We start from the raw sequence: 72,089 nt of genomic DNA on the forward strand, positions 1-72,089 counted from the left end.
TCACTATTGCTTCCCCAGGCATCTAGGTAAACAAGCATGCATTAAAAACAGAACTTTAAAAGGATCAGAATTTAAACTGATGAAAAATCCTATAAACTCACTGGCTGCCTATCCCACAGACAGTGAAACAAGGATTTTACCTCCAAACTTTTTGCTCTGTAATATATGAAATATAGATATTAAAGTTAGTTTACTATTCTTCATTTCCTTGGCAACTAGCAGTATACTGATAGCATTACATTATGCTTTCCCACTGACATTTACTGATAGGAATTAAGACAAAAATATACCATTCAGACTGTCTGCAATTAGTATTAGAATTCCAAGGCATTGTCTCTAGAAAAAGTACCTACACAACATCATATATTTTTAGACCTTATGTGGTGTAAATTCTACATTCTAATGGTCTTTAAAAAAAAAAAGATTTATGTCTATGTCTACCATTAAAATGTATCTCTTGAAAATACCACTTGTGTTCTGCAAATACAAGCTTATGTAAGAGGCATATTTATTTTATTAGGTGGCAATCATCTCAGAAATTGAATGTTTCACATAAGATCTTGCCAGCATTGGCAACATTCTCATCAATTCAAAAGGGTCCAGCACTTTTTTTTTTTTTCAGTCTGTTTTTCCCCCTGCAATGCCTGCTAAAATTCCTTTTCAAAGCAATCTGTTTTCACCCCTTAGTCTAACAAAATTCCCTTGGTTTTATTGTGTGTTTGGAGGTTTACAATCCTGAACTAAGGAAACCCCAGAACTTTTCCCTACTTATCTTGGATGCATTACTTGGAAACTCTCAACCTGATTTCTTCCCTCACTTAAAAAAAAAAAGAAAACAAAACAAACAAACAAAAAATCAAACAGAAAAAAGACCTAAGTACCAAAAACTCTGCTGCAGTTGTAGGGCAGATACCATCCCAGAGATTCATTCATACTGAAGGCCTGGCAGATAATATCAGAGTATATCAGATGTTACAGTACATGTATTCTGACTATATTTTTTATAGAAATCAGGGTATTGGGGAAAAGGAGAAAAGGGAGAGATACACATGTGAATGGCTCCTCCCAATAAGTTAGCAGACCAGCTTCTGTCCCATAGTTAATCTTCAAAAATCACAAGTACCTACAGCTATACGAACTTTCCTGCAAAGGGACAAAACTAGAAATTTCTGGTGCCCCCTTTACTCCTGTCTGACAACTGTTGTTTTCTTCCTCCTCTGTGTAAAGCAACCACTCTGCCATTTCTCCTTTGTAGCCACTTCTTGAGAAAATGATAACAGCTACATTAAAAAATACTGTACCTGAGTTTAAAAGACAGAAAAAAGACTGTGACAGTCTCAGCTAGCACAATGCAGAATGCTCAGTTTTCAGAGCACTGGTCTGTTGTACCTAAGACTCATAGCACAGCCACTGTAATCAAAGTGGTAGTCATAATTGTTCCCAGAATGCAGACTGACAAGAATATGGTTGCTGTCTATATTTTTCTAAATAAACCAGAGAAATCCTTAACAATCACATACATCACCCATTAAATTAGTCCAGTTTATACACAACTGTAATTTTAAGGTGTTTATGACAACTGATAGCTTCATACTTAATGCCAGACATGCAAATATCAGTAGCACACACTCTTGAGAATGAAAATGTCCAAAAGGATATGATGAGACATGGGAATATTTCCTCAGCCAGCATCTTTTATCACACATTTTAAAATATATTGGTTTTGTCATGGAGCAATTACATTTATATAAAAATGGTTTTGATGTCTTCCCTTTAGCCCAAGGAATCTGGACTTTGTTATTTTTCTCATCTTTCTGCATCTTGCCTTCTTCATGAAAAGCTTCCCCCTTTTTGATGCTGTGTCTGATCTTATTTTCTATTGTTCTATTTCTTTTTTCAGTCATTCGGACTTCATTTCCAGAACCAAAAAGCCAGTGGAATGCATATTACCAATATTATGCTAAAACACCAAAGCTAGTCTATAAAAATAAAGACTTAAATGTAGCACTGATGTTGAAAATATTTAAAACCATACATAATAAATTTTAAAATGTGTAAAGCAAAAATTGAGCATCGTTCCAATAAATTAGAAAAAAGGACCTACTGCAGTTATAAAACTGCAATGCACAACTTGTTTAGCACAAAATCAGTAAAACCAGCTGCGGATGTTATTTACAAGCTCTAAGTGTTCAGCATCTGTATCTGAAATCTGGTTTTGCTGAAGTAAAACCTACATGGAAAAAGAGGCAGAAAGAATAATAATAATATTTTGTTATCTTTTTCCTCTGTCCTTGCTGTTAATTGAATTTCCTCTGGCTAAGGAAAAGTGGCTGGAAATATCAGTTCAGTCACACTTAATTTTGTTGAGAACTGTGAAATGTAAATGCAAAATAAACATTAAAAATACCAACCCACAAAGAAGGATTTGGGCATTCAAGGAGAGATGGTGATAGTATCACCTCTGTTGCCTTTAATGTTGATTTTCTCTTCATTGTAAGAAGTTTATTTGTATTAACTCTTACACTCTGACAATTCTTTGCCTCCCCCTTCCTGTCAATATTAAAAGCTCAGATACAAAACACAATTAAAAATTATTAAAATGACCAAGAAACAATGTATTTAAGCAAGGCTGGGCTGATTTGTACCTGGTTAAGCAACATTCAAAACTGTTAACACTTTTCCTCCAACACATCCATTTTGTTAAATTCCATCCATTCTCTCATCCTATAGAACCCCATATGTGTTTTTCAGCCTAGGTTAATCACCAAATAAACAACTAACTAGTTAATTCAAAGTTTAAAATATTCTATCATAAATCCATGGTATTCTGACCTCAAATCTAGAGAAGGACAAGCAAACAGACATGTAACAAAAAATAATGAAAGCATATAATTAACACACATTCATAGTAATGCTATGGGATACCTTTACAATAATTTAAATGCATATCATTTATTCTGACCTGTCACTGGCCGCCACTGAAAAGAGCCTGACTCTGTGGCCTTTGCACCCTCCCTTATGGTACTTAGTAAATTAAAATTGTTACAACACTCTCATGGGTTTTCTCCAGAGCGTTCTCTTCTCCAGGCCAAATAACACCATCTCTTTTCTCATAAGAGAGATGCTCCCAACCCTTCATCATGATCACCATGACCCTTTGTTAACTCCAGCGTGTTTACATCTTTCTTGTACTCACGATATGTACAGGTATGACATTTTGACAGTGAGGGAAGTCTCATATTATTTTAAGCTGATCTTAAGAACATAGTACTATGTCCTAATACCATGCCCTTACCCTGGTTCACACTTTTTTGCACAATTTTTAAAACATCCATCTGCAGAAATACTTAGAACCTATGAATGACTAATCAGATTTACTTCTAAACTCCTGAAATAATTCAGTAAAAACAAAGACACAATTTCAATTAAATTATTCTGTATAACTCACATGTAATGTGTAATATTCACTATATTAAAATAAAAAATTCAACTCAAATTTATTTACAATGCTGTTTTCTCTGCATTTTCAGAGTCATTAAGGAAAATGGCAACTGATGTCCATCCAGATGGCAAAATGTATTTCATGCTGACTGAGGCACATCATTCTTTGTACATAAAAATGCATCCATGCACACTGAGCTTTTCCCAGCACTAGGTTTCAAGAAGGAATCACTTTTCATATCCAGGAGGACTCTCAGGTTGACCTTCTTAATTTTGACAACCATGCTAAATATGCAAACTTACACTGGCTTGCAGATTTAGGCTGAATACAACCTTAAATACTACAGCTGATTGCACACTTCCTGAGCAAAACCCCACGACAGCAGGGCAGAGCTACACCTGAATTTTTTCAGAAAGCTTTTGCAAATGGAACTAATACACATCCCCCTTTCCTCTCTCCAGTAGTAGGTAAACATTCTAGTAAGCAGCATGGTATTCTCACTGCCCCAGAACCCTGCTTCCTACCCTGAAGCTATCTGTTTTTTCAGAATGCCATGGCAAAAATTAACTTCTGACTTCAAGCCTACTTATAGACCATTATCAAGAAGGTTTTCTCTGCATTGAACTTCAATTTATATATGCATTGTACCATTTAAATAAGACATTATACCAAAGCAGCTCTTTTTGAGAGAAAAATTCTTATTCTAGTACAGAGCATTTATGAGACTTGATGCAAAGTTACAAAATACTGTTTATAATGCTTTTCTTCCTGACCATTATAAAAATTATTATAAAATCAGGTCTTACAGTGATCAGTACAGACTCTGTAAATGACATGAAAAACAAAGTAGTACTTACTAACCACCATATGATGATATATAAAAGTAAACACAGGAAAACTTTATGGGAGAATACCCATCAGTGGGGGAAAAAAACCCACAGACAAATTCTTTCATTTAAACCTTCGGACAGAACTTTGAGCCAATTGTCAGTGATAAATAAATCCTGCCTCTCTAATAAAAAGATTTTTTTTCTCACTAATTTCACCACAATCAAGTTTTCTCTGTGCTATCTCTCTGCCTTCCCTTTAAAAGAAAAAATCCCTACATTTATGATTCCTGCTGAAATGGCTGCAGATTAGACATTGCCAGGAACATATGGGAATGGCATTATAAATTGGATTTATTAGTATGTTTTCATTAAAAAGCTTAAGTTACTTGAAAGATTAATCTTTCTACTTAACCATACATAAACTTATGAGCCAGGCTTCTTTGGTTCCACGGTTAATTGATTATTTGAATGTGCACATCTTCCAAAACCCTCAGAAACAAGAGAAAGAAAATATCTAGCTTCTTTCAGGCTGATCTGTATGCAGAAATAAAGAGAAGGAAACAATACACAATAATTTATTCCTATGAATGTCAGGAATGACAGTGCACTTTAATTTTGTATCCAGTTCAAATTATATCTGAACCAAATATTTCATTTTAAGAGTCCTGTTAAACCTGTTCAAAGGCCTTGTTTTATGTGTTCACGAAATAACTCATTATTTTTTAGCTGTCAGTAATAGTAATTGCTGTAAATCTTGTAAATTAGCATGAGTAGTAGCAGCAAGACACTCTGTTAAAATTCACCTGCACTGTTGTTAGAATACTTATTAGGTACAAAAATATTTAAAGGAAACCTACAACTACTACAATTCAAACTACATTTCACCTAAGAAAGCCTTTTTTATAGCACGTAGTATTATTGTTTTGTCTCTGTATAAGAAAGCATCTAATCAAACTCAATCTTGAGCAGAAAAATGTCTTTTCATTAGATAGCTGAATGAAATCATTATATTAACTGGATAGTCCCTATTGTGTTTTATCAGTTTTCATGCGTAAATTGCACTACTCATTGTTGTAATTGACATTTTCAACGTTTACACATGAAATAGAAATGTTAGCACCATTTGTAAGCTCATTACCTCTGATAGATTAGTAACCTTCAGGGGTCCTTCAGTGAGGGTTTTTTTCTGGCTGCTTCTGTAGCAGCTGGAGAGACTACCTCCCCCATTTTCTCATTATGATCACCTACTCTCCAGTGTCCCTTTTGTGTCAGCATCTCCTAACTTGTTCCAGTCCAAGTGAGTTAGCTGACACATATTATTTAAATTTTTAACATTCACCTCACTCATCCCCCACCTTCCCCTTTGCCTCTCTGAAAACTCATTTGTATTCTCTGCTCCAGCTGCTAGTCACAAGTGTAAAGGCTTCCTGCTTGTACTGCAGCATCAGCTCTGGCTCAGCACCATGGCAATGAAAAAGCTTCTTGGGCTGAGTGAACACTGGAAATAGGCATAGAACATCACCTCTGAACATTAGCCACCCCATCACACTTGCTATTATAAACTCCTCCCCTAAGTAATTCAGAATAACACAGGGGATTCAGATAGGCCCCTCTGTAAAAGAGACCATAAATCTGTTCCTTCATATGTTAAAATATATTACTGTATAAAGACCAACCTCAAATGCTGGATTTTCCTCTATGAGAAAGTGACTTGACCTCTTCTGGCTTATGGAAGGGATGGAACTATCAGAATTTGGCTCATTTCAAATGAAACTATAAACGTAAAATATAATCATCTATGGTTTTACACTATTCCTATTTGCAGCTGGTTGTACAGAAAAATCCACAGAAAACAGTGCTGAATAAAGATAACTCAAGAGACAATTGTTCATTTCAGTATGGGTAGAGTTTCAACTTCATCTCCCCCGAGATACATGAAAAGAACTCAGTGGTAGAAAGATAATATACAAAACATTTTGCAGAGGGAAAACAAGTGTACCCTCGTTCTGATTTGGGCCAGGATAAAGATAATTTTCTGTCTTGTACTTTTGCTTTCAGCTAAGTCTCTTTAAGTAGTTGCACTTGCTGATATTACCAGCAAGTTTCTCAGTCAGTGTCTGCTTCTGGGACTGATCCCACTCCATGTTTATAGTTACAGCCAGAGACTGGCCTGCAGAGCCAAGGACACTGCTCGGCTCTGAGGAACATTTTGCCCTCCAGAAGGAGAAAAGCAGTAAAGAGGTCACACCTGTGAATTTTAAAAGACCCCTTACACCATACCAAATTGCAGGTATGGGTTCTCTGTTAACACACATGCAGGCACAGAATTGATTCTTCCTTCTCCTCTAGAATGAGAGCCAGTGACTACAAACAACCAGTTCATTATATTCTGAGACACTATCATTTAAGTCTCCTTAGTTAAATTAAGAGTATAAAATGTTTGTAGGTAAACATAAATCTGTCCAGAAACTACATTTCTCAAGAAAAAAAACATCATGGGAGTTTTATTTCTTGGTTTTCTGTTTGTTTTGTTTGGTTTGTTTTTTTTAATTATTATTTATTTATTTCAAAATTATCTGAAAAAGAAAATCATTAGAATACATTGCTGAGAGCAGTCTGTAGTCAGGGGAAGGAATAATACATAGCAGGAATGACACAACAAGGCACTAAACATCAGCATAACACTCTCTGAACCTCTGTTTTCTGTAGCAGTCTTGTGGCTAAATCCTGAATAATCTGAGCCACCCAGTTGAGACCTGGCAACACTCACTCCAAAGATCACACAAACTGTCATAAATATAAATATCATTAAATATCATCATCATATGTATCACTAACACAAGCATGCCTCTGCACAGATTCAGGACATTAGTTTAAATGCTTTACTAAGAGAGTGACAGATGTGAAAAAATACTTATGCTTTCAAAAAATATATTAGTCTCTAAAGAATAAATACCACACAAAGAACAGTACATAAAACCTGAAAGTGTTCATTTTATTGTCACATCTCATTCCAGGAGATTTAATAGTTATTTCCTTGTAACAGTCACACAGCCTTTGGAGACCATGATCACAGAAAAAGATATTACTATCTTCCTTTTATTTAGACACCAAAACAGATTCATCAGATACAAACATGGTCTCACTTGTAAGGCCAATTCCAGTTTGGAAAGCACTTCAGCATATGTTTGAGTACCATTCAGTACCACGCATTTTTACACCACTGAGCAGTAAATAAATCCAGACTTGAACATCAACACAGAACAAAAGCTGATGCTCTTCATGCATCATTATGTAATACCCAATCCCCTGTAATTTATTTAATTAGTCTGTTTTTCATCTATCTTTTCTCAAGTATACTTACTTCAGTGTATTTACCTCCAGCCTTAGCCCTCTGCTTTTTACCTGCTTTCTCCCCAAAAGTACTGTCTGCAGATCAAGTACTCAAGTAAACTGTGTGCTGCATTTAAAGCATCCCTTGGAAAACCCCAAAAGATCAAATACTTCAGGGAGTCTGGCAAAATAGAACCAGACACTTTGGATTTGGTGAAGAATAAACACCAGAATATCTTTTGGCTCTGGTCGTATGACTTGGAAGTAATTTCCTCAGGAAAGGAATCCCAAAAAGAGAAGGGGAAAGAACGGAGACGAAGATGTGGCACATACCCTCATATCTCAAGAGACAAGAATTTTCTATGCTCTCATGTGCAATTCTCACACTTCAGACATAACCTAGGAAAAAAGTGTTACTGGAGGTGGAAATGTTTCATATGAGAAGTCAAATGGATGCTTGGCGTTACATATGTATGTAAAAAAACAACTGTGAGGAAACTGAGCTTCTCACAGAATGTTCATTTCTCTACCCCATATTCTAACAAGAGAAATCTGGCCTTCAATTCTTTCCTAGAGAATTCCAGGTTCAAGCACATTTAAACTCATGCATCATAGTTACCTGAAAAGCTTAACAAGAGTGTTCAGGCAAGATTCAGCACCAGCCACCCGTCACCTTCTTGTCCTAAAAAAGCATAATCTAACAAAACATCCAGGGTGAAAACTCACACCTCAGCTGCTTAAACAATACTCCCCATTCTGAGGAGCCTTAAGACAACCAGTTCAAGTAGACTTAACTGAGTTATGTGCTATCAGTGTAATAGGAAATAGGGGAATATAAAGGATCATCAATCTGCTCAGTTCTGTGTATTTTTAAATAAGAGTACAGGACCATTATCTTAAATTCTGATCAAGACAGGGCATAAATAATCTCTGATTCAAGATGAGTAATTCTAGCAAAATGACGTTTTTCTGTTTCAGATTTCCAGTATTTTTAGTCTGGTTATTTCCACAGACAAGAATTACTTGCTCTATAGTAATGTGACACCCTTGAGCGGGATTAAATATGTTGTATTCTTGCAAAGTTAGCCACTTTTACACTTGAATAGTCAAAGCAAAAAGTGGCAGTATCATACAACACTAGTGGGGAGTCATGTCTCCAACTGTGAAATGAAATTCTGTGAAGCAATTGCATATGTGCAGTAGAAAAAAAGCCCAGTGCTATACCCACATCTAGTTTGTAATGATTCCCTTATATAAAATGTATTGAATTGCCATTTACAAAATGAACTATTCTAAAGGAGAGAGCTGGGCCTCAGGGACAAGCTGCTGAAGCTTTAAAATTCTACAGAGAAGCTTAAAACACATCTCTTCCAGACAAAGTATAAGACAAAGATGAAGCATGAAAAAATATACCTTTTGAGCAATAGAAAATATTAATGGAATTTGATAAATGCATCAATTGATCAAGTTTGGAGGCATAAAGGATTAAAAATGACAGTAATTCCACCCAATATGAATTCCAAAGTGTATTTCTTCAGATGTTTAAGAGGATTTTTTTTAATCTCAGAAACAAATATTAAGCTGATGAAAAAGATTTTTAAAAATGCTACAGTAAGGCTTTGAATGAGGGTTTTGGAGTTCCAATTTCAACATACACTTCATGCAAAGTATTAGATGCATCTGTAGCTCCTGATACTTCCAACATTAGTATTTCTATTCACATTAAAGCTTTCTACTTACATCCAGATTCATACTTTATCTGTGCATTGGTTCATGAGCTTGACTTGGAGGACTGACTGGCTTCCAACCTGGGGAGAGGACTTACCAGATAGAACCATAACTCAGTTCCTTCCACAGGCAGGCCAGATTTGTCATAGGAGAAAAAGAACCACACTGTTTACAGTCTTTTCTTGTTTGCTCTCTGTCTCATTGTCAAGATGCCCCATCTCTCATAGATTTAGCATTCTGCTACTAAATCCACAGACTCAAGAGTGCAATCAGTCTTTCCACTTTTGGAAGAACCTTCCAAAACCCTCTGCCAGATAACCTGAGAGGACCCAAATGTAGTGTAGAGAGAGCCAAGTTCAAGTATTCTGAGGTAAAAAGGGCAGATCTCCATTTTCATAACACAAGTTAGCTATTTCAGGACCTTGTTCTGCAGCCCACTACTAAAACCTTGCCACATAAACCTAATACAGCATGTAATTCTCCCATTTGCTTTAGAGTAAACAAAACACTGTCCTCTACTATAAAGATATCTTGTTTTAAGGAGAGGAGGAATTCATGCACAAAATATTCCAGAGGAAGAATCTGAACTGTATCAAAACTTTCCATAATAATGTTTCAATATTTCACAGAACGAGGTTCACTGTCAAAAGGTGTGGCAAATTACTAACTTGAGATTCCTGTTAAGAAAAATACCAGTTAGCTCCTGAGCTGTGTTTTCCCTTTGCAGCTTTGCACAAACTTTGTTGAGGAAACAGGAACTTATGGTTAGGATGTAGGTTAAAACAATTTGAAAATCCCATTCTAGTAAATTAATTTAGTGCACCATCTTTTGCTTATCTCACTATGAAAAGTGCATCACTGAAATATATTCTGCTACACATCTTACTCATTTGACTTGGTAGCGTGACTGCAGACTTTCTGGCACAGTGGTCTTGTAAGTGCTTGTAATGAAAATGATGTGAATCATCTTCACTGTCACTTCATTTCAAGTTCATATTTAAAGTTAATGAGTCAGTACTGCCTGAATTACACAGCAAATTCATAACCAAGCCCAATACTAGACCCACGGTCCCTTCAGCATACCTCACTGCTTACCAAACACAGCCAGGTCTTAAACAAAAAATACCTGTGTTTCAGCAGGTGTTAGCTCTTTGTGGATATCATAAGCAAAGGTGGTAATGTTGATGCACAGTGAATATAAACCAGAGGCTACCAGCATATGTCACAGCTAAGATTTTGAACAGTTAATATTTCATTATACTGATCACTGGTAGATGACATATTCAATTTAACTAGAATATTACAAAAACATTCTTGAGAATCTAATTTTAGAGTGGAGATCAGTGAATAGGTCAGTGAAGGTACTTAAAAGGCTCACTAGTAAATTAAACAGCTTGACTGAACTGGGATGTTTTAGTGAAACAAAATTTAAAAATATCTCTCAGGGTAAAACTTTATTGCCAGACACTCATTTCAGCTTGTGAAATGTGGTTTTGTACACACAAATCAGACTTCACAAGCATAAGGAATCACCTACATGAAGGAGCAATTTTTAAAATATTCCTCATAAGGTGAAAATAAATTTTGTCACCTCCAAAACTGTAATCTTGTCACTATGCACACCCAGCTACAGCTATGCTCAACCTGCATTCAGGAGTAACATTCAATCTATAAGAACATGCCCAGCTTTTTTATCACCCATATTTCCACAAAGATTTGATGCTAGAGTATTTACAAGTGACTACCCAGCTTAACAAGCAGGAACATTGAAAAGAAGTTCTTATACCTTTGTAGTCACAGTGATTTAGGACTATAAACCATATAGATAGTGTGATACTTCTCCCTGCAATCCTAGTGGTAAACTAATTTATACAAAAGGAGCTAACAGGACAAATTTGTACACACAGGCTCTTTTTCAGTTTTCAAACAGATGCCAAAGTCACAGTATTTCAATTGAGTTTGAGAACAGAAAATATAACTGACATAAATACATTACAATAAAAAAAACACAAAACAAAAAACCCCCCACAAAACAAAAATGAAAATAACATACACACAAAAAAAAAAAAAAAAACCAAACAAAGCCTCCAATGGTTTTACCCTCTTGTTGGTAACATATCATGATCAACTGAAATCTGATTATAAAATTGAAAAATATTTGTAACGTCTACCACAGTAAGAGTCTGTTCTTGAATATCATCAGTGATGATTCTGGGAACTGAAATTCATAAATGCACCCAACATGTAGAAAACTGGAAACTGAGAAAGAATTAGATTTGTCCAATGTAATAATTTCCTCATTCCATGCACAAGTAATACATATGTATTCAGTAGCTGTGCAGGTTCTTTTTGCCAAAGTAAACTGATGTTACTGCCAAGAAAAGCATTAAAGCTCTACCTCCATTTCCACCTTTTAATTGTTATAATTGCTCCACACCTTTGTGTGGGCCAGCATAAGATTTTGTGTAGCTACACAGTAAACTGGATCTGTGAACTGATCATTTTCACACGTTCAGGAAGCTTAGCTGATTTTAACAATTACATCCATAATAAAACCATAAAACATACTACTCTTAAAAAGCTTCTACCACAAACATCTTATATTACCCATGTCTACAACAGGGGCTATAACTGTTTCCACAGGACAATTCCTCTTGCTGATATATTTAATTTCTCAGCAACTTATAAGGGCTCTTTGGAAGTTAAGAAAGTATCTTCTTAAGGTAAGAATTATTTTTATACAAACATTCTCTATTCTTTCATCATTAGGTTTTCAGACTTTCAGTGTGTTAAATACAAATGCTGCTAAGATAAACACTACTTTTTTTCTCCTAATGATCCCCATCTGCTTTTCAATACTCTTCTCTGTGTATTTTACATTGGTAACATATTTTTACATTTCAGTAAAATACACACTTTGCTTATGAGTCAAGCTAAATTATTTCTATGGGAGACATACTCCTACAATTGTGAAATCAGCCTAAGATCCTGACAAATTATCCCATTTCTATTAGAAATATTACAGTTTACATACAGTTCTGCTAAAAAATATGTAACCATTATCCATTATGTAATGTCTCTTACAGCTTCTGTTCAGTCTTTCCCTTCATTAATTAGCATTTAACAACTGCTTATTCTTGTGGTAAATCCCTGACCTTATGACCAGATGGAGGCCAACACCTAATTTTAACAAAATAATTTGCCTATGCCAACAATACTCGGATCATTTCTGCCAAAAAGCAGTATTTTCATGTCTTCTATGATAGTTGTTTTGTCTCTGGAGACCTCTGTCCATAACACTATGAAAAAAACGTAGGAAGTTTATGCTATTAAAAAGTTTTCATGAGGTACATACATGTGAAGTTAAGCACAAATAATTTCAGTATTTAAAAACAGCTCTTTCCTTCACTCATAAAACAGAACTGAAAAAGCCAATACAGCTTGTATCTAGGTTCTATCATTATATCTCAGCAACTGGCATGATCAGCTTGGAAATGGATAAACCCTTTGTGTTTTGCTGAAGCATCCACTAAGCTTTCTATGCTTCTTTCTTTAATCCAGATCACAAAAGATATATATTAAGTATTATTTGGCTACCTAGTTTTTTTTTTCTGATTCATACTTTTGTCTTACAGTTCAAAAAGAAGAATGCTCTTTGTGGGGAAAAGTGAGTAGCACTGAGAGAGCAGTACCTGAAATAATTCATGACCAATTCATATTCATAAGCAGCAAAAGGCAATGGATTACAGAAAATGAAGAAGATAACCTGGCAAATCTAGGCAATTATTGTACAAGGTATTTTAAAGGAAGAAAGAATTTTATATCTTAAAATCTGTATGTGAATTAAAAGCCTAGATTCAATGATTCACAAATTTAAAAGCCAGAAAGTACCATTATAACCATCTGCTCTGACCCTCCACATAATACAGGCCAGGTAGCTTCACTTAGTAATTTCTTTTGTAAGCCCTACAATATGTGTGCAAGTTATAAAGTAAAATACAAAGGCACCCAGTGGAACATTTACCTGCCCTGCTACCTCATTATCCTAATTATAATTACATTGAATTATATTTGTAATAATTTGTAAGATACTCTCTTTCATTTCTTTGCCAAAATTCCAGTTGATGCAATTGAGTCTATTTCTCTAAACTCTTCCTGCATGTTTTTCTCAAATGCCCAGACTGGCATTCTTAATTTTCTAGTTTATACTTTGAAAGAGAACAGATATAGCCATTCATAAAAATTGCTTCATCAGCTGTAAAATGGGTCACTGCTTCTCCTGAAAACCTACTGCTATCTTATCTCCCTACAGACCTCTGTTACTGTCCACATAGAATATATCTTCAAACCATCAGGTCAATGAGTATACTACCATTGCTAACGAAAGCCTCTAACAATTATCACTGAAGGAATCATTACAGAAGATATCTGGATTATCTCAAAGCCAAGATACTGGATCCACTGTGCCTCCTAATATTAATCTGTATGGAAATATGCAGCAACATAGCCTGAAAAGGAAACAATGACACAACAGCCTGTCACAAACTCACCAGAATGATGTAGATCAACAAAACACTGTAGTGCTGGGATTCAATATACATAGGAAAATCAATGAGTAAACTCAGACACTGATGTGGTAATATTCTCTATTAGACACTGGTTAATATCTGTCTTTGTAATTAACAGCCTTCTTGAGTACCAAAATCTGGTGGCAGGTCCAAACCCAGCATCAGCAATGTAGCACTGTGATAACCACTCTCCCCACCAGGAGAGCTGGCATGCTGGATTTACATTAGTATAGGGACAAGAACTGCAATTTCACTGAGTGACTACAATTATCCACAGTAGATGGAGCAAAAATTACCTTGTGATGTTAAGCAGAGAATAAATTTTTTAACCATACTGCTGAATGCTTTGAGCAAAAAAATCACATTGCCATGTTAAGTAGAGAAGAGATTTTTAAGCCATGCTGCTGATTGCTTTGTCAATCAGCTGGCTATGAGACCACAAGAAGAAAATGAACTGCTTACTTGGTCCTGAAAAACATGATACAAAATGATCGGACACAAAATCTCATCACTGAGCTGCCACTGTGTAACACTGATCATTACACTTACATTCAGCAGCTCCTCAGCAGCAACAAACTCAGTAAAAACCCACTACAAAAAGAGCCACACTAAAATGAGAACATTGTTAAAAAGATGACAGAGTACTAAACAGAAAGCAGAGGACAACTATGCTGTTAATTGAAATTACAAGTGTCTCAAGAAAGAGAGAAAAGAGACTTTGCTACTTAAATAGCTGGTGCAGAGGTTAACAGAAACACTGAAGCATTCTCCGTCTGGCTTGAGAATTAGCAGATGAAGGAAGATAAAGAATTGTAAACTCTGACAAATGCAATTGTGATAGGATTGGCATTTTTTGTTTTATTGCTTGCTTTTTTGTTTGGTTTTTTTTTTTTTTTTTGTGAGGGGATGGGAGGGGATCAGTATGAATGGCCTGTGGTTTATCTCTGGACAAAATAAGCATGAAGATATAACTTAGACCAAACTACACTCACATAAAACCTCTAAGAAAAAGCTGTGATAAATAGCTGAGTTTCCAATGCTTATGCCAAGCTGCCATAGAAAAATTCCTTGCATAACAAATGTGATATCTATTCATTCTGACAGTTTCCAGGAAGAACTACAGGCTTGTAAAACAGCAATGTTTACAGGACATTTTAGTGAAGATTATAATAACGCTAGAACTAGTAGACATATGAATAAATATAAATGCAAGGTGGAAGTATTTATTTTGCTTCCATAATGAGAAGGCCATCACAACAAAGCTCTTTCTGATCAAGGCATCAATATACATGTAGACAGAGATTATCTCACTGAAATTTCCATTTGGCTTGTCACAGTACAGTGAGCAAAACAGTACATAAAAAAGTGTTTTGGGAAAAAAAAAAAAAATTCTGACTACTCCTAGCTTTAAAAGGCATGCTATTGGAATTACTACAAATTCAGAACTCAGAAACTACATTATGCCGTATAACACAAAAGAATGACACAGAAAGTTGCACCTGAGCTAATAACAATTGTAACTTCTGTATATTAGAAAACACACAAGATCATTTTAGAGCTTTGTAGAATTTTTTTAATACTGCTTTACCAAACATGAAGGTTGGGCTGGTTTGGGGTTTTTTTCATCCATGTTGTCAAGCTTCTTTCAGGTGTTACTTTGTAAGAAAACTAAGCCAGAATATACTCCTGTAAATTGGCAATACCACATAAATCTTTACTTTTTTTCTTGGCCTTACTTATGGGACTCTTTGTTTTCAAAACCACAACCACCAGCTAAGGGGAAGCCAAATGACCTCTATTTCTGTAGGACTGTTGAGACCAAGCACAGATTTCCACTCACGCCTCCACTGCTTTGCCAGCCTACAAAGAACCGAAGCCTCTACGACCCGCCAAAGCAGCCTGAGGCAGCACGGGGGTGGTTATTTGCTTTCCACTCCCACTGTCGTCATTGCTTTCTCTTCTTTTTCTCACTCAACTTCTCCCCCACCTTGCAAGGTGCCATTTCCCCGCCAGGACCTGAGGGGACTGCCAACAAAATGGCGGCGGCGGAAGATGGAGAGGGGCGCAGCGCTCCCGCCTCCGAGGCTCAGAGCCCGTCCAATCGGAAGCCGCGGTTGGGGGGCACGTGACCGCGCCGGCACGCCGAGGAACTACAACTCCCATCATGCTCCGGAGGTTTCCCGCCTCTTCCTCTTCTGTCCCTGCCTGCCGCTCCCAGAAGGCGCCGGCGCTGCTGCGGGAAGGTCGTGAAGGGGAGAGGTTCGCTGGGCTGCCCTACTCGGTACCATGCTGACTGCAGCTGTCCGGAGGTTTAGCACCACCGCCCTCCGCAGGACCCACTATGAGGAAGGCCCCGGAAAGGTAAAGTGAAAGGGGAGAGGCTTATTCGCCGCGGCCTGGCCTGAAGGTCGCAGGAAGGCGTCTGCGGCCGGGCCTGGAGATGCTGTGGGATGGGCCGGGGTCCGCCGGGGAATGGAGGGAGGGGGTGGAATGTAATGGCTATGGTAGGGGATGGAAGCAGGAAGGGGTAAAACACGTCCCTGAGGGACACGGCGCTGGCGGGACTCGCAGGGGCCAGGGGAGGCCTCTGGTCAGGCCTAGCTCAGGGGTCAGCCCCGCCGCTGCTCCCGGGGGAGGGACCGGAGGGAAATGGGGATTGCTGGAGAGAGGATGGGGTTTAAGGCGCGGGATGGGCCTGCCCTGGTTCGCCGTAGGCGCTTGAGTGAAACGCGGGCCCCTTGTGCCCCGGGCATGCTCAGGGTGAGCTCCTCAATCAATGAGCACCCCCATGAAGGATTTTTTACATAATGGGGTTCTAAAGCTCTGGCGAGCCTGGATGTGAGGAGCAGAGTAATAACTGCTGTGTTGCCAGTTCTCCAGACGATGTTGGGTGGGCTTTGAGCAAAGCCCAAGACTTCAGGCTCCTGCAGCCTTTTTCATTGGCACAGATGATGAGCATTGGAGTATGAAGGGCAAGAATGATACTGTAAACGCTTTCTGTTGTGTCTAGTATTTATTTATGTTCTCCTAAGCTTTATTTCTAAAAAACTAATTTTACATGCCTGACAAGCATGAGGAAATATTCATAACGAAGGTAATTAAATATTGGAGCAGGTTGTTTGAACAGCTGGGAGGGGGGGGGGGGGTTATCATCAGTGACATTTGTATTTGGCTGTATGAGTGGAAGAGTGGGCAAAATGACCTCCACCGAGGTCACATCCAAGCTGTTATTATAATTATTGTGTCTCTTTCCTTAAAAGGAAGGGATTTCGTTTCTATACTGATTAGTCAGTTTAATACCACCTCTTAGTGCTCTGAACTTGCACCAGTTTTCAGTCAATGAGGAAGGAATTGCTGGATTGATTGCTAAACTTATATTAACTTCTGTCTTCTAGAATCTTCCATTTTCTGTGGACAATAAATGGCGATTACTCGTCCTAATGTGTGGATTCTTTGGAAGTGGATTTGTTGCCCCTTTTGCTATTGTCAGACACCAGCTTCTTAAGAAATGAAGAGGACAGACTGTAATTGTGATAATTAGGTAACTGATTTTGTTAGATCTTGCAACACAGTGGAATCTGTCTTCAAAACTGACCTTTAAGTGTTTTAAGTTCATCTAAAACTGCCATTTAAATTCATATAAAACTGCTACTGAAGTTTTCAGCCTTTCACAGTCCAAGTGCTTAGAGTTGTGGTCTGCAGTTGCATCTGAGCTCAAATAATGAATATGTTTAAGGTTGCTTCATGAGGCTGCTAGACCTTCACAGACTTGTGGACTTTGGCTCCCCAAACCCAAAGGTGGTCCCACACCTTTCTGACTGCAGCTAGCCAACAGCTGGCCTGAAAGAAGTGTGCTGCTGATTCAGTTTAAACAATAACTGTAATCAAGAGCATGTCTGCCCTCTTCTTTGAGGAAACTTAAAGCTGCATTCATATAATTTGTAGGAATAACTGGCACATGTGATGTGAACAAAACAGTATGAGAAACTGTGATACTGTAAACGCTTTCTGATGTGCCAGTTAAAACTCAGTGGAAAACTCATGTTAAAACAGTCACACCATACAACATTCCTAACCATTTACAGGATGAGGTGCACTTAAAATAAGGGCATTAACAGCAGTAATGTTTGATAATTAATTGATGCTTTCTTGGTGATCCTTACAGGCAAGCCCTAGACATAGCTCAGGCTATGCAAGCATGCCATTTGCAGTTAAAAGGCCACATCAGATATCTTAATCTGATTCCACTTTTGAAATACCAGGTATTTTGTAATGTGAGAAACAATTCTGTTCAGGGAGCAGGAGTGACTCAAGTAGTTCTTGAAAGAAAGTAGCAGTCTTCATTCAGATCTCATAAATGGAATAAATTAAAGTCACCTGTTTAATTCCTCTGCCAGTCTTATGGTTTTTGCTTCCTAGAATAGCCACAAAAAGTAATCAGACTTATAGTGAACTTGAGCATTTGGAATTCTATGATTTCATGTAATACAAGGTTGCTGCTACAAAAGCATGTGGTAGATGAAGTAAAGCCTATCAAAATCATAGTTAAAGCAAATGGTTTTCTTTTAGCTGTTCTAAAGTTAAAAGGTAACACAGAGTTCTTAAATTTGTTAATGCTTTTTTTTTTTTTCCTTGCAGAGTTGAAGTTTTCTGCATACCATATTTCAATGGGAAAAGGATAGCTGCACTGTGTACAATGCTGGTTGTGTCTAAATAAAATCTTTAACCTGAAGGTCTTGGGCTGTGTATTTTGTGAAGCTCCTGAAGTGTTTTTGACAACTGGTGTGTACAGAGAACTTCTTCTGATTGCAGTGTATTGACATTAAATTTAACACAACTGTCTTATATGTATATAAAAAACAGAGGGCTGGAATAGTTGCATCTCAAAACTGAAGTTGGGCTTAAGGTAGTCAGCTGGATAGGCATTTAAATGGTCGTCTTAGGCTGATGGCCAGCCAAGTAGTGAATTGGAATGTTTTATAATTGATGAGCCATACAGTGGGTCTGCTGTCACTATAATCCATGACAACCACTGTTGTCTGTAGCTGTCCATAGTTTGCTGCATTATTGTTGCTCTGAGGAGGAACATAGGCATTGTCCTGCAGATTTCATTAGCTTGCAGTCTCTGATAATCATATAGCCTGGAGAACAAGTACAGCAGCAATAACCACAGCTTTGACCAGAAAAAACACTGGTAATATTCTACAGCTTATCAAAAGTATGATGCTGATGTAAATTTATAGCTGTTTGGAAAGAAGTGGTCACTGAGGTTCCAGCTGTAGTCCTAGCACAAGGTCATGCCTAACATTGGGGCCTGTTTAATGTAGGAGATGTGAAGAATCTTGTTTCTACCAACTTGATTTGACAGCTGTTTAAGCTAGTGGCTCCATTGGCAGTATAAGGAGGAAGTAATTTCACTTTTTTTTGCTATGACCACACTAGCTAAAGACAAGGTAAGAAAAGCACTGGCATAACCTTCACCTTTTCTAACAGTGTTCTGAAGTGGCAACTTGGAGTACTGTGCTTTGCTTTCCTTCAAGGTTTTCTGCTTTACTTGTTTCCTGTTCCCTGGAGGAACTCTAGGAACTCTAAAAATAATTCTGCCCATTTTTAATGCAAAAACTAAAGTGGGTGGCAAAGTCTCATTTGCTTCCTGTTGCAGGTGAGCAAGTTAAATATCTGTTGCAAGAGAAGTCTGAGTGAAAGCCAGTTGCAGAATTGCATTTCTCTTGCTTATCACAAATTTAACTTCCACTGTGATTTATTTATATCTTGCTCACTGGTTTTGTTCTTAAGTTAAATAACTGGTTAATTTCTTTCCAGGACCCATTACACTCAAGTCCTTGGTATATTTGAAAACTAAGAAGCATCTGAGAAGGTTTATCTTGTGGGCTGAGCAATTGAGTTCCTTTAGTCTGCTTAAAATAAGGTCACTATTCTGAATATCCCCTTATCTGTACTTTTCAGCTTATATATTTAAACATGGGTGTTTAAACTTAAAGAGTTATTTTTAGATTAAATGTTAGTGACCTTGTCCTCCCAGGGTGTGTTCTAAAACTGTAACCACCCTTTTTCACAGTGTTACTACTTTTATGGATCATTGTCATTGAGGAGCATAGGGGTCCTGGAGGCTACTAGTGGTATTAAGTTTTCCAATTACGATCCTATTTCCAACCCTGACACCAATTTATGAAGAAATAACTGATGTGAATCACAGTACCTATGACCTCTAACCTGCTTTTTAAGTTTATTTCTACTAATACAACTTGCAAGGCTAAACCTCAGTTTTGCTGATGGTTGTCTTCCATCTTTTACTGATTATAAGCTCCATTCTTTATGACACTAAGTCACAAATCACATCAGCCCTGCTCTGTGTATGGTAGCTGACTACCTGCATTCTGGTGTTCATACACTATCATTTGATAAATCCATGCTTATGATGTTCCATTGTTAATTAATCTTTCCTTTAAAAAGGAAGTTTAGTATGGTCTTTTTGTAGCCTTTTTAATCCATTATTTCAACTTCTTCACTGGTTAAGTGCAGTTGCTCATTCTGATCTGTTCAATTCTCCAGTTGTTTGTATTTTTAGTATGAGTACACATACTCTACTGCACACTGTTATTCTTACATGCTGCTCAAGCTGTAATTAGTCCCTTTAGAATTGGACTATTCCTCTACATGACTTGCTTGGCTAGTTTTCAGTTAATTCCTAAGTTCCATCAATTATCAAGTCTCCAAACTCTCTCTCTGACTTGAGGGTTCTCTTCAGTTATCAAAAATTCCCCTTCTGTACTAGAAACACATCTGTTTTGGTCTGTCTGTTAATGAAAACTGGGGCAGTCTGTATTCGTCTGTATACTACCCAAAGGGCATTTCTTTTTTTTACTCTTGGATTCCCTATAATCTTGTCACTGTTCAATGAAATGAAAGTCTAAAATTCTTCATTTTGTTGCTAGGATGGGTAATACTGGGTGTCACTGGGACATATGTGGTCATTAATAACAGATGTTTGACAACATTTAACTTTCCAGATTGCAGATGTTGCTCTGCTGTTATGAGAAGATCACTGCTTATAGGTTGATTTTAGGAGCATGTCAGATCCTAAAGTACCTTCTCTCTTCAAACTTTTTTATTCAGGTAAGCCAGAGAAACTCAGATTTTTAGAGCAGGCCTATTTATAACCACTGCTTGTAGCTTCTCTCAACTCTTCATACATGGCTAGCTCCACAGGGTGGAAGGTTTTTGATGGTAATAAAATGCTAGGGCAGACTGAATGGTGGGAAATCATATAGAATCATAGAATTGGCTGGGTTGGAAGGGAACTCAGAGATCAGCAAGTCCAACCCTTGATCCACTACCGCTGCAGTTCCCAGCCCATGGCACTCAGTGCCACATCCAGGCTCTTTGGAAATATCTCCAGACACGGAGAATCCACTACTTCCCTGGGCAGCCCATTCCAATGCCTGATCACCCTCTCCAGAAAGAAGTTCTTTCTAATGTCCAACCTAAACCTCCCCTGGCACAACTTGAGACCCTGCCCTCTTGTCTTGCTGAGAGTTGCCTGGGAAAAGAGTACAAAAGAATGACTGAATAAAAGACATGGAGGAAACATATCCATGAGTATTTTTTTGCTTGCCAGATGCAGTTTTAAGGAAAGTCTTTTTTGACTCCTGATTTTATTTTTTTTTTCCAATTTTCTTGTTATAATCTTACCCTTTACAATTTCAATTTTTGACTTACAACTCAAAAGAGTTTAACTTGGTTTCCAGAGAGGTTCACACTTCAGCATTTTAATTATATCAGATACCACTCCTCCTCAAGGGGTTTCTCAGTTAAATCTAAGCAGGTGTGATTTAGATGTCCTGAAATTTCAAACCTTTAGTTTGAGGTTCACAGAATCAGAGTGTTAGGGGTTGGAAGGGACCTCAAGAGATCACTGAGTCCAACCCCCCTGCCAGATCAAGGTCACCTACAGGAGGTCACACAGGAACACATCCAGGTGAGATTTGAAAGTCTCCAGAGAAGGAGACTCCACAACCTCCCTGGGCAGCCTGGGCCAGAGCTCTGTCACCCTCCCAGTGAAAAAATTTTTCCTTGTGTATATGAAACGTCCTTCTATGCTCAAGCTTCTATCCATTCCCTCTTGCCCTGCCATTGGGCATGATAGAAATGAGCCTGGCATCATCCTCCTGTCTTTCTCTCTTTGTGTATTTGTAACCATTAATAAACCCCTAATTCTCCTCCAAGCTGAAGAGACCCAGCTCCCTCAGCCTTTCCTCATAAGGAAGATGCTCCTCTCCCTTTAATCATCTTGGAGGGTCTGCTCTGGACTATTTCAGGAATCTCCTGCTCCTGGAACTGAGCGGCCCAGAACTGGACACAATATTCCAGATGTGGCCTCACCAGGGTAAAGAGGAAGAACCTCTCTTGACCTACTGACCACCCCCTTCTAATGCACCCCAGGATGCCATTGACCTTCTTAGCCACAAGGGCACATTGCTGGCTCATGTTCATCCTTCCATCCACCAGCACCCCCAGGGCCCTTTCCCCTTCACTGATCTCCAAGAACTCAGTCCCTGACCTATACTAATTCTTGAGGTTGTTCTTTCTGAGATGCAAGACTCTACACTTGCCCTTGTTGTAATTATTTAAATTTCTCTCTGCCCAACCCTCCAGCCTGTCCAGGTCCCTCTGAATGGCAGCTCAGCCCTCTGGGGTGTCAGCCACTCCTCCCAGCTTTGTGTCATCAGCAGACTTGCTGAGAGGATGCTCTGTCCCATCATCCAGGTAAAGATTGGAGATTGGTAAAGATACTGAACAGGACTGGACCCAGCACAGCACTTATCCTGGGAGGACTCCACTAGTCATAGGAGGTCTCCAGCTGGAATCTGTCCCATTCATCACCACTCTTTGGGCTCTATTGTGTAGCCAGTTCTTAATCCATCAAGTTCTTTCTTTTAAATCCATCAGGTTCTTTCTGTATTACTATGGAACATTACTTTGCCTCATTTCCTAAACACAGCTGATCACTCACAAAATCTTCACAAAGTGCTCTGAGGCTTTCGAAGTATTTTGATGAAGAGGAGTGTATCAGAAGTTAGATATTTTTGAAAATAACAAATGTTGACTGTTAGCACAAATGGGATGGCAAAGCCATGCTTCATCGTCTACATGTTTATATTATATATCTTAGGTGCATAGAGGTAGCTAATTCCTAATCAGCCTGATAGGTAAAATTCAGTATTGACAACTGCAAGGTGATAGTGGAGTAATTGAAACTCTCAGGGGGGTGATGTATCCTGAATGAATCATGATCATTCTAGCAGAAGATGCCATTGCAGACTGGAATTCAAAATGGCAATCAAAAAGTCAAGGAGGTTTGGGGTGGAAACCATCGCAGTAGATACCATGGTACACATACAAGGCTTTTGCCATTTCTTGAATATGATGTGGAATTTTCTTATTCTACCCAGATTACTGAAGGACACGCAAAAACCCAGAGAAAGAGTAATCTATTAGAATGCCTCAGTTCACAAAAGAATGAGAGGAAAAAGTCTTCTCAAAATCATTCACATCTGTAATACTTTATTCAATAAAAATTCAGTGCTCACAACTCAAGCTGTGACTTCTGCAGTGAGTTAAGGTGCTGAAGATGCTGCCATGACTGATTAGTTTGCTTGTTTTTAAAGGGAAAAATTAAGCACAAACTTTGAACTGCTCCTTCACTAAGCAGTATGCTATCATTCAAGAATGAAACAGTATTAAATTGGAGGGAAGACTGAAGGACTTTTGCTCAGTTAAATTAAATATGGTATATATTTTCAGATTCCATTTCATGAAGCAAAGCAATAGGCTGCTTTTTTTTTTTTTTTTTTTATTCCCTAAGAACAAAAATTCCAGGTTTCATTCAGTTTACCTTGAAGCATCTGGTACTAAATCACGTTGGAGGTAGCATACTGGATTAGATGAACACTTCAGAAAAGCTTGCATGTAAATTAAAGAGAAACCTGGAATAAGTTTCTCCTGGCTTTCTATTAGAGTAGTGATGATCATTTGAAGTTATATTTTGCCCTATACAATAATTAGAGTATGATTTACTCACAGAACTTACAAAGAAATCTTTTAACTACTAATTAAATAGTAGAGTAGAAAATCAAAATATTCTGTAGTAGAAGTTATCAGCTACTCTTTGTGGTTGTTTTTTTTTTTTTTTTTTTGCTGACCTATGATTTTCATTTTTGTTTGAAGTTAACATAGAAACATGAAACAATTTGTTTATAAACAAATGGAGCTTGAGAAAGAAAATATGAAAGTAGAGATGTGGTTGTCATGACAACAAAATTAGGAGCCATTGTTGTTGAGCATAAGCAGTGGGTGAAAGCTCAGACAGTATTGCACAGTCTAATAAATGAAAATTATGTTTATTCTTTAAAGATAAAGGTCATGTGTATACATTGCATTTCAGTACTGATTCAGTATTTGGCTGATTTCCTGAATCTGAGTGTAGCAATATCAGTGGATATTATTAAAAAAATTAAATGGAATTATTGAGGAGTGGAAGGCAAGAGTAGAAAGGAGAAAGGAAAGGGAAGAGGAAGGGAAAGGAAGAAACCATTTTTCAGCCTCTATATAAAGACATTGATCTCAATTTCATGAACAAGAAAACAAAGTTACAAAAAGGTCAAATGATAGATCCACTGTCATAGCACAGCCGGGATACAGTCTAGCTGTCCAGTGTTATAAAAATATTCATGCCCATTCTCACTTTAGTGAGGTACATTAAAAAGCTCTGAGGTATATATAATCATTACTTTTATGTGTGCAAATATAGAGAGTGGGGCAAGACATCATATAAGTCTGGATTGCTTAACTGGAAATTGGAATGGAGTATCAGGGGAACACAATGGCATGTTTGTTTATTGTTACAGACAATGTAATTATATCTTCAATTAACACAAAAATACATGGGTGGAAAAATGGGTAGATTGATAAAAGCTTAGGTTATATGGTACTGGAAACACAGACTTTGGTATAGGTGGTTTATGGCAGATCCAGATGAAAATGCAACAACCCGAAGACCGTCTGTACAGATAAGGATGCATGCAATTAATCATTGATTCATTATTAAATAAAACATAAGGGTAGAATTTCCCCTACTCTGCCAAATCTGTAGGTTTTATCAGAGGCAGCTGTGCTAATGGCCTGTCCTTGCAAACATGAACACCAGCCTGACTTCGTAACTAGCTTTTGTTTTCTCTGATTACAGCATTAAGATAAATGCTAGTCTCTCCCTAGGATGGTATGGTCAATAAGTTTGACTTGCATTTAAATGAGTTTAAAATAATAGTATTTGCTGGAATTAATGCTATCCATTTTCTCTTTCAGTATTCCATGAATAATATTAAGTTCTTCTCTGCAGTTGTGCTACCTTTTCCATTAGCTAGGTAAAGCACGAAGCTCTTCGAAAAATGTCAGTGTATAAATAGTGTTGCTGAGAACCTAACTGAGCCAGAGCCAGCAACAAACTGTGGAAACACACCTTGCTGGTGAAAAAACAAGTGGGTATAAAAATTATGACAAGTGGTGGAAGGAGGGAGATGGGAGCGTGGTATGAAGTTTTGCTTCCTTTTTCTAAACTTTTGATTGCACCATTACAGTTTAGAAGTGCTTGTGGGTTCTTTAGACTTAAGTATAACATTGAAAAGTGCTCCATAATTGTGGAGGTAATCTAGTTTTGTAAAGGCCAGAAGATAGATCTCATCCTTCAGAAGGGAAGACTATCAGCCACCAGCTTGTTGCATCAGTCAGTAAAGGTATTTGAGTAAATGAGGCTTTGCAGTTAGCTGAAAGTATTACCTGTTGTCTGAACCAGCAGCAAGATGAGCTGTTGGGAAAAAAATTAATGTGTGTGTATATATATATATATGTATGAATTATTAATATGAATGATACGAATGAGCAATTCTTGTTGCGTGTGTTCGTAAGCCACACAGGTAATTGGAAGCAAAACCTGAAGAAGATGTGCATCCTTAAAGAGGATCATCTCATCAAGACCTTGTCTTAACAGAGGTTTGTTTTTGTTTTTGTTTTTGTTTTTGTTTTTGTTTTTGTTTTCTGACAGCCTGAAGCACTGCTGCTTAAGATTTAGGGACAGCTAATTGGAAACTTTTTTGGAAACATGCACATCACTGTTGTGCCACTGTGCACTGCTGTGCGTCAGCTTCCTCGCCCTTACCCCACGGCTGTCACTTTTCTTTCCTGTTTGTTTTTCCAGACATAGTGCTGTCCTCTGAATCCAATATTGCATAAAATTGTTTTGAGTCAAACAGCAGCAGCTAAGCTGTTAACTCACTATTATCTCAACCCGCTGTCAGGAGCTGTAAATGCCTCTTTATAGCCCAGTTGGGAGTACTTTATTGTCAGCTTTATGGATCTGGGTAGAAGGGTGCTAGATTTGTTGGGTTTTGATTTGGATTTGGGTTTTTTGAGAGGGCAGAGGAAGGCTGGCAGCCCCTGAATGTGGTGTTCCTTGTCATATTCTGAAGTGGCAGCAGATATTCTGGGAGATATTCTGCAAAAAGATTTAGATGCTGCACCATTTATCTTGCTTCTCGAGTTTAAATGCCTCTGCCTAGTCCATAATGGAAAAGGGGAGTATGGGCACCTGACAGCTTATCTAGAGGACAACTAAGCAGCTGAAGGTTTGACTTTAAAATAATTTAAACTTTATACATTCTCAGTTTGACACCTCTTTTAAGTTAAAGTAGCTGTTTGTCAGTTCAATTTCAACTTACCTCTGGATTACATTTGTGCAAAATAATTTGCCAGTTACTCTAAACCTTCCATATGTCAGCAAAAACTTAACTAGTAGTACTTTAGATAGTTTATTTTTTAAGAATTTAATGAAAGTTAGTTTTCCTGAGGTTTGCTATGTAGCGAACTCTAAAAATGGGATGTGCAAACCAGAAAGCCAAGTGGAACACCAGCACAGTACAGTATCAAGCACAAGATAGGACTCAGACCCTCTCATTTCTCTAGTGCCTCACTTGTAGTGAGCAGCTATGATCGCCATGTTTGTACTGGTTTAATTTATGTTTTGGTTATATAAAGCCCATAAATTGATTGTCAACCTAATTTTATGACAAAGAAGACACTGTCAGCACCTGCTCCAGTGAGTGTTTAAATACAGTTGTATGTATTTACTTTTTACTTATTAGAATGCAAACCCAGTTCTCTTCGGCCCTAATAAAACATCCTAATAAAATGTGAAATACAGCTGGTAATTAAATAATCCTTGAAAACTGGAATGTCTCCAGTGGGTGGTGCTGAGAGCAGCACACCCTCATCAAGATACCTGAAATTGTGTGCTTACAGCATGCTCTTGGGAAGCCAATGGAGGTCACCTGAAACTCAGTCTGAGTCTCATATTCTGCACAAAATCTTCCCTGTGTGTGGGGTGATCACAGACTGCTTCTATCTCCAGCTAAATTTAGATATCCCCTCCACCAGCCTTGTGAACCCCCTAAATCAGATTCCACAGGAGAGGAAAATAACCACAGGTTCTGCTTTTGAAAACAAGATTGCTGTCAGATACCACCTCTAAAAAGTTCTTCAGAAATTATAGTAGAGTGGAACTACAATATGTCAGAGGGACTGAAAACACTCATTTCCTAAACTCCCTTAGCAATTTTCAGTAAGATTACTAAATGAAACCTCTGGTCTCAGCTAGAAATGAATGGCTTTTGAAAAATTAGTGACCAAAGAGAAATAGAAGATGATTCAAAGTCTATTGGCAAAAGAGAATAAAGCAAGAGTTCAACCATTTCACTCAAGATGAAAAAGTGGAGGACACTGCTGGATGAGAGATACCAGCCCAAGATTAAAATGTCTCACATATGCATCATACCACATTCAAGAAAAAACTATGAACAGAAGGGTGTTAGGCCAGGTGGAAAAAGAATAAAAAGGAGAAAGATTTGGCCCTGAATTTTTCAGTTTTTTTTTCTTTTCATTATATTCATGTGAATAACCACCGGTGAGAACAGCCAGCAGGTCCATGAGTAGCAGGGGTGGATCTGGATTTGTGGGGTGGGAGGGTACTGCACCCTGCCACTGCTGGGGGCTTGGGACAGAGAGCAAATCCGTGGATTTAGCACCAAAATACACACCAAGGACATGCATCAGAGGGTGAATGAGTTTTGGTAGTTGTGTACCAAAGAACAGAAACAGTATCTTTTTCTTTTTCTAAAGAAAGAGAATTCAGGATTCATATCTACAGTTTGTATTCTGCATTAACTGTTACTGAATTAAGCCATCTGTATTTACAGGAGGACTTTCAAAATAAAACAGCAGCAGTGGACCCCCTTATTTTGGTTTGTATTTTCTATAATGTTTGTGATCCAAGTTCTTCAGTTCTGAAGTCCCCATCTCCAATTATTCAGACAACAATTTTTCAGAAAAAGGTCTGCCAAAACACTTTGTGAATACCAGATCAGTGCAGACTTAAGGAAGTCATAGTCCCCAAAATTAGAAGTCGTTAAGTAAAGAAAAATTAGAAAATGTCAGCCTGTGTATTAAAAAAGCTATGGTTTTGCTTACTTTTAACCCCAGACATTTTTCTTCTCAGAAATTTGTACAATCTCACTAGCCATTCTGGAAAACTATAGTTTCTCCATTTCTATCATTTAGTATCCTCTGAAACTTCAACACACATCCCATTTGATGCTAATGATTACCCATCTATGAGACTATCCATTAGGCTGCTGATACTGCCATGTTTTCCATTCTTCTTGTAAAAAGAAAAAATACTTTAGTAGGCAATGGAAATGCAGAAATGCACCACCTACCTTCATAATATCTCTGTTATATCCTTTGATATCCTGTCTTGCTGGATGTCAAAAATTCATTGCTCCCTCCTTTTACAACACAGTCTTCTATAGGTGCTTGTGTCACATTTCTTTTTATCTCAAAAAGATTAAATTTAGGAAGCATTCAAAACCCTACAAGAAGCTAAAGCTTTATAGTATTGTAATGCAGAAATACAAATTCGGTTTCAAGATAACAAGAATGGCACTGCCAATGTCACATAAAGCAGACATTTAGAAGAGAAGTACTTAGTGGTTTGGAAAGTTCATGTTTTCAATATTGAGTATTTTCAGGCTGGAAAAAGATGTTCAGATTGGAAAAGATACTTGCATTTCTTGAAGTACAGGAATATATTTCCAGGGAAGCTATAAAAGAGAAATTGGATGGATTCAAAGTCTAGCTAATTAAGAAATTTCTTTGAATTTCCTTTTCCTTGACAGTAAAAATTCTGCAGAAGTGGTAAAAATACTTTTTGTGCCATCATTTCATCTATTTTGATGGACCTTCTCCAAGTTACTGGTTTTTTTCCTCTTTTATGTATGTGTAGAGTAGTGTCTAAGGGGCAAGAGTTTGCAGAAGTGTCTGAATGCTCAGAGTTCCTCTGTTTTACACAGAAAAATATTTGTTAGTTTGGTATCAATATGCAAAAAAGTAAGAAATTAAATCAACTCGTAAAATTTTTCTATTACATTTCTTTCTATTCTGCAGTGCTTAGCCACAAAATCCAGCTTTCCTAAAATTTCATTCTTTGCACATAATGATTTCTCACATAGCACTGCTGTATCTGAAAAAATATTCTCTAGTTCTTACTACATTTCTTTGCTTGGTTCTACTTGTATAAGTCCAAAGGACTGCAATTATTCCCAAACCTCATTTTCTCAACAGGAAGTGTTTTTACATTGCTGTGTTGCTATAATAAGTATTATAAGTGGTAGAAAATTGAAATACATGCTGAAACATTTGCCAAAAAATAAGGTGTTTTGGATTGCTGCCAAGGAAAAGAATTCCCAGTAAACCATCCAGCAGATACTACCCATTCATTCAAAGACCATACAAAAAGAGAAGAACACTCCTTAACTTGGTGAGGCTCATAAAATTCAAGAGTACCTAAATTAGATGCCTTTTCATGTTGTTTTGTGCAATGCTTGATTTTCAGTAATGTCTGGAAACAATTAATTATATGTCTTAGGCTTCCCTGAGATACTGCTGGTGTCTAAAACATCACCTGCCAGAAAGAAATGACCTTTTCATGAAGAAAACAATCGTTGCCTATGTCTTTTTAAATGCTGATAAAGTTACATTAGACCAACAGCAACAGCAAGATTTATTGTACATAACTCCCCAGTATATATGCACCATCAGGTAACTTCACGTTCTCTGATGAATAAACAACTGAAGTCGTAATTGTTTGTGCATTTCTGCAAATGTCAACGAAATCAAACATCTGTCATTCCAGATAAGGAAACGTGACTCATTTAATATAGTTAGCACTCTACTCAGCCTTGAAAAGGTCACTCATATTTTAACAAGCAATGTGTAGTTTACTGGCTTCTAGTAAATGACCATGTAGTGACAATAAAGCTATGACCGTACTTTGTTACCCTTCAGACAACATATTTGATTAAGATAACACATCATCTTTAGCCCAATCTGCTTAATGTTGCTTTTGGATATACTCTAACCCTTTCAGTTATGACCAGCTTAACACAAAGTCATTTCTACCAGTGTAATGCTCATAAACCCCCAGTCCCATCCCACCAAAATAAGCAGAGCATGCCAGAACGATTGCCTTGAAAGCCACCAATTTATGACAACAAACAACGTACAAAGACAGCATTTACTCTTCTGCCATCTTTAGCAGCAATAAACAAAATCCATACACAGTTCAATTGTGGACTGAAGCCATCAGTGACAAGCGGGTATTGCTTGTCTGCCAAGAGCACAAGGACTAAACGCCCTTTTGATTATATTTTGGCTTCCTGCATCAGGCTCCTTGATTTAGTCCTGAATCCTGTCAGCAATGACTCATGGCAAGTGCTGCTTGTTATCCCCAGTGACCTACACCAAAAGGCTGTGTAGGACAGCTCAGGAGTGTCTCCTTTTGCACAGAGGTATTTAGATGAAAAGTGATCTTTTTGAAACCGCTCTCAATAGCCTTCATTATTCTCCTGTTGGCTGGTGCCCAAATTAATTGCTAATTTCAAAGAGAGAGAATGATTTAGGGGTGAATACAGATAAAGTATGGAGGAAAGGATCATGCCTGCTTCAGCAGATGCTTCTAAAGGATGGGTACAACCTCTTGCTCATTCATTCAGTTTTTTTAGTTGATTACCATAACCTAACACAAGAATGTAGTGCATTGGTTCACATTTGGCCATAAAACCCCAGACAAAGTGTTAAAAATCTTGATGAACTGGTCCTGTTCCCCCTTAAAAAAAATAAAATACTGAAAGATGCCATTCTAGGGCATATCAAAACAATCAGAGTATTTCACAGGCTCGTTGGCAGGTTAGAGTTAGCACAGATGCACAAATGGGTTGATCGTGTCTCTGGACAGCTGGTGGAAGCTGGCCCAGCTCTCTTTCCTCTGTTCTTCTCCCAAGCATTTGAGTCCGGAGCCAATCTGTGATCTGGCTTCAGAATTAATTTATAAACTAAGAGAGTGATTTGGGATGAGGAAAAAAATATCATTAGAAGGTGTATGCTTTGAGTAAATGTGAATTTGAGGTGCTTAAGATATCTGCGTTATGGAAGGCCTTTTCCAAATGAGGAGAAAGGCTATGGGCTGTTCTTTCTTTCCATTCAGTTCTGGTACTGCTAGCAACCACCTGTTCATCAGGAAGTAAAGGAATAAAATGTTTAGGACAGTTAGATATTGAATATTAGAGAAATTCAAAGAATTTCAGTCCATTAATATGAAATACACATGATGGCCCAAATACGATGTAAAGTCTTAACCATAAGAGAGAAAGCTACCCAGAGGTACCCTGTGAAAGACCTATATATAATTCAGTATTTAGTATCTCTACATACTTCATATCATACATACATACATATCCTACTATGGGTTTTTGTGTCTTCTGCTGGCTGACCTAGGTGGCAGGATGCTGCAATAAAAGGACCCTTAGACTGGGTCAGCAATGAAGTTAGGAGGCTGGAATACTATCTTAAGCAACTGGTCCTTTAAGATGCATTTTTTAAACATTTAATCATGTTTCAGATCTGGCAAGTAGATGATTAATCTTCATCATGAAGATATATTTCTCTTTGTTTTATATTTTTAATCATAATTAAGGCCATTTTTCTACTCTGGGCCATATTGCTATTTCATTTACTTAAACTGTAATGATTAAATCTAATTTGCTACTCTGTGAAATCTTAATCCTACTGAAGACTAATGGGTATAGTACACAGTTCAGTTAAGAAACAGATTCACCATATAACCTCCATTAAGTAATTACATTTTTCAATAAAACTAGCTGGCACATGAAAGAAAGACTCTTTCATAGTCTCTAGTCTCCAGAAAATCATAGAATTTTCAATATAAGCTCTGAGGAGATGTTTTGACCTCTTCCTGAACATATGATTTCTCACAGCAAGGAGTCATAAAAAAAAAAATCAAAACAAATCCAACTCATAAAATCTGTACCCTAGAAAAAACCACCTACATTTTTTGCTTGATCTTAGTTTACAAGTACAGTATTATCCCTACAAACATATGAAATGTCAGCTTGAAAATACAGGCAAAAGGGCTTCCATATCCACAGTGAAAATGGTTTCTCTAAAAAACAATGAAAGAAAAGCCTATTATTAATAAAGTATTCTCACCTTAATCATGTTTCCTTCATTACTCTCATATTTTAGGTGATATAAAAGGAGGAACAATTATTGCCTTGTTCACTTTGATTTATTTGGCTCAGTGCCTCCTTACCTAGGTAATGTAAAATAAACTGTGCTACATGGGTCATTTATGATGTGATTTAATAAGATGCTTTTTATTTCTAGCCTGCAGGGAAACATATTAGTTTGCAAGCACCTGGCAAAAAAAAAAATCTAAAACATTTCTTTCGTTGATTTTCTATTTTCATTTGGTAGACTTCAGTCTACAAGTTAATTTAAAGCTACAATGCACAGGTTGTCATAGTGCCAATGTTCTGAAACAGCACTTCAAATAACACAGAAGGAAATGGTGCCTGGGTGTCAATATAAGGAAGGTCATAACTGCAAGCTTGACCAGTTCCTAACTTCCTATGGGTATTTCAGTGTAAATTAAGACTTGTTCCTTTTCACTGTACGAAATAGGTTAATGTCTTTCCTTAGTAGCACATGCCATCTACAGACAGGTGCCTGAGTTGGACCTGGAGGTTAAAAATAAAGATCTGGGAAATTGGTTTTCTACAGTTACGCTGAATAACATGGGCAAGGGTTCCACCCTCAAACTTCAAAAACAAAACAACTCAGAAAAACTTAGGTCCTCTTTCTATGGCTTTTAGGTTCTTTGAAGATTCACTTATACTTATCCTGTGGAAGTAATATTTAACACAATTCCTTAGATATCAAAAAGTTAAAGGAGCTGATATTTCAAAGTCAGGAATATCTTGTGCAGGATATTCCATTTGTGTTGCTGCTGATTAGAAAGCACTGCAGCTAAGAACTCACATCTTTTTCCATTACAAGCATCTGGGGTTTGGCTTTTTTCATTCAAAGATTAGATATTAATAAGAAGTTCTTTACTGTGAGGATGGTGAAACACTGTCCCAGGTTGGCCAAAGCAGCTGTGGCTGCTCTATCCCTGGAAGTGATCAAAACGAGGCTGGAAGGGGTTCGGAGCAACCTGGGCTGGTGGGTCTCTTCCAACCCAAACTGTTCTGTGATTATATGGAACTTTTCCAACATCCTCTTATGAAACAGAACTCTCCACAGTAAGGCTTAGCTGGAAGGAGAATCATGAGTGAATAGAGAGAAAAAACAAAACAAAACGAAACAATAGGGCATTGCTTCTGTTTTATCTGTTTCTAAAAATAAGTAGCACTGCATCACATGGATCAACAAAAAAATCTATAGTAGCTTCCTTTCTTTTTGTCTGTGTCTTCTTCACAGCTGCCAATGGCTAAAAATTAGGTACGTAGCACTGGATGACTCATTAGTTTTATTTACCCATGAATACATATCTTATTTGTTAGCCTACAGTCTCCGTCAGAGCTAAAAACAAGAGCATGAAATCTTTCACTGTTGCTTGAAAAAATCCCAAACAACAAAACAAAAGACCCCACCCAGAGCCTACCTGAAAATGAAGTCATAAAATCGAGCCCCTACAGTCACCAGAGATTTAGAAAGGTGATAGCTCAAACACATGAAGGGTCTGGGGAATTTGAAGCTGTGGAAGAATCCTTATAAGACTTTTGTGACTGAGGCAACTGGGCTGGTGAAGGGACTCAAGCACAGATCCTATGAGGAGAGGCTGAGGGAGCTGGGGCTGTTCAGTCTGGAGGAGGCTCAGAGGAGACCTCATCACTCTCTCCAACTCCCTGAGAGGAGGTTGGAGCCAGGGGTGGGTTGGTCTCTTTTCCTAGGCAACTCTCAGCAAGACAAGAGGGCACGGTCTCAAGTTGTGCCAGGGGAGGTTTAGGTTGGATATTAGAAAGAATTTCTTTACCCAGAGGGTGATCAGCCATTGGGATGGGCTGCCCAGGGAAGTAGTGGATTCTCCATCCCTGAAGATATTTAAGAAGAGACTGGATGTGGCACTCAGTGCCATGGGCTTGGAACTGCAGCAGTAGTGGATCAAGGGTTGGACTTGGTGATCTCTGAGGTGCCTTCCAACCCAGCCAATTCTATGTTACTATGATTTAACCAACAATGCAATCCTAGAAGAACATCACTGTTGCTTACTTGTCATTTCCTCCCTGCAATTTAGATGAGGATGACAGGAATACACATCATATTATCCATAGTTTATGAGACACCTGTGGATGTCCTAATGTATAATGAGGAGAAGAGGTAAAACATCAGAAACTCCTGTTGGCTTAAAATCCCGTTTATTCTCCCTAAAGGTGAGAATCTCTGTAGCTAGGCCTATATAATTACACAAGTAGCACACATTTGGGATGCCATGGTTTGCAAGGACATAAATACAGGTACCACCAACACTTCTTTCTTATACAGCCTTTAGTGTTGGTCCATTGGGGTAGCTGATGGAGACACCATGCTTGGTCTTGCACCAGCATCCAGCGCCATCTCACAAAACTGCAGAACTTTGCTGCTGTGTCTGCACAGTCCTGATGAGGTATATTCCCCTTTCATTTTACAATGTCTCTTCTGCTGATAACCTGACAGTGGAATTCCATACATGTCTTCACCACTGAAGAGACCTAGAGCCCTTTCCTCTGGATTTAACACATTTTATCCACACATGTGGAACCAGGCAGTTTTGTTTGGAGACATGGCGCCAACAGGACCAGGAAGATTGCCTCTACAACATGCAAGAAGAATTCTACTGTTATCCTGAGCAGAAATTGACTCCAGCTTTCCAATGCTGTTCTTCAACACTTTTAAAGTAAAAAATATGTGAGCCTCAGAAGCACACCATTGTGATTTTTAAGTATGTGGGTAAAGGATTAACCAATTTCCAGTTAAGATTGTTTTGTCAGGAGGTAAAACTATAGAGGCACTTTTAGTTTCTTCTCTTTCAATGATAACATCTGATGCTATGTCTTTTGGCAGTATTTATGCATGAGAAGTAAAGCACTTACCTAATGGTATACAGAGTTAGTACATCAATATAGTCACATAATCCATAAACATATATCTTTCATAGGCTCTTATCACATTATCATTGATTATTTAGAAAAAAACATTAATGTTGTATGGCATCCTTCCCTATATTATTTTTAGCCTTAAGTGCATTTAAAATAAGCTGAGGAACAGTGATACAGGGTGAGGAGCCACCTAAGGCAAGACTTGAAAGGGAATAACCTCAAAGCTCTTACAAGTTGCAATTCTGTTTCACAGACTGAAGCCTGCAAATACCTGGTCCAGGCTTGGGTGGGAAAGAAGCATCTTATAGCATGCCAAGACCTGGGTTTACCAACCCCACCAATTTGACATGCTGAATATCGAAAAGAGTATGGTTTTCTGCTTGAAAAAGTGTGTGGATAAGACAATGTTAAAATAAAATCAGTTTTCCAGGAAGTTTTCAGGGTTTTTTTGTTGTTTGTTAGGTTGGTTGGTTTTGGGTTGGGGTTTTTTGTTTTTTTTTTTTAATTTTTTTTCAATTTGTTTTTGGTTTTTGTTTGTTGGTTTGGGGTTTTTTGTTTGTTTTGTTGTTTGTCTTGTTTTGGGGGGGTTTTTTGTTTGTTTTTTTAACTATGGAAGCAGATATGCTGAAGGTATGCATACAACTTGAGAGATTCCATAAAGAAGATCTAGGTGGAGGGATAGAAAAAACGTGTAGTAAAAATACCTCTTGATACCATTCACCAAGAATCACACTGACTCCCTTACGAGATCATGCCTCATTACTCACTGAAATTAGCTAAATGAATTCTAACTCCAGGGGAGAGGGGGTGTGGGGAATCAATTCAAGAACCAGTGAATGTGTTGATGTTGCTCTTATACAGGCAGCAAAAGATTATGTTTGGCTATTTTGCTGTAACAAACCTGACTGCACTAGAAGACCCAGGAGAACTGAGGCAAATGGCTATAAAAAATTATTTAAGGCTAAATTTTGTCTCATCTCTCTTGAGCCTGTAAATTTTGTTAAGTTTACTTTAATAAAATAATAGGAAACAATCTCGGTATCTGGTTTAAATGTTAGTTTTGTACTTTTGGAGGGCCTAATCTTATCCTGGGCTCTCTGGTGTATTAACTGATAACATTTCCTTCTGCACTTTTTTAAAGACATTGTCATGCCATGTGTAGTAGTTCACTATACTGCTGAATTTTGCTCTTTGTCTATTCCTGGTTTGTATACATTTCATCAGCCTTGGGCTTCCATCTCACACAAAGAAATGACTTGTTCTTATCAAGCAGCCTGCTTGAAGCTTGTTGCATCACACATTGCATGGGAATGGCATGCAAAAAGAACATGCTCTGCATGAGCATTCACTGTTTTCTCATAATAAAATTGGAGAACAAGGAGATCGAACCACAAACAAACAACAGTGGCTGGTGGCCTGTGTCAGCATCATGGCAGCTATTAGCAAATGCACATTTTACAGGTGAAGGGATAAATGCTAGTAACAGACTGAGCACAGACTATGCAATGTAGGTGTCAGAATGTGTCAAAAGATATAACTCCCAGACTTGATCTATTTCCATTGTATATAAAATTTATCCACAGAATTCCTCCTCCAGGCATTTAGTAGCCAGTGCTCAATGCTGGGAGCATGGCCAACCACCCTCCCAGAATAAAAGAGTAAAACAGGCTGGATGTCTGCCTTCAAAAAGCCAGGGACCTCTGGGGTTTTCATTGCTAACTTAGATCTGCACAAGTCTGTTCTTCTCTGTCACTCGAGCAGAAGGATTTTTACAGCTTTACCACTGATATTGCTGCTTCAATGGGAGCTTATAAAAATTAGAATCACCACAGCCCCTCATTTACAAAGACTGCAAAACCAGAACAAAGGTGGTCCAAAGCCAGCTCATGTTCAGCAAGTCAAACTGTTCATTCCCTGCAAAGGTTTCCCCAGCGAACTCAGTGTGAGGCTGAATGCAGATAACATTTATCTGGCACTGGTCAGGCAATGTCAGCCATGCTGCATTCACTGTTAGCAACTGTGGACCACATTCTTTTGATCCTGGTTTAGTGGCTATGACTAGATGGCTACTGAAAGCCTCTGTCAATTCTTTTACCTATCTCGTGATCCTGGTTTACTTCTGCAGTTAAGTATGTGTTCATTGTCTCATGAAGAAAAAGATATATTCACAATTTCAGTTATGTGTCCCTCACCAAATTATTCCAGTTGCATATAGAGCAAGGTGGGAAATGCAAAAAAGGTACTGGATATGTTGTTTACTCTTAGCTTAGACTCTGGTTATACAGGATGAAAGCTTCCTATCCTCATTTCTGAGCACTCACAATGCTCAGAAACTCAATCTATTGCCACTGGAAGTCAGAGCTTAAAGCAGAAATAAAAAGATTTTACCACTCCTAAACTAAAACTAAAACCAAAGCTAAAGTTGCATTGTTACAAAGGGAAATCTTGCAAAAGTTTTTCAGTCTCTCCTTCTCACAATGTCCTTCATTCTGGCAGATCAATACACATAAAATACAGGAAGGGATTCATCCTGGAGGAAGCTGCAATTACCCAGTCCTCCAAAGTATCTCTGGAAAAATGATTTTTCATTGTGCACGGCCATATTTAGCACTCTTACTTGTGTAGGTTCTTTTATTTCATTGCTTAAAAGTCAGCTATCTCACAGCTCTATAATTTCTATATTTATATTGTTGTTAGTAATAAAATGATCTGATGAAACCATTCTTAATGTAGAAATGTTTGACTTTAACAACTCACACATCAACATTTTTTGTTTCTTTTTTTTCAAAATTCAAAAATGAAGCCCTTTCCCCATCAGAGGAAAATCATCTTATGTCCCATGTAAGAAGCAACATTTTGACTCTTTTTTAAGTGCTACTAAAATCAACGGAAATCTTCATATGATTAGAAGCATGTAATACTTTTTTTTATCTTCATAACACAAAAAAAGGAAAAAAACAGTGAACATGTATCCTAGATACTTGTTTGATGAACTTGGAATGAACAAGAAGCAGTGAATTTTTGTGAGGCAGAGGGAACATACATTGTGGTCCAATAACATGTTGATATGATTTTGTGCTGGCTTCTTTTCCTTGACTGCTGAATTACTCTTGTTAACAGAATGAAACACATCATATGATTTACGTAGCTGCCATTTCTCACTGCATTGCTTGGAAAAATGAGCCTTCCATCTCCAGCCCAAGCAGAAGACCTGCCAGATGTGGGTGGTTAATCCTAAAACACTGCCAGAAACTGAAGTAAGTGACATCGTCTCCTGTGAGGCCAGGACATCTTACAGCAGGTTTGCTTTTTTGGCCATTTTACAGGACTTGCAATGAGCATGGAAATCTGTTGTGGAGACTGTGTCTTGTGACTGATTCAACACATATTTATGGTTGGACTCAGTAATCTCAGACATCCATTCCAAACAAAACTATTCTGTGATTCTGTGATTCAAATTTTCCTGGTTAATACAATGGAAGCATCTCGAGAGAGTCTGCTTCAGTCTCCAGGCTAAACTCAAATCTAATCCTCAGAGTCTGTTAGCAACAGCTAAAGATCTCATGGATGCAACCTGATTTGGAGATGAAATTCCCTTTCAAACTAACGCTTGTAAAATTGGTCTGATTACATGTTTCCCTGTTTTTAATTCAGCCAATTAATAATCCATTAAAAGGCTGATGGAAAGGATCCCTGCTGACAAAATGGGATAATTTGTGTTGCTGTTGCACTGCTGCAGAGCTGGAAGAGGAAACTATTTCCCAGCCTGTGCATGGGAGCTGAACATCTAAATGTCTCCCACTTGTTGCTACCACATTTGTATTGCTTTATTCAGGAAGAAAAGTGGAGAAGCTTTATCTTAAACTTGCTACAGAACAGTGAGAATTTAGCGTAAGTATATACTGAGCAGAAGAGATTTGTCCTTTCTTTGGTACACTAAGCACTCTGGAAGTCTCATAAATAATTTTTAAAGCTACCTACTGTGATAAAATATGCAGCCAGGGTCTGACTAGAATACTGTGATAGACTGATATTGAGAGTTCCATGTCTTACAACTCACTTTCATCCTCTTACCTTATATCTTTCTACCTCCCCTCTAATTCCCAAGAAAATTTGGATTTGTCTATGTGCAGCATCCATCAGGGAATTTACAATATGTAGATTATTACCAGCAGGTTGGCTGCATTTAAACTAACATAAAAAAATATCTTGTGTACAGACAGAGTGATATGTTCATCTTCTCTGAGAACATTAAAAGTGAACTTGACTATCTTATCTTGATCAGTCATTTTATTAGTGCTAGTGTTTTTTGTGGAAAACTATAGTATAATGTAAGGCTCTGTGAGATTATATCGTGACTTGCCTTCATTTTCCAGCAATTTATAGCAGACCAGAATAAATTCAAAGTGTAAAAGCTGCCTGTCTCAGTCATAACACTGTCAGATAATATCATCTTAGTAAATCCTGTTTTCTTCCCAAAAAGAAAAAAAAAAAAAAGGAGTTTACATTATCCTGAGAAAACACAGAGTGCAGACATTTTCAGGTCTCTGAACTTGGGGGGAAAAAGATAATAATTTAATTCATACCTCATGTGTTATTAAAATGAGTAAAAATATTGATGGATCAAAGCACCCTACATGCTTTTAAAAGCATTGTTCATTCCCTAACCCCAGTCCTGTGCCTGTTTTAATTTTCTTAGTAAATAGTGCCCTCTGCAGCATGACTTCAGTTTGTACAAAGTTCCAAGTACAATGCACTCGTTAACTGACCCTTAATGCATCACAGGAGAGGGACATAATTGTGCCAAAACCACCTAATTCCAGCAAACCCACATAGCTCTGGTGATGCTTTGTGTGGTATGTTGGAGGCCTAAATGTTTCCCAGGCTGTGGTCACCACCAAGAAAAGGATTTCTGAATTTGTGAGAGAGACATAAGAAAGACCAAAGCTAGACACATGTAAAGAAGGAGAAAAAAAAAAAAAGATAAAAAAGAAGAAAAAAGTGCTTATTAAAGCAGCTGTAACAGTGTAATTTGGAAAGCTGCTAAATATGACTCTTTCTAGCGGTAATAGAGTGCTTTTGTATGGTGTCTTTCAGCCAAGGGTTTCATTTAATAAGCATTAACTATTTATTCCTCTGAGATTTGCGAAGGACATGATACACACTACTAACACCATTTAGGGCATAATTGGTACTCTTTAAAAATTTTTGATTTTATTTTATTAGGGAATTTTCAGATCCTCAGGGTGTGCTGTAATTTTTATTTTATCTATTAAATCCTAAATTCATTTTAAAGACATTTTATTCATGACAGCAGTTTCTAGGTCAGGTATTTCCTTGATAATGAGACTTGATAATGCTTGATTCATAATGGAATAAGTTCAGCTTATAATAAAGACATGCTGGGATGAGAAAAATAACAGCTAGACAAACATCTGTCAGGAATGAGTTAGCTGTAATTGGGGCCAGAACATAGACCAGGTGACCTTATGACATCATCTTTGTTTTCCAGCTCCATTTTTTATTATTCCATGAGAAACTTCCCTTGAGAAGACCACTTTTCTTTAGTATTATTTCATTCAGCTATGATGAAGACCAAGATAAGTGTCCCTGCTGAAGAGCTATCATTCTACATATGTGAAAACAAATTGTAAGAGGATTGCTGCACAGGCCTAGGATGTGGACTTCAATTAAAAAGCAAAATAAACAAGATGACATTGAATGTTGTAATATCTTGGCTGATTCCAATATCTTGTTAAAATATGGCTTGGGTATCTATACCTTCACGTGCCACACATACTTAAGATGTTAAATCTACAGCTTGGCTTTCTTCTACAAAAACAGCAAGTTTGGAAGTGCCTGAAGGTCATCTTTCCCCAGAATGTAACCTATATGTGTCAGAAGAAGGGCAGCTAAGAATTTAACCTCTGTATCTTGGGGGACATTTCATCCATCTCCTAGTTCAGCTGATTCACAGCACGTTGGTATTACCATTCTTGTTTCATGAAGAGGTAAGAAGAATGTAGACAAGGAGAGGTGATGAACCTGTTGTGGAAGGAATCCTTACCTGGACACAGTCATCTGGAGCATATAAACAAACCTGATTTTCTTCCACATGCAGCAGTCCAAAGGAAGGTCCTCTCTGTAGATCTCTGCAGCAGCACAGCCTAAGACAGGAGCTGGAGGGCAGATCAGGGCAAGCTGAGGCTGTACTGAGAGCCAAGGCAGGAGATAAGCTGCTGAAAGGGAGCAGAAACACAATGAGCTGGAAGAAAAACAGAGACTGGCTGAGCCCTGCTTCAAAAAGCAAAGCAGAACATCATTAAGGGCACTAAACATTAAGCTCAAAAATAGAGGAATTTTTGTTCTGGAGGTTTGTAGCAGGCTCATGGTAACCTTGCACAGAACATGCTCCAGACATGACACTGGTATCTGAAATGGCTCAGTAAAAGCATTTTCAGACACACCTGCAGGTGTCTGAGCCAGATGCCACAGCTGTGGTGTAGAGCTGGATTGACCAGGGTCCTTTCAACATCCTTTAGGGGAGGAGAGCCCAAAGAACAGGCAATGAACATGCTTTAAGTATTTGTAAGGCCCAGAGAAGATTTACTAATTCTGTAAGAGGACAAACCTCTTCAACCGCAAAGTGGAAAGGATGAGGAATGAGGAGAAACATGGGGAAGGGAGTTACCAGCTGTCTGTCAAAACTGGACATAAGTGGCAATAGCAATGTGGAATATTGATCTCTTATCCCAGGTATGACCCTGACTGAGAGTGCCAGAAAAGCCCCTGGTTGCCTCCAATGGCCAGTTGGTACCCTTTCTTTCCAGTCACTGGACTGGTCCTGTTACAGCTCCTAAGGCTCATTAGGAATAGCTGTATCTCACGTCAAAACACAGCTACCAGTCACAGATATTTTTAACTCTCCCCTTTGTTGGTAGATGCTCTAGGATATTTGGGTTGTCACCACCAAGAACTTAGGATATTAGGTTAGGACTTCTGATAGGGATGAGGATTACCATCTGTAAAACAATGACAAACAGTTTTGCAAGGTGTTTTTGTCTACTGCTTAATTACTAGCATTCATTCTCATTTAATCATGAGAAATTATTATGGAGAAGTTATAAGCAATGTAAACCTGTTTATGTAATGTAAACCTTGCAAGGCATGGCTGCAAGTAATGTTTGACTGTTAAGGAAGGATCTGATCTTACTGGAAGTAGCTAAATAATGGGCAGTAACAGAACTGGGCAGTAACTGACCTCGCTCACAACTTTGGCCCAATATATTAATATACCATACACAAAGCATAAGTTCAGCATTCATTCTCAAGGAACTGAAGATGGAGTCTCTTTTCTGACTCTCTCTTTGAATATATGTCACTACAAATTGCTGTAACTACACAAATCTCTTCTCTTCCCTTCCCGTTCAATAAAACTGCAATTATTTTAACTTTCAGGACTGAACCACAGTTTTCTGTTTGGTTTGATAATTTGTTCATTTGCAAACACTTCACTAAGTGAGAAACAAAAAATGTCCATGAAAAATGTCTGAGATATTCACCCACTTCTGTAAGATCCAGAAGTGTGTATCACCAATCAGCACTGGGATAAAGTTGACACAGTAGAAGATTGACATTTAAGGTCATTTGGCCCTGTAATTCAAGAGAAGAGGTTTTCACCCTGAATTTCCACCATGAATATACATTTTTGCCATTTCCCCTGTCATGTCCTGGAAGATTATTAGCAGAGGTGGCACACTATGTATACTGTACCATGTAATGCCAGGTATAAGTCATGAGAAATGGGGACAGGAGAAGCACTGAGTAACCACTGCTATCCAGATTCTTCCTTCTTTATCCTTCCTTTCTCAGGTAAAGCTGGGTCCTAGAAGTATGTAAAGAAATCACAATGGAACCAAATACATATATGTGTGTATTTCCAAAATGCTTGTCTCATTGAGAATTTTTAAATTATAAATGTGTGCATTTTCTTTCAGACTTTTTAGGAATATCTTTATCTATTCATATAACTGAGTTGTATTTTTCCCAACACATCCATTTTGCCACAATCATTTTTGTATTTTTAGCCTCCCAATTCTGTCTGAGTGTACGTGTATTAAGCAAGGCACTGAAAAATAAAGCAATTGTGTTTTCTACTGCATGCAAAAAAACATATGATAAAGATATCCCCCAGCAAGGTGTGATACATTCCATCCTAATGTATATGTTAAATTGTGTGTTTATTTTATCAAAGGTGGAGTTGTAGAAGAAAATTGTTTTCTTTAAGGTCATTTCCAACCATTATGATAATTTAAATTTAAGTTTAAAGCATCTGCCCTTGACATATTCATTGGACATAAGTGCAGCACAGTTCCTATGTGTTCACCAAAACCTACATGTGCAGAACCCTTGGGCTGGCTTCCAGCAAGGAAGACAACATGCAGACCATCTGGGAGGAATTAAAGACATAGAGATTCTGATTTATTATACAGCATCACAGCTGGTCTGTAGCTTGAAGAAGGTGGGTTTCAACAATAGCATACCTTTTTCTGAAACATAAGATTCTGGTTGTAGTTCATCAGTGATGCAGACAGACACCCAGCCAAGCTGAGTGAATAAGAAAGATTAAATAAAAAGGCAGGCAGCAGCTGCCAAATTATCCAACCAAGTCAACAGCAATTGATCCTGAAATTGGCATGAGCAGAAACCAGACCTGCAGAAGGGGAGAAGGAAAGTGGAGAAACCACCAACAGCTAGAGAGGAAAGGCTTCTTTAATTTCTCATTCCACAACCAATAATAGGCAGGACAGGCTATTCATTAAGGAGAAAGAATTCTCCACCCCTTTTACTCCCTTCTGAAGCAGAAAGGCAAAGCTTCCCAGTTTCTCTCTCTGGGCAGGAAGAACTGCCCTTGAGGGCCACAAGGGCTCCAGAAGAAAGAGGCTTCCATCAAGAGCTATATGTGGAATCATAGAACAATTTAGGTTGGAAAGAACTTTTAAGATCATGTAGTACAAAGGTGAATGTGACACTAACAAGTCCACCACAAGTGGACTTCAGTCCTTAAGCCCTTAAGTTCTGTGTTGTTGTACTTTGAATAGGGAAGTAGGGTGAGTTAGAATTAAATTCTCTTCAGAAGTCTGCATATTAGAACCTTTAGAGTAAAAAGCTTCATTTTGATCAAAGTGGGAAAAAAAGAAAAAGCATTCATAGGAGGATCTTCATTGAAATCCTTAACCACTTTTTAAAAAAAATAAGCTTCTATATTGACAGAGATTTTCTTTTGTTTTTTTTCCCCTATCTTGCATTTATATTGAGATGGAAAATGATGCACGTAATCTGAAAATTCACAAAGCCAACACCTTTCCTTATGAGGGAAGACTTCTTCACTTATCATGTGCTATCCTAAACCATGGAGTCACACATTTCAAACCTGACATTTGCAGCTGGCAATCAATTTTTTCTTTCTCTTCAATATGAACACATGAGAGAGGAGGGTGAGTTACAAGTTTATGGTATATTTATGACTTTACAGTAGGTTATATTTTGTGGGTCTAGCTGTGGTAGTTGTTGTGGTCAGGGCAGCCAATGCAGGTCAAGCATCTTCCTTGGAGAGCAGGCACCTCCACAGTGCTTTGGACTTCAGGGATTCTGTGCTGCAACATCGAAGATAATGCAGATGGACTTCTAGGGTCTGTATTTATTATGTAAGACACTTGTAAAATTGTTTGGACCAGGTATATGAACCTAGGCAAAAGCTAACAACTTGTAGGATGCACAGTTAGCAGGAATACAATTTTCCCATATTTGCTTTTTGATATTTTCAGAAACATAGGAGAAAATTCCTAATTTAAATCAATCTAAAATGGTCTTAAGAAAAGGAACAAGAAGGAAAAAATAACGAAACAAATATTAAGCTTGTAGCACATTTGGCATCCAGGCTTTTATTTTCCTGAGGGATAAATATATTTTGTGCACTTAATGCCTGATGTGTAGTAGATTCACTGAACCCTCTCAGTTCATGCAAATATAATTGCTGAAAATACCTTGCAAGCCTGAATTATCACCACTCCTGGATGAATTCCTTGCAGCCCATAATTAATGGCAGCTAACAAAAGTAAACTAAGAAAGCTGATTGATTTCATACATATTTTTCCCAATTAGCCTAAGGAACTCTTTCAGGCTTCTGACCTTTAGAGGAGTTGTGTTATCCTGCTGTACAGACAGGAATGCTCACCTGGAGCATTTGGCTCTTTAGGGCAATGAGACCAAGACCTTGAAGTTACCTGGATGTCTGTTCAGTCTTGCATTGAAGAGGACTTCTAAAAAATGATAATTAGGGGGTCCAATTTGCTGGCAAAATTAGGGGTATTCCCACACCAGTATCCCATTACTTGAAAGTTTAATGCAGTAGAAGAGCACTCAGTTTGTGTTTGTCACTGGGGAGATGGTGAGCAAAGAGAACATTGGGCTCAATGCTGCATACAGCACTGCACTTTGAGCAGTGACTAAATCAAGTAAAAAAAGGTGAAGAGTAAAAGAGCAAAAATGGTAGAGTGCAGGACGTATTCAGAGTGTTACAGCATGGGCCTGAGGAGAAAAAGAAAGCTAAAATGCAAAAACCTGTGTCACTTGCTCTCTGTTGACTAAAACTGTGTTTCAATGGCATAATTTGATTTCAACCCTTTCATCCACTGTAACTATTGTGTTATTAACTTTGCCCATTTGTCTGGATATGGAACAAATTGGATAAATTCTGGATAAAATAATTCTCTCAGTTTATTGTAATAATATAACCATTGTATTAATGCCTTTAATAAGTTCCTACTTAGGTGATCCTCACAAATTCTTAAAATTTGGGTATATAATATAAATGTTCCATTTAATGATTCAACCTGTTTTCAAGCAGGATTTTATGGATGTAGTATATAGTTTCATCTATCAATCTCTTCCTGGGGGTATATGGGTAATAAAAGTATATGTTTTAGAATCTGTCTTTAATAAGAGCCATATATTTAACTAAGGCAAGATTCTTAGAGTGGACAAGTTCATTTACAGTCTTCAAAGGAACCCATAAAAATCCTATTCATCTGCCTTAATTATGTCACTGCTGAGACTTGAATTTAATCCCTCTTCGTAAATACTATTTAAAATTTAATTTCAGGTGTTCTGCATGGAATACACTTAAAAATTAAGGTTCACAGAACTTACAGCTTCAAATCAACCCAGCCTTCCAACGACCTGCATTAAAAAACTTTGGAGTTCTGATAATGAGATTGAGAGATACTTTTTATTTCTAAAGCATCATGAGAACAATAATGAGTAAGGGAGTGTGAAGAGCTCTAAGTCTTCTGGAAAGTCCTGTAGATATGTCTGTAATACTGACAATAATTCTGGTGACGGGCAGATATTTTAAACTCTACTAAGCTTTATACCAGATCTCGTTTTTTTCTTCACTTTAATTTTAAAGCTGTCTTAGATATTGAGCTTATTCAGTAATCAGAAAAAAATATGCAGGGGTGTCAGAAAGAAGACATGACAGAGATAATAAAATTGCTACCAAGAATTAAGATGAACTCTGACACTCGAGCAGCTTTAGCACAGGTGTAGACTAGAAATACCTTTTTCCTGGGATCACATCAACATGTCAGAGACATCACAGTGAGACAAAAGTGGAGGAAAGTGAAATCAAGTTTCTCTGAAAATAGTTGTGCTTTGCCTCTATTCACTTGAATGCAGCAGGCATAAAGTATGTTGTTATCAAGCAAGGTGTCTGTCAAAACTAATTGAGTAGCCTGATCTGTGGTTTGTTCCTGGTCCTACATGGAACAGTCTGTCATGCTGATTTATTGCAGAAATAGCTATCTAACATAATCCCAGAATCTCAGCATCATCTCAGTCCAGACATTTGTCTTTCCTTCTATGATCTCCATACCTGCCCACAAATGAAACCTTGCTGAGGTTTTTTGTTTGGGGTTTATTTGGGGGGGAGGGGACTTACTGATCAGGTGAATTGTAAAGAAGTGTAATCCTCTGGTCTATTCTCCTTTGTATTTCCCCTTTCCACTTGACTCCTGCAGATCAGCTAAAGGATTTCTAGGTGTCCAAGAGAGAAAAGATAAAAGGGGGAGAGGGTGTGGATTCTCTCTCCATTCCAGTCTCTCCCTAGGTCCAAACACAGAATTCTCTAGTTTGCAGTGGGGTATCATGACATCTATCATGACATTTATGATGACATCTACATGGAAATCTTTAAAGATGATAGACTTTTGCACTGGTGGTGAAAACAGGCAAAAATGTCACAGGCTGGACCTCAGTGACAGCGTTCCAGTAGCATGAGTCCTTTCTTTCCCTCTGTAAAATGATCATGGGAGAAAGACCATTTAATCCTCCCAAAGTATGAAGGTAATGGACTCAGCTACAACCAGTGTAGAGGACAGTTGCTAGACAAACCTATTTTAAGTCCTGATTGCTTTGGTGCCTGAGCAGCAACTTCTGCTCCCAAGTTACAGGCATCAGGGAGAAAAAACCATTTCTGCCTCTGCTCTTCTAATTGGAGAAGTGTCACACTGTTGTGGAGTATTCTGAGTAGCCTAAGAACTTCCATATTAATTAATTATTTTCTTTCTATTGGTTCTCTGTGGTTACAGACAAGTTTTTATCTTTAGTTCCCAGCAGAAATTAATTTACTCTCTCAGCAGCTGCTGTTTCAGTTGGCCAATCTAGACAAAAGCTGCAGTTCTTACGTAAATAATGAAGGAATAAAAAACAAAAGATCTTTCTAGGAGGAAATAATAGCAGGCACGTTCTTGTTTAATGAATGGCCATTTAAGGATTGGGTTGCTTTTTTTGGGCCTGTTTGTTGTAAATAGACATGTTTATTTAGAATGCTAATTTTCCTTATTTTTTTCAGATTGGAGCCCATAAATCACTGTCCGAATTCACCAGCACCTAAATTAATCTCTCTTTCTTTTCAATACTATTTAAAATAATGCAGAATAGGCAAGAAAGCATTAGATAGTAAGAATATATCAGAGTAACTCCTCGTAGCACTTGTATATTGGAAAGTATTAACATATTGAGAAGTTGGCAATATATGATAATACTTGTCTTGATGTTGTAAGACACTAAACCTCCTTTAAAATTCATCATTACATTAAGACTGTATCACACAATTAGCTTTTCAGTGACAGTAGTTTCATGTTATATGATGCTACTTTCCAAGCTTTAAATACACTAGTTTTCATTTAAATGGTTCCTATAACTAACTCGCTTCCCCCGATTTAGAATATAAAAAATCATATTTTAAAAGAGGAAAAATGTTGATGAGGAAGCTGAAGAATTTATATATTTTAAAAGAGGTAAGCAATGAGAAGAGAAAGCACACACGTAGAACTGGAACTCCTGGAAGATGGAAAAAATTCATTTCAAAGATGTTATTTCTGCTTCTTCATCACCTAATTTATTAAAAGTCTCCAGCAGATTGTTTAGTAACTTTTCATTAGTAGAATTAATACAATACAGGTATATTTCCACTGAAACAGCTGAAAATGTAGGAGAAATCTTTACAATACTTAAAATTGTCTGTTAGGTATTACCACACTTACTGTCATCATCACATCTTGGCTAAGTTTCCTTTCCCCTTGGTCAGTGTCTCAACACACAACAGGCATTACCTGGACAAGCAGCAGCTGGACATCTGCCCTGTTCCCATTGGATGTGTCAGGTTCATAATCCTTTAATTAATTAATTAATCCCCATGTGCAGCTTTGGGGCAGGTCTGCAGAAAGGTGAGCTCAGATGATGTGTTAAGCTCTTGGAACTGGATGGTTAAGATACTGATGCAATATTGGTTTGAGAAACGAGAGCAAATGGTGACTCTACCAAGAAGTTCATGGCTTTCTGGAAAAATCTTGTGCAGAAATTTAACCCACGGTTATTTAGAACAGTACCTAAAGTTTTTTTTTTCTCTGTTGTCTACACAAGTGTTTTTAAGGCTAGCTTAAAAGTGTTTCAAATAAACAAAGCACTCGAACAGGAAGAGCTGTAGTGTCCCTTTGCAGAATGTAACCTTCTTCTAGAGGGCTGACAACCTGGAATTAATATCTCTGTGACACATGAGTGTTTATTTTGGGTAATATTCATTTCAGCTGAGTCACATCCAGCTGTTTCCAGCATGCCTCAGTCTGAAACCGCAGCTCCAGCAGAGCACACAGAAGATTTGGTTCGATATTCATTTTACCACACACTTCCAAAAAGAAAAAGCTGGTGTAACATGGGATCTTGGCTTATCTGAAGAAATGCTGTGGCTCTTGTTCTTGAACAATTTGATTCCTTACATCAGTTGTGAACTGCAACGCAGCTGGAATTAAGCTCTGACTGCCACATATAATCTATAGAGATTGTAAAATTTATCAAAATCTCATAAAAAAAATTAACAAACAAAAAAACCTCAGGATTATAGAAATGCAAGTGCAGTGAGAGTGCAGATTTGAGTAAATTGTGGTTAAAAGTTCACCAGTTTCAGAAACTTCAAATCATCCAACTCCAGCAGGTGCTACACTAATATAAATATTTATTAAAATTAAATATATATATATACGTGTATATATATATATAATACCTATAAACTATATGAATTTGCCATTCATTCCTCCTCAAACATCAACATTTGACTTGCTAACTCGATACTATCAGCTGTTCTTCACTGTCCATTATAAATCTAATACAATAGCAGCACTTTTTTCTCCTGGTGAGCTCTCTAGAAGCTAAACTCTAAATTGTGATAGAGCAACACCAGGACACAGACCATAGTCCTATGTCTGTAGTCCCTATCTGGAGTTTGATGGAGAAGTGACTGCAATAAGGCTCATCCTGGTTGAGTAACTGGCAGAGAAGCAGCAGCTATCCTAGAACAAAAATTGTGATCTCCTTTTTACAAGGTCACATTGGTATTTATAGGAGCATCAGTACAGTTCTTGATGGAGAATACTGGTGATCAAGGATAAAATTAATGAAGTCAAAAGATTTTCCTTGGAAAAAGCAGAAGAAAGAAACAAGCCTTCTGTGATTAATACACAGCAGCCCAACTCAAGCCAGAGTAGCTGTTCAGACTGTGAGCCACATTTGCCTAACAAATTAGTGTTACCTGTCAGGATTAACCTACATTTTACATTAAAATTCATTAGTTTAAGAAACAGATTGTACCAGTAGGCAGCAAATTAGACATAAGAACAGTAGGGCAATTAAATTGCAGTAGATTTTACTCTAGATTGTGCTTCTAAACATACACTAATGGACTCCTTGTAATTTCTTTAATGCATGGTTGGTAAATTGCTCACAGACCAGTTGTACTTGGGAACCATGGGATGCTCATGACGACAGTAAAGACACAGTTCTGTGGGACTGGGTAATGAACAACCTTTTTTTTGCACGTAAGGTTATTGGTATTTCTGGTGAAATAATATAGATTGTTAGAATGTATGTTAGCATGTTTTCCCTAGGTGTGCTATTTTACTTAATATTAGGGAATTTACTTATGCTACAGGTTCCTGGATCTGCTCTAATAACTTCTTTTGAAACACCTTATAAGCATGTCCTTGTGTGTTCTGTTCATTTGTAAGCACATCTGAAAAATAATGACAATGGCACATATGGCCCCTCTTAAAGCAACCATAAGAAATACTAGGAGCAGCAGATGCCAGCCAACATCAGGTGAGGGACCTCTTATTCCTCATCTTGTTTCAGATAACAACAGGTCCCATAGCACATAGGTCTTTATTATGTGGCTACAGGATATTTGCTTGTGCAGAGTGAGAAGCAGCATGTGCCATAGAATTGCATCATCTTGCAGCTTCTTGCTCAAAGACCTCTGTCATTCAGTGCTAATTATCTACACCTATTTGTGGTAATTGCTTTCATATTCAGCAACTGATTTTCAAAAAGGAAGGCTTTGCACCAGTCATTGCATTCATTGAACACTGTCACACAGCATAACTAAGGTGAGGATAAGAAAGTGTTACAGATGGCACCTTTGTGTGGTACTGCCAAAGGCAGTGAATCTTTAATTAAGACCCTAAATAAAGCTGCCTGAACTTCAAAGAACTTAACATTCTCCAGACTTTGTAAAGCCAAGCTTTGGATTTTTGTTCACACAAGACATCAAGTCACTGTTTGGTCATTTATTAAGATAAAGCACATCAAAATCTATGACATCATTTTAGTTCTTCTCTTATCCTCCCTACTTCTGTCAGTAAAGCCACAGCTTGTCTTTTCCTGGAAGGCAGCATTTCATTTGCTATAGATGGAAGTATAGCATTAAAACAAATGAGGGAGAAACAAAAGGTTGTACTTGAACAGTCTTTCATACTTTAAAATTAAACTTTAAAACTGCTTCTCAACCATAGCTCTGTTCAAGAAAAAAAAAAATTAGACTTTTTTATGACAAAAAATGTTTCACGTCTAATGAGCTTCCATGTCTAATGAGCCTCTAATTGCAGTGCACCATGCTAGCTACCAAGTTAACATTTTAAAATTTGTCAGATTTCACTTTAACAAGTAGCATAAAGTCTAAAACATTAGCAGAAAGTTTGCGCTTTTCTCCACCACTTTTGTCAGGCTGAACTCTTGTGGGAGAATAAAAAAATTACCTCTAAGGCTTAAATGGGTCTCTGAGAAATTTATTTTTTTTTTTTGTTACACGATCATAAACTTATGTCCACTATTCTGCTGCTTCTCCGTCACTTGCAATAGGAAAATACAACTCACTGATACTGAGTATCAAAATTAGACCATTAAAGTCCCATGTCTGGGGATGTCTGGAGTCATTTACACTGCTGCTAATAAAATTAAGAGTTTGTTCAGATAGTTGCTAAGAAATTGACAAATTACACACCAGAGAGCTGGTTGCTCTGGACAGAGACAGAACAATACCAAAGATAGGATCTGTTGCAAGCACAGGCAAAAGAAAAAGAGCTTAACAGAAGAGAATGCTTCTTTATTCCAAAAATAACTCCAATTGTACAGGAAAGTGTTAGAGGGTATTTAAGATGATCACTGCATCAATATTAGCAGGGAAAGGTCTTTAAAATGGAAGAGGGAAGATTTAGATTAGACATCAGGAAGAAATTCTTTGCTGTGTTTTTGCCAGGTTAGATGGGGCTTGGAGCAACCTGGTTTAGTGATAGATGTCCCTGTCCAACTATCATTTGGAAATAGATGATCTTTAAGGTCCCTTCCAAACCAGACCAGTCTATGATTCTGTGATTGTTTTAACTAAGACACCTGAAAAAAAAATGTTGCCTTACAGTCAAAAATATCTTCACCCTGCTAGAAGGATATAATCCAAGTTCATTTGAAATTTGCAGTGATCTGCAAATGTGATGTGCACCTTTTCTTCAAAATGTGTTCAGAATATGGATTTGTGAAGTGGTAGGAAACATTAGTCCCAAAGGAAATCTAAAAATTAAACATTTTCTGAATAAATTTTTATTTAAATAAATATTTATAAATAAATATTTATAAAACAAATATTTTCTGATCCAAATGGGGAAGAGCATAATCCAGAAGTTTCCTCACTGTAAATATGCATTATTTGTAAGCACAGGCATCCTTTCACACTGTTGCAAAAAGAAAGAGCAAGAGAACTTGAAATTCTTCAAGAGATAGGAGGCAGAAGGCAAGCATCATGTTTTTTATTTACCTTTAATGAAGCAAGCCTTCCATGAGACTAATTAATAAAACCAAAGCCAAAATAAAACAACTATATAGCTACCTATCACCAATAACTAGCTACCTAGTACTGTCAGCTGTGGCTGATAGCCACAAATTCATTGCTCTTTAATTTAAATCATTATCACACTGTGGCAAACTTCTTCATGATAAGAACTGGTAAAATGCCTTTTTTGTTGCACTTGCTTACCTGGGAAAGAATGCAAGGAAGACTGAGGGTATGTGGCCTGATCCCTGCCAGTCCACCACACAAATAAAAGTAAATTATAAAGAACAGTTGATAAAATAATTAAAATGGAAAGTTCTAAGCATAGTACTACATGAGGGAACTCTTATGCCAGGTTAAGCTTCTAGACAGAAATGCCAAAACAGACTTCATCATTTTTTTTTTTTATCAAGTGTCAAGAAGTCTCTGACAGTAAACTTGAGCCTTAGATAGGTCACTTTCAGATTGAAGTTAAGTGAAATGAATATAATCTTGAAATTGTTGTCAGCCTTCTGACCTTAAAGAAAATTATTATCTAATTTATTTAAAAAGTCTGATCACACACCAGGTGTAGCAACACACCACCTGGCTATAGCTGTTATGCTTTGAACATGTAGGAAATGTGTGTTATTTTCTGCATGCATCTGTTTAAAATCTGGAGTTTTCAGAAGAGGCAGAATATAGAAAAACACTAAGAAAAATCCACATTGAGAAAACAGATGATATAAGAATAAATTTCACCATATATTAGTACATAAACCACCAGTGACTAGGTTACTACAGTTCAGCAACTTCCTTATGCTCACAGCTCCCCATTAGATTTTAGGATAAAAATAAATCACGAAAGAGTCCTCTGATTGCACAAGCCAAATACAGCATTTGATGAAGCCCAGTGTAAAGACTGTACAACCTTTGAAGTATCTGTTTGGACTGGACATTATTCTATTCTAAATGAAAGGCAATGTAGATCAATCCCCATAATTAAACTAAATACCTAGGAATAAATGGATTCTTTCTCCTGTGATAGATCTGAAATAGTGGGAAAAAAAAAAACTGGAATAAAACTGCACTAAGAACAAATTCTTCAGATGTTTAAGTACATCAAATCCTCCTAGAAATAAAACATGCTTAATCAATATTCCTAGACAACAATTTGTAATAGATGTTTAGAGAAGCTATTGAACAGGTAAGGATACACACAAATCAAACCCTTGCAAATTCATTCAGTGCCAAGGTTCTGAATGCAGAGTCAGTAGTTTCAATATAGATATTATTGTTATACTCCCATCTTATAACCTTTCTGAAGAGGGACATGTAATTTCTCCATGTTATCGCCAAGGCTATGAATGCTGTCCATCTGCCTAAAAAATACCTTAATAATGTTTGTAGGGAAAAAAAAGTGTGTGAAGAAATGTATGCTTTGCATTGATGCACCTAGTGATTTGACTCATTAAAAAAAAAATTTCTGTCAACCATTTAAATTTTTTTTGTATGATGACACTAAGATCCATGAAGTCAATTTAGCATGCATTAAAGTCCACAAAAGAGCTGTCACTTGGAACAATGAGCTTTGAATTAAGTCTTGTAGTAACTAATCAGACAAAAACTGTGAGAGCTTCACTAAACCTTTATGCATGTTTTCAGACTGCCATGGTTTTTTCTAAGAAAAAAATGTCCTTAAATGCAGTTGAATGTAAACCGTGCAGACTGATTTCTCACTCCACTGGCCTCATCAGAAAGATGTGACATTTGCTGGAGAAGAACACTGGAATACGTAGATCTTGATCAGACACTTTCTTGTAATCTGTGTAAGAGACAACCTTTGCAGCTGGTGTCATATACTTCAGTAAACCATTCAAAAGTCAAAGAAACAGTCACACCTGCTTAACTTTCTTAACTTTTCATGTGGAGGTTTTCTTCCAAATGTATCTCAGGCTTTCTGAAATATTAAGGCAGAAGGAAGATAGCCTAGCAAAGACAGAGGACATTCCTGAACCTCTCTTTGTCTTACCACAGAGTGGACCTTTGTAGGAAGTATGTCTGCATGATACAGGTGATGTGCATTACTCATAAGCACCAAATAATTAGCTCCTTTCATTTTGGTGAATGGATAGATTGTTCCTAAGATATTACACTATGAGAAAGGAAAATTATGTAATTTCTACAGAGTGTGTATAAGAAAGTCAGGAAAAATCCAACGAAGCCATGAGATTACATAGCACACATCTAATATCACATGCATCTTTATTGAGGCCATTCACACAAGGATTTAATAAGTTTTTATTTAAAATACAGGCTGTATGATGTGAAGTGCAGAGCCCATAGAGACACTTAAATCTCTTTTTCAGTTCTTGTGAAGAAACTTGAAATTCATAGAGTAAGACAGATCAGCAATTATTTTTTTACCCTTTAAAAGCCTAAAATGTTCAGCCATAAAAAGCTGAAATGGCCTTTAGGAAAGCAAAAGTGTAGAGGATTGCTACCTGCATTTTTAACCTCTATGACTTGAAATGGGTTTGTAAGGCTTTCCAAATAATTATCTTACCACCCCTCTAACTCAGAAACCAATTTTTAAATGAAGTTCATTTGGAAGGAATAACCCTGACAATAACACATTTTCATCACAAGATTTCATTCTTCCCTCTAGGCTTCAAATGGGCCCAATTGCTTCCCTTAACTGATGCAGAATAACAATTTCCTTTCCAGCAGTGTGCTCTCTCCTCTTGTAAAGGTCAAGATTAAGGGAGACAGATGCTTGACAAATGATCTTCTGCAACAATTTTTAGCCCATCTGGCAGCTGTTTACCAGAAATATTTTTAAACTTTTAATTATTCTTTTCTTAATTATGAAAACTAACATACATTTGATAAGTGAAAGTTGCAATTAAGAAAGAAGCTACATAAGTAAGTAATAACTAACCTTTAAAAACTTCCCTTTAAACAGGAGCTGACAGTTCACTGGAAGAGCCATATTTCAAAACAATTATAATTGCTCTCCTTTAGCATTCATATTTCACAGAAAATGGCACTTTGGAGACCAGTCCCACAAAGACTGGCATGTGTAATAGTAATGATAAAGCACTACATAAAAGCATCAACTCATAAGACACTTGTCTCAGTAATAAATAAGAAAAATAAGAACTGGGTCATATAGAGCCCTTTCCTCTTCAAAATGCATAGAGCACACCTCTAAACAAGAAGGTAGTTGAAGAGGTTCAAATACGGTCTCAGAAGCATTTTGAATCTTCCTTGTGATTTAATGCCACTGTTTATGATATAGAGGGTGTGCAGAAAAATGACTTTTCTCTTTCTGGACCTTTCTCTGCCAAAACAGCAAACAAGGCAGCAGCAGCATCAGAGTCCTGGGAACAGGGACGGTGCAGCTCTTATCACAGGAGGGGGAAAATTTCCATGAGACTGAATGTAAAGATTTTTTTTGGTTGGTTTGGGGTTTTTTTTGTTTGTTTGTTTTTGGGAGGGAGAGGGCGGGGCTGTTTTTGCTTGGGTTTTTTGTTGGCTTTTTGTTTGTTTTTTGGAGGGTTTTGTTTGGTTGTTTGGTTTGTTTGTTTATTTGCTTTTGGGGGATTTTTTGTGGGTTTTTTGGTTTGTTTGAGGTTGGGGTGTTTTTTGTTGGTTAGTTGGCTGGTGATTTTTTGGTGTTTTTTTTTCTTAACTCTAAACTTTCTCCCATGCTGATTTGAAAAGGCTTCTTCTACTCTAACAAGTTCACAGCAGACTTCAAAAGCTTCTTCTGGGATAGTCTATAGTATCGTCACATACCCCCATGGAAGTAAGTTAAACAGTTTAGTTTCACTAAAGAGGACCATTAATTTAGGGAGAGAGATAAAAAGAGGCTGGGGTGTTATCTTTTCTGGTTCCTAAGCAATTATGGAGCTACAATGTTTTTCCTGCGTTGCCTGTTTAATATGCTCCACAAAAACTTCCTGCAGTAACTTCACTCCAACTTCACTCCCTTGATAGCTGTCCTTTCCTGGTTCATTTGTCTTTGTAAGAGATTCCCTGCTAGTGATATTTTATCATGCTTGAGAAACAGTGAGGAAAGGAAATCAGGAATTTCACAGCTTGAGGGTTGGATTTGCGGCATGCAGATTGAGCATTGCTTTGCGTTCTGTATTGACAGCCAAAATCCTACAGACCTCTGAATGTTAAACTGTATTTGGATATTAACTGCCAGAAGAAACTTCAAGATCAATAAAGAATATGAAGACCATGCAAGTGCCTCAGGGCCATGTGGTTTCATGCTTGTGAATTTTACTTGTATGCTGGCTTTGTTTAGAAGACCACTGTGCTTGTTTGCTTAATAAATGGCTATCTTGTCAGAAGCAAATGCTTTACATTGAGTATCTTCAACTCCCAGATGTACTCTAAAGAAGGAATAAAATAAATAAGAGGAGGGCAATGCCTGATAGTATGGGGCTGCAATAACACAAGAACCTTGAACTTGTGCTCTCGAATTTCAGGGCTTGTGTTTGAATTGAATCTGTCCCTAAAATTATGACTGTCCTCCTTTGAATAGCTTATTCTGAAGTTTTTAGAATTTCTGCTGAGAAATGGAAGCTTGTTCATATGGCTTGGTGCTAAGGAGTTTCCAGATATATTAATCATTTGCTGTGGAAACACTTGAAAAATCAGATGATATATCTGAGCAATTTGCTTTGCTGCTTTAGCGGTGGACCTGCATGAAACTTCCATCCCATGTTGACATAGGACCCAGAAATCTGCACTGTTCTTGGACATTCTGGCATCCTTTCCACTTTAAGCCAGGAAAAAAATGGGCAATGCTACAACAGAGAGAAGGGGTAGATCTTTTACTTCAGATGTGGTTCATATACTGACTGTACTTGGGCATGGGGGATACCAAACCAGATACACAAGCAATATTTTTTCAGACTTGACAGTTAACTGTAACACTGAGTTAGCAGGATTACCACAGATTAAATTTTAATGAGAGTGAAATACTCAGAGTCATTTGAGTAGCTGAGCTTCCAGAAAAGCCTATCTAGGCAGTGAAAGGAACATAAGTGATCTGACTTGCAGAAATGTAATTCACATGTAAAAAATGTACAGGCTCTTAATTCTTTAGCTGTACTTTACATAAACAGTGTGGCAGTACAATGCCTGCATACTGCCTAGATGAATTTAGAAGCTATTGCAAATAATAAATTTTGTTTCACATCTATAAGTATTCCAAACTGTGCTGCTTGATCTCATTCCCAACTCACTGCAGAGGTTTCTTCTGACAGCTGAAGAAATCCAAGCATGGAATAAATTATTGTCTGCTTATTTTTCTACTAATGCACAACAATGTGTTAACAAAAGGATGTAATGAAGAGTTTGGAGACATTAGAATGTAAGAATGGGAGTGACTTAGATGATGTGGAAAACCTAGAATGCAAGAGATGAAGGCAACAGAATGGTATTGAAATTATTTAAAGCATAAAAATGAATCCATTGAATTTAGAGCAATCTTATCAAGTCTAAGAGAAAAAGTTAGTAAAAGAATAATTAATATATGCAGTTGTCAGCTGGAATTTTGGTCTCACACAAGTTTCTGATGTTGTTCACTCCAGCATCAGCTACAATGAAATTCACACTAATGTCAAAGTGCTCAGTTTGTGAGTTGTTATGGGCACTGATGTCCAGTAGGTAGAAGACAGACAGAAGATTCTTAGGTTATTTAATTTTTTGCCTCATAAGTCAGCTCAGAGTCACCACTCCTAGTAGTAACACAGACATACCAGTCTTTTCTCTCATTCTAAAGCCTTGAAGGTGCAAGCATATCTAACATGGATGCCTCATAGGGGAAAAAGAAAAAAAAAAAAAGGAAAAAAAAAGAAAAAAAAGGAGAGAAAAAGAAAAAAGTAAAAAGAAGAAGAGAAAAAGAAAAAACAAAAAAACCCCCCAAAAAAAGTGAAGAACCAGCTATGTTTATTTGGTCCTTGCTATGTCTCATAGCACACCACAATGGAATAGACTGTGTGCTCTGTATTTCACAAAGTATCTTCAGTGAATGAAAACTAGCACCCTTCACATCACCAAATATGTGCAAATAAGCAGATGAAAACAAAGAAGCCTCTCAGGGTCCTGACTTTGATGTGTTTTGAATTTTGAAAGAAGTGTTTGTCCAGAGAGAGATGAAGGCTGGACAGACGTAGTGCAGCTGTGAATTTCCAGGGAGGTTTTGATGCATTGCAGTTGTAGGCTGGAGAGGAGAACAAGGTGGTGCCACAGAGATCAAGATTAAAGGTCTTAGAGCTGTTTAGTTTGGCTGGGATTCATTGCCAACATGAATGAATACAACTATTTATTTTAACAGTTCCAGCTATGCTCTGTTTATGGCTGTAACATTTCACTAATATTATTTCCTCCCTTCCTTTCAACTCTCCTTCAAATCTTCTTCTTTTACCTACTTAGTTTGCACAGGATATTTGCTACATATATATTCATTTCCCAAGTGTTATCTTTGCCATTTTCTGTCACAGCAGAATCTCTAAGTCAATAGTGATCTTAAGTATGAGGTCAGATTACAGCAGACAGTGTAAAAATTGTCTAAGCCAGGGGTTAGTGAGTGAAATCTTTTGTCAGATCATAGATAAAGTGACAATGTTTTTCATAGTTTAGTGTGATACACTTTAAAAGTCATTTGATGTCTTGGTTTGGGCCAGGACAGAGTCAATTTTCTTTGTAATTTTACTTTTATGCTAACACTGGCCCAGGGTTAAACCATGACACTTGGAAAAGAAATTCAGTATAGCAAGTGATATCTCATGGGTCTTCCCCACTCTGAGTGGAAAGCTCATCACTGGAGTCTATTTCCACAATACAATTATTTTGTTAATGTTGCCAAAATCAGTGCATTTCCATCCATAATTGTAAAAAAATGGGTTGGGTTATGAAAAAGCCAACCCCTTTAAAAGCATGAATGAATGTTCACATCTTCATCTTTTACACCTGTAAGATGAATTGTGAGAGAATGTTAATTTTGGTGACCACTCACACAAGCCCAAAGACCCAAATGAACAGAGAAATATCAAGGATGCAGTGAAAACCAATCATTAACAAAACTCATATATCAGAATACATTTGCACAAGCTTTTCATTGAATACTGTGTATAAGATTATTTTAAAGACATTTTGTCTATGGGAGCTTAGTAACAAAAACCAGAAGTATATGTTTGTATCTATTTTGCCATATATATTTTTGTATATTTCAAAATACTGGGTTTTTTAATGCAAGTGATTTTTGCAAAATGATTGAGTCTTTTTGCCTTCACATTTCCCAATAATGAGGATTTGTTTTACCTGTGTCTAAATAACTTCTGGCACAAGGTTTTAACATGTGCAAAGGTGCTGTCTTTAGTAACTGTATAGTTTAGGCTTGTTATGTAAAAACTCAATAAAGTAAATAAGTTGTATTTAGCTCATTTTGTGTAGTTGTGTTCAGAAAGATGTAAAAGACTTGGGAAAAGAAGGAAATTATTTAATTTTTAATTTATTTCTCCCCCCTCACCTTTAATGTCATACTTCTCCACATAAATCGTTGGATTTATACATTGTTGGAAAATAATTTTTAGTTTCCATTATTCTTCATTGCAGTGATAATAAAACAAAAATGGTACTAATAATGTGATATATAATTATAATTCATTTCTTTATATAGTACTTACAGTATAGTACCAAAGAACTGATAGACATGCACCTTAAGCATTTTGATCTCCATCATCATTAAATTATGGTAATGGCAGACAAATCTTGTGTCTTTTCTTGTTGACACTATGCTGCTGGTCTCAATGCACATGGCACAATCCTTTACCATTTCAGTCTTCATATTACTTTCTAGTTCTGGGTCATATCATCTTATAAAAGTCCATGTGTCCTTACAGTAGAGCCTATTACAAAGGGAAATGAATACTTAGATTAACAAAATTCATTTGTAGAGAAGCTGATAGCACAACCTAACAGTATTATGTAGAGCACAGCTTTGAATAGTGTGTTTTAACATGGCTTTGATCATGACTTTCATCTCTTTATGCTCACTAAACACCAAGGATTTATCAATATGATTGTAGAGTTTAAGTACTGCTTCAGAATTTACTACTAACAAATTACTTTAAGTAATTTTTTTTTCCCCCTGAATTCACCCATGTGTGGTTCAATGTCCTAAAAACCTGAGGAGGCCAGGTTGTCTAATGACTTTACCTTCTGAGTGGGATGGAAGAAGACCAATCTTACTCCTAATTTCCAACTGGATTTTACCAGTTTTGTGCTTCTCCCTGAGGGCAGAAGTTAGATCACAGAAGGGATTTTGCTTGGATATTTACTGCCAGCCCTCCCTGGCGCTTCCAGAACTGTTCTTCTCTAGTGAAATCAGAGACAGATACACGGAATATGCAGAGCCAAGACATCGAGAAGAGCAGGTCCTGCCTCGGAGTGCTGTTCTCAGTGCTTTATAACTCAGTTTCTCCAGATCTGTGACTGTCTCAGAGACATCAGGGAGGCTCCTCCTCTCCTCATGCACAGGTCTGAAAGTGAAACAATTTCTCTAAACTGTTTCTGAATTATTACTATTTATTATGAGCTTTTGCACTGAGTGACTGCAGGCACTGTACAGGGTCAGCATCTACTGCAGTTAATTATCCAAACTGAGTTTGCACATCCTTACTGGGTTATGTAGCTTGGCTTCAGGCAGGTTGATAGAGAACTGCTGTAGATGAAAAATACATTTGATCTAAATGAGTTCTCATAATTGGAATTGAACAGTCTCTTGCCCCATGATAGAATAAGATTCCTTCAGTTAAGGAAAGAAATCACAGTTCAGTGCTGTTTTTTTCCATGTATAATGCATGACCTGTCAGCATACACGGCGTGTTATTTACTGTAGTTTCCTTTTTGCAGGATTGTCACCCATAATAACAATGCAGCCTGGGAGAGACAAGGACAGAGTTTTTGGAATTAAATAAACTGGTTATAAAATTAATTTCCCAAAGGTGATGGTGAAATTAACTTAGCCTTGATGGCCTTTGGATGATAATGCTGTAAAACATTTTTTCCCAATAAACATATGCAACATAAACAGAATAGCATTCAAATTATGAAGGAATTGCTACTGTTGCAATTCTCTTTAGCTTGAGAGAAAGATGTGGTAACATTTTCTGTCAGGTCCTCTAAGGATTTCAGCACTGTTTACCTGCTTTGCAGAGATTTTTCTTGGATGTGGTGGTGGAAAACCTTTATTAAATAGATAGAGGAGAAAGAAATGGGAAGGAGGAGGACAGAGAGGAGATAGCCAGCTGAATTGGACTGCAAAGAAAAGCCAAAAAAAAAAAAAAAAAAAAAGCACAATGAGAACACTCAAGAGCTGATTGATTATTCAAGTTAAATTTGTGCCTTTCTGTAGACAAAAGCTCTTAGAATTCTCAAACAGTTGCAGAAATCACCTTTGAAACAGAATCCTGAGACCAGCTCTACTATGATTAGCAAAGGCACATGGCTGATGAGGTTTCAGTAAGGATCAGTCTGTGCACATAAATTACATTAACTGAAGGAAACAATATATTTTATTTAGATTATTTTGCTAGAGGGCTTAACTCAAGTAGATTTTTATTCTTTTGTTATATTCCCATTTTACTTGGTTTATTATAATGTCTGTCTGTTGTTTTTGTTCAATGTGGGAAATTTTGTTTTCCCATTTTACAAATTTTAAACAGGTGACATCCTGCTGATGGGGAGGTCTTCATATCCTCCAAATAAAGCAAAATAGTTTTAGAGGTATATTTTAATTTCACTTTTTAACATTATTCTAGAATTTTGTGGTTGATGCCCTTCGCTGATGAGCATCTTATTCTTGGGGGCATCCTACTCTTATGAACAGTTTTCAGCTGCCTGTCCTATAAATAAACTGCTTTACCCAGCCAACTAGTTGAACCATTATTCCTCCTAAGTGCTTCTGCTGTTCCATCTTTTCTGAATGACACATGTTCTCTGTTCCTGTGTTTGCAGTGGCTTTGCTTGTCTGCTAACTTTTTGAGGAGGATTTGATCTGCGATTTGAAGTACTTGATATTTCCTAAGTGATGGACAATTTTTGAGATTCAGGCTGTGCAGAGCTTACAGTTCTCACAAAATTTGATTTTTTCCAAGTTTAGGGTAAGGTGTTGACATGTTTTCAGGAACAAGAAAGGCAAGTGAAATTGACGAGAAAACATGTTTGTGTGGTAGAGAAAAAGAAAAAAAAAAAAAAAAGAAAGAGTAAATACGTGTTCTTATAGTGTTGCTCTGAGTTTGTCTGAGATTGCTGACACTTCTAAAGTGCAAACACTTCCATAATTCTGTGAAATACTGGCTTTCACCACACTTAATGTTTTGTAAAGGAAGACAATAAGAGACAGGTACTTCATGTCACCCTCTACTCTGGTTTCAAGAAAAAAAAAACATAGGCAGGCAATTTTATTTAAGTTTTGTGGAGGTTTAGTTTGGTTTCTTCCATAAGCCTTTCCAGCTGCTTTTATTTCAAAACTCTTGGCAGAGTTTGATGCTTTTTGCATCTAAGCAAGTCAAAAATAAACTCCCTTCTTCACTGGGCTGCAGTCACTTCTCCCACGTCAGAAAAGGTCCTTGAGGAGCTTTTTTCTCTTTGCCAAGGACAGCTGGAAATGAACACAACTGTGTCGTGTGTAATGCACAGACGGGAACAAACTTAGACTACCCTCATCTTCAAGTTTAAAGGGAAGCAAGATCTTGTTTACTGGCAGGAGTGTCTGGCAGGGTAGAGTTAGTGAATTATCACTTCTTTCAGGCCTTATCTTTTTTCCTGCTCTCAAACTTCTGCTGAACTGAGCAAAAGTCATGCCAGTGTATCACCCCTTTTAAGTCTGCAAACTTGACATCTCGCAGACACTGTGCAGGTTTCAGTACAAACTGTGCTGGCTTCTCCCAGATGTGAACCCAGTGAGCAATGGTTATGATCTTCAAGCACCCTCAAAAGTATCTATTGTAGTCTTTTCTTCATTATTCAGTTTCAGAGAAACTCAGTTCTAAAGTTCTTATGCTAAAGTAATACCTGCAGGTTTTCCAATATAATATTTATTTTCTCTGTTGTGCTATTTGTCTTTTCCAATGGGTTTGCTGAGTCTAAGGACCCATCTCCATAGAAGTAACTTAAGGATCAGGGTTTATCTTGCAGGGAAGCAGAAGGTTACAAAATCATTACAATACTTTGACTCACCTATCCAACAATTAAGTCTTGATGTCAAATGCATCCACATAAATGAACAAAGAGGGGAATTCAGCTGGATAAATAAGACACTCCTACTACATTTATATGAAGGCAGAAGACAGTCCTCTTAATACACAGTGGTCAGTCCCATCTTCTGTTCAAATTCAGTGTCAAAATTTAGTGTCTGTAAGTGTTTTCAAAGTACAGGTCAGTTTATGCAAGATAATGAGGTATTAATTCAGTATTTTGGCAGAACTACTGTGATTTGTGTGAATCTTGTTTTGATAGGAGCAGAAGTTATTCATCCTGGGCAGACTACTGGAGAAGCACTTCATAAGAGAATATGAAATGAACATGGAAGATATGTCATCTCAGGATCCAGTTAATGTACTGTCATTAACAACAGCACAACAACAACAAAAAATAAAATTAGAGTGCTTAAAATGTCAATGTCTTACTTTAGCTTATTAATTTGATGGGGTTATGTAATTGTAAATTAATTCAGGTGCCATTTAGACTGGAGGGAAGAAAAATAAGCTTTTATTTTTAATTAGAAATTTATGAACTGACTATAAACATGACACTAACAGTAAGCATTTATGCAAATGCTTTTCCAATGGAGTTTGATCCAAAGGTGATCAGAACTGATGGGCATGCTGCCAGCAATTCAGTGTGGAGACCAGTTCTTTGACTATTCCTCAAAAAAAACCCTTTTACAGAAAGCACCAAGATAGGCCAATAAATGGAAGGTTTCTATACTGTCTACCAGGGATGCTGAAAACTGAGAGCAGGGAAGTGTTTGGGAAATAATACCAATCTTTGTTCCTTGCTGGCTCATCCTAATAGCAACATTCTAGGGTCCCACCTTGTAAGACAGGAAGAATAATGAAGGCTGGGAGGAAGATGAAAATGATTGTGAAACAGAAAATCGAATTGTAAGAGAAATAATTGAAATAGGAGGTAGGAAAGACACAAAATGCTGATGTAAGTAAGTGACTGCTGGTGGTAGGGAAAGTTATTGTAAGGTTATTCTCTGAGAGTAGGGGCAGTGGTTAGTTCAGACAAACCCTTTCCTTCTAGCAAGCAGTTAAATTATACGGAATTCCTGGATTCACAAAGCTGTTAAAAGAAACAAAACAAAATTGATGCAGTTGTGCACTCTTTGCAGAGAGTAGACAAACTATTCAAAACAAGAAAACAAAAATGACAGAAACAAAATGTCTGAGCAGAGATTAAAGACTTTAGATTTATTTACTATAGAAGCAGAGCATACTCATGTGAGATACATGACCACAGGCTATAAATACTTTCAACTTAACAATGAAAAAGTGAATTATTTTCTACCTCTGTTAGCAGACAAGCCTTACAGCTTGCAATGAGGAAAAGGCCTAATGGTAAGGATTTATTATTAGCTTGAGAATCATGTTTCTGTCTGAAGACATAGCCATTAATATTGACAGTGCTCTCCCTTTCTAAAATGATATTTATTGAAGCCCTTTAGCCCAGGAAATGTAATATTGCTATCACTAACATCAGTCCACAGGCTTTGTACTGCATTTGCAAGGCTGCAGGACTGAGGCGCATCAGGTTTGCTTTGCTTCATTCTGTCTTTACCTGCCTGGAGCTTTATTTTGAGTTGGTTTAGCCACAACAACCATTCTTCTAATGACCAGGTCATTATGGCAAATTTCCTTATTTTTTCTTCTCCATACAGTGCAACCTCAATTCCCATGTAAGGTGGCAGTAAGAGGAAGTTATTTTTTGAGGAACGAGAGCAGAGCAGAGCAAAGATTTATGACTTCATGGTGCAGCTCAGAGGCACATTAGGGGAGCAGCAGAGAAAAAGGATGTGGCAAAGAGAAGTCATGGGATGGTATGAGACAAGGCAGTGGCTGTCACTGGAGGCTCCATGGCTACAAACAGCCTGTCTCCAGTCACTTAAAGAAATGCTGCCCGGGAGCTGGACAAAACTACTTCTGAGTTTTGAGTAACAAAGAGAACAAGCAAACTTACTTATATTAGGCAAAACTCACCATATGCAATGAATTTGGGTGCAACACAGGCTAGCAAACCAATGAGGAAGCAGCAGGGTTTAAGAGCATATTAGAAAACATGCAAAATAACACCCTTGAGGAGAATCAAAAAATCAGGAGGGCAAGGGGGAAAAATGAAAGTCATTATATTGAAACAGTGTTACTGGGTTTTGTAACTGAGGCTCTTACATCACAATCTTCTTAATTTTATTTGCAATAATTTAATGTGAGCTAGTAAAAATATTTTAGATTTACTCTAATGGCAATGAAGTTTGCAATTATGACAATAATAAGTTCTTGGGTTTATGTCTGTGGTGCGTTCCTTTTTTGCCCACTGCAAGCATTATGAGCACTGACAGCAGAGTTTTTATTTAGTTATTTAAATTCCTTTTAGTATCAGGATATACAATATGGTGATTACTGTATGAGAAATAGGGGTTTCTGAAATTACTCTCAAATAGTAAATTGTATCATTTCAACTGAATATCAGTCACCAGGGGAAAGCAGCAGTAACTGAGCCAAGGGTATATCAACATCTCACACAGACTTAGAAATGAGTTAGATAAGACACTAGAGGCAATGTTGCAGGGAATCAGCCTGAGCAGTCTTATGAAACGCACAGGGAAACTTATTCAGGACAAGAGACTCTCATCTGGGATACATCAGGTTTCTCTGGAGCTGTGCCAGGATACACCAGCTGTGAGCTTGGTCTTACAAGCTGAATGTGAGACCTGGGCTCTACTGCTCCTTGATCCTGTGTCAGATTTCCCAGCCCTGGAACCTGCCAAGGGTTTCAACATATTTCTGTTTCTACATTCCTGCATAAAACCCACACTTGTTTACAAATCCTACAAATGAGGAGATGGTGGGAAGTTTGGGCAGTCAAGCAGTGGGTAGTCTGGGCATAATCAGGAGTTAGTTGTAGATTTGCTGCTTCAATCAATGCACTCTTTCTGCTCTGCTACTTGCTTCACTAATTCAATTCCCTCAGCCCTAACCTTCTTGTTCCCAATACAGAGAATACATTTGTTTTAGTGTGAGAATGCAGGCACTTTTAAACATAGAGCTGAATCTACAGAAGCAAATTATTCAGTGCATTTTTGGGTAGCACATATAAGAAAAACAATCCATTACTTCATCTTTAGAGGCAAGGATGCTTGCTGCCCCTCTGTGCAATACCAGACTGCACTGCTGAAGTTTCTGATTGGAAAAGATCTTTAATATGGAGTCCAACCATTATCCTAACTCTAGCAAGTCCAGTGCTAAACCATATTCTTAAGCACCACATATAAAGTTTTTTTCCAGCATTGCAAGAACCAGTTCATGGTACCAAGATCATCTGTGGGTGGGACCAGAACCTGAATAGGTTTTAAAAGCTGTCAACACTTGCTTTTAACAACTTTCCACCCTCTGCCCATCAGTGGATACTGAAATATTATTTTAGTAGGGTGCATGTATCTGGGATTTCTGGCTTCGAAAGTACCTGCCAGACAAAATGCATGTGCAAATTCTCCATCTGCCTCATGGAGAGAAGAAATTCAGTATGGTCTGGATGTGTTGGACATACTGAGCAATTGACCTGGGCCACAGCAGAAAGCTTTTTTCATGATGATTTAAAAGCTGCCAGGGCTGCTGTGTCCTGTGTAGACACCAGCATGACCCCTGCAAACCACCTTGACATCCATCACTTTAGGTACAGCAGTGCCTAAGATGTTGATTCCAGCAGCATTTAGCAAGGGAATTGCTCACTGCTGTCATAAGACAAAGACTCTGAGGCACATCCAGAAATAGAGAATTACTTGTCTAAAAATATTTCAGAATCAGAGAGCTTCACTGGTTTTAGCCAGAACTTTGATGAACTCTGACGATCTCAATTTTACTGGTCAGCACAAATATCACACCTACACCTCAGACTAGGTGTTTAAACTGTTGTGGAAAGTGTTGAACACTGTAGTGCTAATTTGACACAACCTATCAGACAGGTAAAAATCTCAGTGAAATAATCAGTGCCAGAGACAGGGTATGCACTCCCTGTTTTTCCTAATAAGATTACATATCTGTTCTGATTTTGTAGCTGACAACATCTATTACTGTGTTAGCACTCAATTATGCTGCTCACATAAAGCATCCTAGCTCTCAAAATGCCTTTGCCAGAACTACTCATAGTATTTTTAATTGCTTTCCACAAGCTGTTTCTGTCTGAAGCCAGTAACAGAATGCAGTACCAAACACTTAGCACCAGGTCAGTAATGTGCTATCTTCTACACTGCTGTGAAAAAGAGAGAAGGGGAGGCTGGGATGCCTACTTTAAATCTAATTTCTTTTCAACACTTTTCAGTCAGCAGCCTAATCCTCTCAGAAAATTTCCAGTCCTGAAACAATCAGGTAGGACCGCAGTGGGACATCATATCCACTCTGCTTCACAACATTTCTACTTCATCTCGTGCCACTTGTGTGGTCCTACTCACTAAGCCACTGGTTCCAGCAAGGTGCCATCAGTGTGAGAAAAGCATATGGCAAAAATTTCTGTGAGTCTGGAAGCAGCTCCACAGAAAACAGTGTTATCTCCTCACATCCTCCCTTTTATTGGTTCTTTGGCCCAAAGTCCATCATTTACTGGTGCTGTCTGGAGTCTCTGGTCTGATATTGAGTCATGCCAACCACCCAGTCCTGTGATGCTCACTGTCACACACAACAGCTCCATCTCTGCCTTTCTGACCCCCTTCTGATACCTTTGCTGTGGCTATGTGCTAGTAAGCAGCTCACACACTGGGAAGCTGAAATGCAAGTCAGACCTGAGAGAGATCTCTGGTGAATTGAGAAGGACTCTGACCTACTCAGTACTGCTTCAGTTTGTCTCCTACAGAGAAAAGGGATTGATCATGAACAGATGATAGCTGTGTTCCTCTTAGATTTTGAGAACCAGATGGGAAATTAGATGCTGGCTTTGCAGATACTTCTGGAATGAGGTTAATTTCACTGTGCAAGTGAAAAGTCAAAGCTGTCATAGAGCACTGAGTCTAAGTATCAGGATTACAACAGCTTCAGAATCCATGTTTTGGGTGGAAGCAGGAATAATTTAGGATGACTTAAAAGATACAGATACCAGAAATTAAATTAATTTAGAAAATACATATTGAACGAGATCCAGAGATAAAAGGAGACCTCACTATGGATATTGGCATCCAAATTAAAATGAAATACAGAGGTTCCTTTTGTCACTAATTACAATGCCTGTTGGCTGCCTCTAAGAACACAGTGCTTTCATTTTGAATCGCAATATTTCCTGCAGCTGAGGCTTCCACAGGGGCTCTGACATGTTCTTGTTTGAGGAGCTAAGATCGTCCTACCCAATGTTATCCATATGTGAGCTGAAAGGCCACCCAAACCTAATTAAGACCTCACATGGTGGAGATGCTCATTTCATGCTTAACTCATGGTCTCTTGCTTGATCTCTTCCTATTGTGATGGCTCTTGCATCCCTGAACTGGCAGTGGCCAGATTCCAAATGGAAGGTAAGCCCTGCACAAGCCTTCTGGAGGTTGGTGGTTAGTGCTTTCTCTTCTGAGGAAGGCTCTCACTGCCTCTAGAGAAAAAAAACCCCAGCCTACATCTCACAAGTTTTCTAAACAACACTTGTATGAGATTGCTCCAGCATCACTACCTCTGTGACCTGTAGATACACTGTAAAGAGAGGTCCCCCAGTTAATTTAGGTACTTATTTACTGGTGGACTATTTTGCATCCTGGACAGACAGTGGCCATGAAGTCAGAGGTTTTCTGGAGTTCAGATACATGTCTAGATTAGGTACTTTCTACTGGCTGCCTCTAGGCAGAATCCATTTAAATACATTGGTGTGGATCTACATTGCCTGTTCAGTCCTTAGAAACATTCACTATGAATTACCCTTCAGGCATCCTTAGGTTACCATTCAGTTAATCTTTATACCCAACTCTTTTGTGGAAGTGCCTTGCTGGTTGAGTTACAACAATTTTTAGTTGTTTTAAACATATATGAAGGGGCAAGTGTGCTCATTTCACTTAAATGTCTAGGTTCCTCTGAAAATCTGGTCCAGTTAGGAGTCCAGTTCTTCAGCATAATGCAATTTTAAATCTCTGCCTTTTGCTCATAGTCATTGTCCTCACTAAGTACCAAGAAATTTTTCTATTAGCTCTCTCCTTTATTTCAGCAAGCTCTTTCTCTCTCTTCTAAATAACCTTGTCAGTTTTGCCTTATCTTTGGCTAGGGGTTAAGAAAATTTTTCTGTCTGATGTTTATGGGCCAGCAGGGAATGCTTATAGCACCAGCTAACCAGACTCTACCTCCCAAGAAACAAAACAAGGAATTCTCCAAGCCAGCTTCCCACAGCCTGGAGGGCCTGGGATTTACAGCTTGTTTGAGTTCTCCCAGATGGTAACACACCAGGCTGCTGCAACACAACACTTGGTGGCTGGTCCAAAGACACTTTCTCACACTGATCTATTTGTTCTGTCAACTTAAACAAGATTTTGTGTTTGTGTCTCTCTCTGATTTCTGGCATTTTCCAGCCAGTTACAAAGACTGTAGAATGTATGCTGCATACCATTCTTGTCCACCTAGCAAAACACACAACATCTGAAAAATGAAAAACAGATGATCAGTAGATCAGATCTATTTGGTATTCTATGTTGACTTGCAGTTCATGATTTCACAAACCTGAAGCTAGTCCAGTAAGCACCTTCTCAGAGCATTCTGTGTTATTTTTTCCCATGTGCTACAGTTAGGAGGAAGAAGGAAGCAAGAGGAGAAATGAAGAAAAAAGAAGGAAAAGGAAAAAGAAGAAAGCAGAAAGAAGAAGCATGTGCAGAAAGCTTGCTCAAGGGAGGCGGAGTACCATGTTTGTTCTGTGGACTTGTGTCTCTGGAGTAAATTGACTGTCTACAGGTAAAAGTGTATGTCCATGCCTGGGAAAGTAACTTTGCAGTCCTTCCTTTTGTGGATTTGTTTCAGTTGTGATGCATGCAAAAGTCATCATTAGCCTTTGCACAAAATCATGGTATCTTAATTATACAAAACATGTTGTTCAAAAATGTCAGCTTATGGAGCCTGGAAAGCACTTCAGATAAACCTTTTGCTCATAGGATCAGGCACTAAAAAAATAAAAAAGGAGTCAGTGTGTGTGTGTTAGTATGCTTATTTATATAAAAATAAATTATCACAGAGGCCTTTCCTGCACAGTTCCTGATAATTCCTTCACTTTTAATGTATTAGCAAAGAAAATGAGGAAGTGGCTATCAAAGGATGAAAGGATAAATGGCAATCCTTTCAATTCAATGAGGCATCAGGAAGCCCCCTCATCTGCACAGTTTAGTTTTGCTTTGACTCTCTTTTGGGAGGTTCTTGAAGACACCATTAGGTTAATACCAGCCTTATCACAAGGAACCAGAACAATGGTTTGAAAGAATAGAAGGAAAGCCAGAATAAATTTATGAAGGAAAATATGAAGTGAAAGGAAGAAAAGTCTGACAAAAAAGTTTTCAAGAAGGTATTTCAATTAAAAAAAAAAAAAAAAGAAAAAGGAAAAAAAAGGGACAAGCCCTCC

At 37.7% G+C, this 72,089-nt stretch overlaps 1 protein-coding gene and 2 non-coding genes across 3 annotated transcripts; all 3 read left to right on the forward strand.

The window, feature by feature from the left end:
• Window positions 1-16,088: 16,088 nt before the first annotated feature.
• On the forward strand, window positions 16,089-18,633 carry LOC103526994 (cytochrome c oxidase subunit 7C, mitochondrial). Its single transcript, XM_030467222.1, has 3 exons — window positions 16,089-16,262; window positions 17,297-17,442; window positions 18,540-18,633. The coding sequence occupies exons 1-2, from the start codon at window positions 16,188-16,190 to the stop codon at window positions 17,411-17,413; spliced, it is 192 nt and encodes a 63-aa protein (XP_030323082.1). The 5' UTR covers window positions 16,089-16,187; the 3' UTR covers window positions 17,414-17,442; window positions 18,540-18,633.
• Window positions 16,844-16,906, forward strand: LOC115599971. Its single transcript, XR_003988740.1, has one exon. It is a non-coding gene; the product is annotated as a small nucleolar RNA Z39 (small nucleolar RNA).
• LOC115599970 lies at window positions 17,856-17,917 on the forward strand. Its single transcript, XR_003988739.1, has one exon. It is a non-coding gene; the product is annotated as a small nucleolar RNA Z39 (small nucleolar RNA).
• Window positions 18,634-72,089: the final 53,456 nt, after the last annotated feature.

The sequence above is a fragment of the Calypte anna genome, chromosome Z (genome assembly GCF_003957555.1).
Source record: "Calypte anna isolate BGI_N300 chromosome Z, bCalAnn1_v1.p, whole genome shotgun sequence".
NCBI classification, from domain to species: Eukaryota; Metazoa; Chordata; class Aves; order Apodiformes; family Trochilidae; genus Calypte; species Calypte anna.

Excerpts from the sequence above, each read along its gene's own strand:
- LOC103526994 (XM_030467222.1), top strand. The coding sequence starts at position 16,188 with ATGCTGACTGCAGCTGTCCGGAGGTTTAGCACCACCGCCCTCCGCAGG. Across the intron at positions 16,263-17,296 it reads ATGAGGAAGGCCCCGGAAAG|AATCTTCCATTTTCTGTGGA; the intron begins GTAAAGTGAAAG and ends TCTGTCTTCTAG.